This window comes from Ornithorhynchus anatinus, chromosome 7 (genome assembly GCF_004115215.2).
Source record: "Ornithorhynchus anatinus isolate Pmale09 chromosome 7, mOrnAna1.pri.v4, whole genome shotgun sequence".
In the NCBI taxonomy this organism is placed as follows: domain Eukaryota; kingdom Metazoa; phylum Chordata; class Mammalia; order Monotremata; family Ornithorhynchidae; genus Ornithorhynchus; species Ornithorhynchus anatinus.
The window spans coordinates 57,020,995-57,093,083 of NC_041734.1; the positions used below are offsets into that span (position 1 = coordinate 57,020,995).

The following is a 72,089-nucleotide window of genomic DNA, read 5'->3' on the forward strand; positions in this document are numbered from 1 at the left end:
TACCACAATTATTGTTATTATCACTATTATTGTTGTTATTATTATCATTACTCATAGCCTCCAGGCCACTGCCTGGACTAAGGAGGGAATTAAACAAGCAAAAGGTGAATATTCCCTGATGACATCACTAAAGCTGAATCAGCACTGGCACAAAATTTAGGTCAGGGGTCAGGAGGCCGGTGAAGATACAAAATCTCTGGCGACTCTAGATAGTAAACTCCTTGAGGGAAGGGATTGTGTCTACCAGCTCTATTTTTTTTTAATCTCCCAAGCCCTTAGTACAGGGCTATGCTCCTAGTTAGCATTCAATAAATATTACTGATTGATTGACAGGGTGGAGTGCCTTGAAAGTCAGTTGCCTTGAGTGTATCTTTTGGAAGAGTAAAGGGATGTCATGTGGAGAGGGCAAAGGCGCATGAACTGATTAAGAACTTGGTAAAATCAGGGAATCTGTAGACTAACTCACGGAGTGGTACAGAATTGGGAAGAGAGCTGCATTTTGTAACTGGTTAAGATTTTATGCTCTTTTGACCTTATACTGATGGACCCTTGCTATCTCTTATATGCTCATTCACTGACAATTGCTGCTTCTGTATTTGCTTAATATTTGAACTCCTTTCTTAAGCTTTAAGAAAACATGTTTTATCTGTTTTCTAAAGAGGAAAGCTAGTGGGTGTGGTGTTCTGGACATCCTCATCCAGAGCGGGACCATGCAAGCTCAGCACGGATTAGAATACAGAAAGCCTCTCCAAGCCCGGTTTATGGCAAGGGGAGGTTGTGGAGCCCCAACTGATTCCTGAACCTTTTGGGCAGGGGGATCTAGAACTTTTAAGTTATGAAGTGGTGGCTTCCTTGGAGGGATTTTAACAAAAAGAATTCCAGAGTTGTGTTCCAACATGCCAAAAAATCCCAAAATTGTACTTGTTGAGCTCTAGTTGAGTGCAATGTACTGTACTAAACACTCAGGATTACAAGAGATGACTCCTTTCCAGGGGGCACTTGCCCATCTTAGGTGAATGTATTCCTATTTTGAGGGGGACTTAGTTTTCCTAGTTAGTGGAGATTATCCAGGGGTATTTGTAGACACTCAGGGAATGTTCAACTGCTCACTATCCTTTAAGGTGGTCCATCTTACAGTATCCTGAAGTAACAGGACGAGGTATGTAATGGGAAGCAGCATGGCCTAGTGGAAAAAGTGTGGGCCTGGGAGGCGGAGGACTTGGGTTCAAATCCCCACTCTGCCACTTGCTTGGATTGTGACCTTGGACAAGAATTTAACTTCTCTGTGCCTCAGTTCCTCAATTGTCAAGTGGGAATGCAATTCCTGTACTCCCTCCTTCTTAGACTCTTAGCCCCATGTGGGACAGGGACTATGTCCAACCTGATTAATTTACACCTATCTCAATGGTAAATTTTTAACAAATACTGTCATTATTATTAGTAGTATTATTAATACAAAGAGAGAGAGGCAGTTACATACAGTATTTTCAACTCTAAGCACTCTCCTCTCCATGTTCACGTAGAGTCTAAAAGCACCTACCTCTCCATGCTCATGGAGATCCTAATTAGAAATTATGCAAATGTGCATGCGTGTCAGCCAGATAAACTCACAGTTACTATTTCAGTGTTTGCAGACAAAGTACAAATTCCAGTCAAGGCTGCACTTTCCATGCAGGAGAACAGGTGCAAATGGAAAATCTGAACCTCTTCCCCAAGCTCCGGCCTCTCCACCATGGGCCTGCTCTCTCCAGGGACTGTAAGAGCTTGCTCCAATCTTTAAGGGCTAGCACAGAACTTTCCAATCTTTCTTCTGTCTGCATTGATCTTGCTGGACTTGGAAGGAATCTCAACAGTGATTCAGGGGTCATGCCAACCTGCAGTTTGCTCCAGAGCGATCCTGGGCTGCAGGGGTCTATAGTGGGTGTCCTAAGAGAAATGATAGCTGAGGGAAGAAGGAAGTAAAAAGGAGACCTGGATCGAACTACCTCAAACCAAGAGGCCAGTAATATTCTGGGATGCCAAGGAATACCTTCAGAACACTGCTAAAACCTGCCCTTTCCTCGCCATCCAACCTGCTACTACACCAATTTAAGTACTTATCCTATCCCTCCTTGACTACTGTATCAGCCTCCTCACTGACCTCTTTGCCCCCTGTCTCTCCCCACTCCAGTCTATACTTCACTCTGCTGCCTGGATCATTTTTCTGAAAAACATTCAGTCCACATCTTCCTACCCCTCAAGAACCTCCACTGATTGCCCATCCACCTCTGTAGCAAACAGAAACTCGTTAAAGCACTCAGTCTGCCACCCAGATGTTCCAAGTCTTCCATCCATACACCCCAAGTCTGCCATCCAGAAATCCTGAGTCCGCCATCCAGATCTGAAATATGGACCGGAGTGGGGAGAGACAGGAGGCAGAGAGGTCAGTAAGGAGGCTAATGCAGTAGTCAAGGAGGGATACTCTAAGTGTTTAAATCTACATAGTAGCAATTTGGATGGAGAGGAAAGAGTGGATTTTAGCAATGTTCTGATGGTGTTTCTTGGTATCCCAGGAATTTTCTGGGTTGAGATAGTTTTGATCCTGCTCTCCTCTTTTCTTCCTTCTTCCCATAGCTATCACTTATCTTAGGACCCACTATAGACCCCTGCAACCTAGGATCTCTCTGGAACAAACTGCAGGCTGGCATGACCCCTAAATCACTGTTGAGATTCCTTCAAAGCCGAGCAAGGTCAAAGCATACAGGAGGAAGATTGGAAAATTCTGTGCTAGCTCTTCTAACATGGAGCAAACCCTACCAGTCCCCAGTGAGGGCAGGCCTGGGTGGAGAGCCCAGAGCTTGGGGAAGAGGCTCAGGTCTCCCGTGTGCACCTCCTCTCTTGCATGGAAAGTGCAGCCTTTGCTGGAATTTGTATTTTGTCTGCAAACACTGAACTAGTAACTGTGTTAATCTGGCTGACATGCATACACATTTACATAATTTCTAATTAGGATCTTCATGACCATAGGTGCTTTTAGACTCTACGTGAACATGAAGAGAAGAGTGCTTAGGGTTGAAATGTTGTATGTGACTGCCTCAGTCTCTCCTAGCAGTGTGGCTTAACGACAAGAGCATGGGCTAGGGAGCCAGAGCCAGAGGATGTGGGTTCTAATCCTGGCTCTGCCACTTGTCTGCTGTGTGACCTTGAGCAAGCCACTTAACTTCTCTGGGCCTCAGTTACCTCATCTGTCAAATGGAAATTAAGACTATGAGCCCCACGTGGGACAACCTGATTAGTTCTTATCTACTCCAGTGCTTGGAACAGTGCTTGGCACATAATAAGCACTTAATAATTACCACTATTATTATTTTTTCTTCAATAATAATAACAATTATGGTACCTGTAATGTGCCAAGCACTGGGATAGGTACGAGTTAATCAGGTTGGACATAGTCCATGTCCCATATGGGACTCACAGTCTAAGTAGGAGGGAGAACAGGAATTGCATTCCCGTTTGACAGTTGAGGAAACTGAGGCACACAGAAGTTAAGTGACTTGCTTGAGGACACAGAGCAAACAAGTAGCAGAGTGGGGATTAGAATTTAGGTCTTCTGGCTCCCAGGCCTGTGCTCTTTCCAGTAGGCATTGGTACGTTTCATAATTAGACAGGACTTGCTGAGGGTTTAGCAGATGAGATACATGCCACACTTGCAAAACCCTCAAAACGAAGCCTGACACAGTATTTTTTGAGTGCTTATTACATAGAGCACACTATATTTGGTGTTTGGGAGAATACAGTACATTATGGTTGATATACAAGTTTCTTGCCTACAAAGAGTTTACAGTCTAGAGAGTAAGACAGCCATTAAAATAAATTATGGTTATGTGCGTAAGTGCTTTGGGACTGAGGATGAGGTAAATATTAAATGTTTAAAGGGTACAGATCCAAGTGCATATATGATCTTAGTTCACCTCACTGCAATTTATTAAACCCTCCCAAGAAACCTCCCTACACATCAGATTAGCACAAGGGAGATTGGGAATGAGATTTAGAAAATGGAGGGATCTAGCATTCCTTGTATGTTATGCAAGATGGGAGTAGATTTGGACTGCAGTCTTATCTTCAGATGAAGAATGCAGAGAGCAACCCAGCCTATTCCTGGTCAGAGCATCCCAACCCATTCTTTGAAGTCAGTATGGTGGCTGGGTAAAAAGGTCCTGGTGAAAATCTGCCTAGAGAAGCCCCTGATTCCAGAGAGAACATATAAAGAGTCCTAAGTGGTCAGTGGAAAGGGTATGAGACTAGGAGTCAGGAAACCCAGTTTCCAACCCCTGGTCAGCCAGTGGTCTATTGAGTGACCTTGGACAAGCCACTTTACCTTTCTGTCCCTCTGTTTTTACATCCGTCCTTTCTACTTCTTAAACTGTGAACCTTGAGTGGGGCAGAGATTGCCTGATCTGATTATTTTGTGTCTCCTCCAGCACTTAGCACAGGGCTCTGCCCATAATAAAAGCTTAATAAACACAAACTAATAGTAAAATATAATCCTCAGAATGTAGATGACCTCCAGAGGGGCCCCAGATGGGTTTGAACTACAGGAAGACTTCAGAGGTTCCTCACTTTGCAAAGAGATCCATTAAAGAGAGGATTTCTTGGCCTATGGCTCAATGCCTTGGACACCGTCAGGATCTCAGTTCTGGCAGAGCAACATTGTTGGGTGGGCTTGATGCGCTAAAGTGAATAACTCCATCCCCAATCTATAATATTTATTGAGCCCTTTCTTTGCACAGAGCACTGTACTAAGTGCTTGAGAATATACAGAAATAAATGACACTGCCCTGAAGGGATTCACAATCTAACTGACTATAATTTCAGTCTTTCTTGCATAATATGCTTGTTTGAGAGGTGAGTAAAGGAGATAGGGAGAGAGGAAGGGGGAGAGGGAGGGGAAGCAGGGGCAGGAGAAACACACTGCATTTTCCTCGGGGCCCTCTCAATTGTGAGGAGGCAGTGACTGTGATGGTTAAGAGTTCCTCTCTTCGTAGAAAACAGATACTTGGCTTTTTTTTCTTTTCTTTTCTTTTCTTTCCTTTCCTTTCCTTTCCTTTCCTTTCCTTTCCTTTCCTTTCCTTTCCTTTCCTTTCCTTTCCTTTCCTTTCCTTTCCTGTCCTGTCCTGTCCTGTCCTGTCCTGTCCTGTCCTGTCCTGTCCTGTCCTGTCCTGTCCTGTCCTTTCCTGCCCTGCCCTGCCCTGCCCTGCCCTGCCCTGCCCTGCCTTCCTTCTTTCCTTCCTCACCCAAACCTTAAATTTAGATCTGGTCTCCATCTGCACATGGGACTGGGCAACTGGAACCCAACTCCCTATCCCATGGTAATCGTTATGGTGAATTAGGTTTATGAAGTGATTATATTTCCTTTTAGCCATGCCAGGATCTTGGGAGCAATGGTTTGCCTAATCCAGAGGAATTTTGTCCATGTCCTAAAGCTAAAACAGATATCCTTTATGTCGTGGTGACAAGGATTCCCTACTCCAGGTCCAGCTTCCTCTTTTCTCTTCCTAGCCAAGGGATCATTTGGGGGTTTACCAGCAAGAGTAAGGAACATCCAGATTAGCACACAGGCTCAGAGAGTACCATCCAGATTATTTGGTGGGAAGGACTTTGTAATTTATACCCTGATGACTTCTAGTCAAACTTATAGTGCTTTCCCCTTACTGTAGTCTTGGCCAATATGAGAGTTCTCATTCATGATATGTGACCCTAATAATAACTGTGGTATCTGTTAAGCACTTACTATGTGCCAGGCATTGTTCTAAATGCTGGGGTGGATACAAGCAAATCAGGTCGGACAAAATACCTGTCCCACCTGGAGCTCACAATCTTAATCCCATTTTACAGATGAGGAAACTGAGACACAGAGAAGTTAAGTGACTTGCCCAAGCAGACACATGGCAGGGCAGGGGTTAGAACCCAGATCCTTCTGACTCCCAGGCCCATGCTCTATCCACTAGGCCATGTTGCCTCGTTCTTTTCTTTTTTTCCTTCTTCCCCATGGAAATGTGGCCATGGTCGTGATCTGCTCAGAACCCAGTGTCAGTCATCTTCTTGTCTGTGCTGTGTGGTTCTGCTCCCGGAGCAAGGGATAGGAGGACACGGAAGAGGCTGAGTTTGTTCCATTTCCCGCACTGGATTTGAGTGGCCTAGAAGGCTGGGGATATTCTTATACAAGGAGATTATTGGAGTTTCAACTCTTTCTCTCTTCTCACCTGCCTCTGTGATTCCAGTCTCCATCACTGGAAAGAAGGGCAGCGGATTGGAGTGATTGGAGTGCCTTATCCCAATTTCCATTCCTGGGGTTCATCAGCACCCCTATTCCTGAGGCCCCATGCTTACATGTCATGCCACTCAACTCTTCCAGGCCTCTCAGATGCTACCAAGATAGCAGAAATACTTCCTGGAATACTTCAGGAAGAAGCAAATTATCCTATCTATTCCAGTCATTTGAAAGAGTGTTGGCAACATATTTCTGTAAGAAAACTCAGCTGTGTTCCTCTCTTTCTAAGTGCCTTGTTAAAAGCCTGGGGACTGATTCGTTTCCCTCACTGACTCTCTCTATCCAGGATCTAACTCAGACCAGAAATAAGAAAGAGAATGAAAATTGCATCTCCTTTTTTCCTTTCTTAAATGGCTGGTTCCTAGCCACAGCCTTCCCCTTCCTAAAGTGTCTGGGCTCCAGTGTGACACTGGCCTGTATTTTACTTCAGTGGAAATAAAATTGCCATGTCATCCTCATCCTGGTGTCTTTGACTGGTGATCAGGCAGCCTTGCCCCTTTCTTGACCCCCGGCCTCTCCCACTCCACTCTCTATCCCCCTCTTTAAAATTTCTCCCTCCCCATGGTAGCTTTTATATTAGTTTTCCCAAGTCTCCAAAGCTCCCATATGCCCCCTCCATGTCCTGTGCCCCCAATCTGAATAGGCATACCCTATTCCCTGCTGTTCCCCATTCCCTGCTTTTTTAAGTTCCTCTTGACAAAACCCAGGCTATAGGTTTCCAAACAACCAATCATTGGCATTTATTGAGCGTTATTTTGTACGGAGCACTGTACTAAGTGCTTGGGAGAGTACAGTATAAAAGAGGTGGTAGACACTGTTCCCCACTCATGCCCTTTTGGGCCAGCTCAACCTACCATAGAAGAGCTAGAAGAGCAGCAGATATGGAGAAAAGGTGAGGGAGGGGAATTCTATGCATTTTGAACCAATAGCATGCAGATGAGATGCAAAATAATGTGTAAATCAGCACCATTTTTTTTTTATCAATAGGTCAGAGACCTTTTCAATAGAGCTGCAGGACAGTTTCAGTCCTGTTTCTAAAGCCTCTCTGAAAGTGTACCCCATTCTGCATCTGGACATCTATGGGATCTACTATTGGAAGGCATGTTGTCTATGGTATTTATTGAGCGATGAACTAAGCCCTTGGGAGAGTACAATATAACAGAGTTGGGAGATACATTCCGTGCCCACATAGAGCTCACATCTCTTTATTACTAATTTGGACTGGTTTTGTGCCAAGATATAGCTCTGAGCTCCCACAAATGGCAATGCTCTATCTGAAAGCGCTATGGAGGCACTAGCAGGGTTGAAAATGGAGAGGAAATGCTTTGAGGCAAGTGATTATTATTATTAATAGTAATAATAATAATTGTGGTATATTGTAAGCACTTACTGTGTGCCAGGCACTGTACTAAGTACTGGAGGGGAATACAAGCAAATGGGGTTAGACACAGTTCCTGCCTCTTTGACTCACAGTCTTATTCCCAATTTACAGATGGGGTAACTGAAGCACAGGGAGTTGAAGTGACTTGCCTAAGGTCGCAGAGCAGAAAAATGGCAGAGCTGGGATTAGAATAATAATAATAATTATGGTATTTTTTGAGGGCTTACTATGTGCCTGGCACTGTACTAAGTGCTGGGGTGGATACAAACAAATTGGGTTGGACACGGTCCCTGCCCTGCATAAGGCTCATAGTCTTCATCCCATTTTACAGATGAGATAACTGAGGCACAGACAAGTGAAGTGACTTGCCCAAGGCCACACCCATGACCTTTTGACTCTCAGGCCTGTGCTTTATCCACTAGGCTGTTATAGGTGAGGTTGATCCCTGGCCAGTGGAGAAGCCCTACCGAGGCTATATAATAACCAAAGAAATCCACAGAGAAACCTGAACTGCAAAGTGACCCCCCCTTGAAGGTCTCCTATTGGAGTGATCTTTTCAACTATTATTATTTTCAGGTTTCTTTGCCCAAGGACTTCCACTGGGGCCAGCACTCATTCCCCAACTAACCGCTTCCCCTCAGAGCTTGGAAATGGAGGTGAAGGGAGAGCCAATAGTGACCTGATCTGCAGTTTCTCTTTGGCCCAGTGATTCCAGGTCTGCAGACTACCTCCCTTTGGCTGGACTGTGGCGATTCCTGCTGGCAGGAACCCAGTCATGGTTCATTGTATTTGTTGTCAGATAAATGTATTCCAAATAAAACAGAAAATAGACAAATACAGGTAGTGACAGACCTACAAAAACCCTTCCTGCTCATTCACTGGAAGAGAAGTCAGTGCAATGGAATAGCGCTGGTGGGCTTCTGTGTTGTTTAGAAGCAAGTCTGGAATGAGTCTGGACCTACTTGACTGCCAGCAATTATTCAGTCAATTAATGGAATTTATTGAGTGCTTACTTGTGTGGGGAGCACTGAGCTAAGTGCTCGGGAGAGTTCAGTGCAGCAGAGTTGGCAGACACGTTCCCTCCCCACAAAGAGCTTACAGTCTAGAGCAGCAGGCTCTATGTCTCCTCCAGGCAGCAGAGAGAGGAAGGGTATCAGGGCTGAGTCAGGGGGCAGAAAGGGAGATGCAGAGAAGACAGAGACAGTAGGATTCAGAAATAGACCTATGATAATAATAATAATGGTACTTCTAAGTATTTACTATGTGCCAAAGACTGTTCTAAGCACTGGGGTAGATACAAGTTAATCAGGTTGGACACAGTCCCTGTCCCACATGGAGCTCACACTCTTAATCCCCATTTTACAGATGAGGTAACTGAGGCCTAGAGAACTGAGGAAAGTTGCCCAAGATACATAGCAGACATGTGGGGAAGCCGGGATTAGAACTCAGGTCCTTCTGACTCCCAGGTCTGTACTCTATCCACCATGCCACGCTGCTTCAGATTGGAAGATTTCTAATCTTTCCAGTCTATCTCTCCTTCGCAGGCATCTCTGTTTAGTCCTCCATTCATTCATTCATTCATTCATTCATTCATTCATTCATTCATTCATTCGCATTTATTAAGTGCTTATTGTGTGCAGAGCACTGTTCTAAGCACTTGGGAAAGTACAATACAACAATGAACAGTGACAATTCCTGCCCACAGTGAGCTCACAGTCTAGAGTGGGGGAGATGGGCATCAGTACAAATAAGCAGACATAATACAAATAAATAAAATTACAGATATATACATAAATGCTGTGGGGCTAAGGGGCAGGGGGAAGAGCAAAGGGAGCAAGTCAGGGTGATGCAGAAGGGAGTGGGAGTTGAAGTCCTCCTGCATTTAATAGAACCCGCCCAAGCCAGTGGATGGCCTGTATCCACAGACTCCTCAGAAAAGGAGGAAATAAGAGTAGGGTTAAAGTTTTCCAGGGCTAGTCAGGCACTGCTGGGCAGTACCCTGACATCTGTGCCAAAGCCTTGGTCCCTCCGGTCCAAGCCTTGACACCTCTGTTGGACATCTCTAATGCCAGGGCTGGAAGGATGAATTCCCAGAGAGCTTGTCAGCCAGCTCCTTTCAGTTTTCAACCCCTCCCTCCTCTCTCGTCCACATGGGGTCTGGAATCCCTGCAGTTCCCTCAGCATCTAGACCCTCCAATCCAGAGGAGGGCAGTCAACTCTCTCCTCCGGGCGGCAGCGGCAGCGGCAGGGGCAGGAGACCTGGGGGAAGGTGGCTGCTGGCATCATGCTTGAATAACCCTGCTGGGACCCCCACCACTCTGGCTTAGACAACAGGGGGCTTTGGAAGGAGGGAAAACACAAATCAAGAAGTAACATTTGTGAAGGAGAAATTATAAATTGCAATTTAATCACATAATCACTTTGACACTCTCAAGCAAGCTAATTTCTTCCCTTGCCTCATTTCACCCACTCGGCTAGATGAATCTTAATGAATAATGTCCTATGAATATTTAATTTTTGATCAATTTGAATTTTCTCTTGCGTACCTGCCGGAGAAATAAATCAACCACCCTTCTCTCTAGCAGGAGGTCTTGGGCCAAAGCTTTCCCCAGCCAAACCAAGTGAGAAGTGAGGAAGAATGGGGGAGTGAGGGGGTGTCAAGTTCGAGGAGCTTGCCCACCCGACTTAAAGCCAAAGTCCTGCCTAGGGCATTTGAGGATGAGGCTCAAATGAAGATGATCATGAGGCAGTTGGGGTCAGCTCTTCATGCTTAGGAAGCTACCACAGGGATCAATTAATTGTATTTATTAAGGACTTACTGTGTGCAGGGCACTGTCCTATTTGCTTGGGAGAGTACAATATAACAGAGTCGGTAGACACATTCCCTGTCCATATGAGCTTACAGTCTAGAGAATGGAGACGGCCATTAATGCAAAGAAACATTTTATGGATATGCACGTAAATGCTGTCAGGGTGAGGGAGGGGTGAATAAAGGGTGGAAATCCAAATGCAAGGACCAGGCAGAAGGGAGTGAGGTGAAGGAAATGAAGGATTAATAGGGGAAGGCCTCTGGGAGATGTGCTTTTGGTAAGGTTTTGAAGCTGGGAAGAGTGATTGTCTGTTGGTTATGAAAGGGAAGATGTGGGTGAGGAGTCGGAGGTGGGATAGACAAAGATCGAGTTACAGTGAATAGGTTGAGTTAGAGGAGCGAAGTGTGTAGACTGGGTTGTAGTAGGAAACCTGGGAGGTAGAGCAGGGGGGCAAGGTGATTGTGTTCTTTAAACTCTATAATGATAATAATAATAACAGAGTTTGTTAAGGGCTTACTACACATCAAGCACTGTTCTAAGGGCTGGGAGGAATACAAGGTAATCAGGTTGTCCCATGTGGCGCTCACAGTCTTAATCCCCATTTTATAGATGAGGTAACTGAGGCACAGAGAAGTTGTGACTTGCCCAAAGTCACACAGCTGACAAGTGGGAGAGCTGGGATTAGAATCCATGACCTCTGATCCCCAAGCCTGTGCTCTTTCCACTGAGCCACGCTGCTTTTCTATGGTAAGGAGTTTCTGTTTGATGCGGAGGTGGATGGGCAATCAGTGGAGGTTCTTGAGGGGTGGGAAAACACGGCCTGAATATCTTTGTAGAAAAATGATCCCGGCAGCAGAGTGAAGTCTGGACTGGAGAAAGGAGAGACAGGAGGCAGGGAGGTCAATAAAGAGGCTAATCAACGCAGGATTGGGTAACTGCTTAGATGAATGTGGAGGTTGTTTGGATGGAGAGGAAAGGGTGGATTTTAGTGATGTTTTAGGAAACAGGGAAGGGATGGATGGGATCCTGCCAGGAAGCAATGATAATGATGATGGAGTCTCCCATCTAGTATGACAGATGCTTTCAACTGAGAATCTGGGCATAGATTAAAGGGCCAGGTTTTTTTTTTTTCCTTTTGGTGCCACATGGACACTTTCGCTTCCCTGCCAGTTGCCATCCTGCTAGGGCATGGAATAAAGTGAGCGAGTCAGCAGACAGGTGGGCAGCGCTCTGAGAAGTATCCACGAAGGGTCTTTCGACGGTTGTGATGGCAGTAACTTCAAGCCAACTTTGTGCCAAAGCCCCTTAGCCAGCCAGGCAGCTCAATCAATCAGTTGATTTCATATTACTGTCCGTCTCTCCCTCTAGACTGGAAGCTTGTTAATGGGCAGAGAACATATCTGCTAATTCTGTTGTATCGTAGTCTTCCAAGCGCTTAGTAGGGGAAGCAGCATGGCTCAGTGGAAAGAGCCTGGGCTTTGGAGTCAGAGGTCATGGGTTCGACTCCCGGATCTGCCACTTGTCAGCTGTGTGACTGTGGGCAAGTCACTTAACTTCTCTGTGCCTCAGTTACCTCATCTGTAAAATGGGGATGAAGACTGTGAACCTCACGTGGGACAACCTGATTACCCTTTATCTACCCCAGCGCTTAGAACAGTGCTCTGCACATAGTAAGTGCTTAACAAATACCAACATTATTATTATAGTGCTCTGAGTGCAGAAAATGCTCAATAAACACATTTGATTGATCAATCATATTTATTGAGCACTATCATATTTACTGAGAGCTTACTGTGTGCAGAGCACTGTGCTATGAGCTTGGGAGAGTACAATATAACAATACCACAGACACATTCTCTGCCCACTCTTTGGGGTTGCTGTGGTCTTGGCTGTTTTTCAGGATTCCTGCTGGTCTGTCCACCTGCCTGAACGACTAGGTGGTCCTTCAGTGAGAAGCCTTTACCAACGATGGTGGAGCCCCTACTCGTGGAACTGGGACTAGAAGCCAGGTCTACTGATTCCCAGAGCCGTGCTCTTCCCTCTAAATCCAGTGGCCATCTGGGGCAGGTGGGGGAAGACCCTGGGACCTTGGGGCCCCTTCCAGTATGAGAGTCTAGATTTTGCTGGCTGAGGACATAGGCTTCTCTGAAGACAAGTTAGAGTTTGTTTTCTTTACGCAATCAGCTGTGAGATTGGCAATAATAGGGGCTGTACTAAAAAGTTTAATGTTCTAGAAACTAAGGGAATTTTCCTGCTTCTCTCTCTTTTCTCCCACCATGGTTCAGAAAGTCCTGTGATTTCACAGAGAGGTGGGGAGCAGAGACGGATACCACAGCTTTTGCCTAGCAGACCACAAGCCCCCAGTAGACCCCAAGGGTGGCTAGGGGCATGTGAGCCTCTGCTTTGAACAGCCGAGGCTTCCATTATGCTTCAAATTTTTGTTGTATTTGCTAAGCGCTTACTACGTGTTGTACTAAATGCTAGAGTAGATAAAAGCTAATCAAGTTGGACACAGTCCATGTCCTAGGAGGGGCTCACAGCCTTAATCTCTATTAACTGAGGCCCAGAGAAGTGAAGTGACTTGCCCAAGGTCACACAGCAGAGAAGTGGTTGAGCTGGTATTGGGACCCAGGTCCTTCTGACTCCCAGGCTCATGATTTATCCACTAGGCCATGCTGCTTTCCTTTTCCACTTCTATTTCACAAGTCCACTGCTACTTTATTCCATTCCACTTCTTTTTTCCCCTGGAGAAATACCCAGGCCTCAACCAACCCTCCAACCAGTCAATCAGTAGTATTTACTGAGGTCTTTCTCTGGAATGAGCATGGTACTAAGCATTTGGCAGACTACCGGAGAGGTATTAGACAAGTTGCCATGCCTTCCAGGAGCTTACGGTCTAGCTCTCTCCATCTGAAGGGGACTGAGAGTAGTAGCAATATAATAGTAATAATAGTATTTTTAATGGTATTTGTTAAGTGCTTACTAAGCACCAGGCAGTATACTAAGTGCTGGGGTAGATGCAAGCTGATTAGGCTGGACAAGGTCCATGTCCAGGTCCCAAGTGGGGCTCACAGTATTACAGATGGGTAAACTGAGGCCCAGAGAAGTTAAGTGATTTGCCCAAGGTCACACAGCAGGAAAGTGGTAGATCTGGGATTAGAACCCAGGTCCTTCTGACTCCCAGGCCTGAGCTCTATCCACTAGGCCGTGCTGCTTCTCATTTATTAAACCCTCACTATATGCAGAGCACCATACTGAGAGCTGGGAAAGAATACAGAGGTGGAAATTTAGAAAGAGTCCCTTATCTTCGGGGAGCTCACAATCTAAGAATATACTGTGAGGAAGAAGGGGCTGAAGAGAGACACATCAGGAGTGATGAAACAGTAAAACACCAAAACAAATCACAAAACACAAGGACAAATGGCCCAAATGAAAACAAGAATCAGTAGGGTGCTGTGGCTAGAGAAGAATAATGACAAGCTCCTCCTGGCTCAGAGTCCAAGTCCCATTCCTAGTCACAGGGAGTGCTATGGCAGGCCCAGGCTTCCTAAGATTTTGTGGAGGCCTCAGACCGAGGGTACTTGTCTCTTTCTTTCTGGAATGGTAGAAGGCAGGAGGGGTGAGCTGCTGTCAGTGCCCAGGGAGCAGGGTGGTGGTAGTTACCGGCCTTGCCTTACTCAGCTGCAAAGTGGAGGGAGTTGAGGGTTCAGCAGACCCCCAACCAGGGCTCCCATCCTTGGTCCCGCTTCCCTCTCCAGTAAAAAGTAATAATGATGGCATTTGTTAGGTGCTTACTGTGTTCCAGCCACTGTACTAAGTGCTGGAGGTGAAGACCTTTCAGGGAGCGTTAGACATACCAAATGGAAGCAGCATGGCTCAGTGGAAAGAGCCTAGGCTTCGGAGTTAGAGGTCATGGGTTCGACTCTCAGCTCTGCCACTTGTCAGCTGTGTGACTGTGCGCAAGTCACTTAGCTTCTCTGTGCCTCAGTTACCTCATCTGTAAAATGGGGATTAACTGTGAGCCTCACGTGGGACAACCTGATTACCCTGTCTCTACCCCAGCTGTGTGACTTTGGGCAAGTCACTTAACTTCTCGGTGCCTCAGTTCCCTCATCTGTAAAATGGGGATTAAGACTGTGAGCCCCACGTGGGACAACCTGATTCCCCTGTGTCTACCCCAGCGCTTAGAACAGTGCTCGGCACATAGTAAGCGCTTAACAAATACCAACATTTTTTTTTTTTTTTTACCCCAGCACTTAGAACAGTGCTCTGCACTTAGTAAGCGCTTAACAAATACCAACATTATTATTATAACATCGTCAACAATGACAATCACCCTGTAATCATTCTGTTTAAACTACAGTGGCAGAGAGATCCTCAGGGGAATCTTGGATTGTAGAGAGACTCAGAGAGGGAATCTAGACTTTAGGGAGACCTCGCAGAATGGTCCCTGAATCTCAGAGGTCCCCACAGAGAGAGACCGTTGGAGTGTGGTTGAGTAGGCTGAAGGTGGTTGTGGCTCTCTCCATTAACCAAATCAGGATTAGAAACCAGGAGTCCTGATCTCTCTCGGCCCGCTCCCCTCCCTGGGATCCAGAGGAGCTTGGAGTGCTTTCTCCTGAATTAGAATAGGTTCTTTTTTTATCTTCCAGGTTTATAGACCCACTATGGTTTATGCATCTACTTGCGTTCGCTCTCACTGTTGATTAAAACTGCCAGAGGGCTGGGTACCAGGCTAAACCCTTGATGGATGCCGGCAGTAGGTGAAGAGGTGAAAAGAGCTGGCCTGACAGAGACAGCTCAGCCCCCTGCCAGCCTTCTCCCATGCCCACCCCACTCCTGAAGCCTGAGTCAAGAGCAGGATGGGAGAGTGGTACACAAGGTGGATGTCATCTGCCAACGGCTACATCCCTGCTTTGTGAGTTGGAGGGGAACCAAGCATATTGTCTCTCTTTACTGCTGTGTTGTACTTTCCCAAATGCTTAGTACAGTGCTCTGCACAAAGTAAGCACTCAATAAATATGACTGAATGAAAGCAGTGCTGTAGGGGAGAAGTAGGTGGCACTCCAAGGGGTAGCAGGGGTGAAGCTACTGGAGAGCCTAGTGATGAATGATGGAGAAATGACTCCCATAGTGAGGACTGGAATGGTTTAGGGTCCCTGTATTAAGTAAGTGCTTATGACAATGCTCTGGACATAAATGATAAATACTATTGAAGAGGCATCCCAGCATGAATTAAGGAGGGTTTCTGATGCCGATTCCACTGGGAGTCGAGGCTGGGGTTAAACAGGCCATTGGTTGGATATCTTCCTGCAATTCTCTCAACTCTTTTAACAGCTCACCTAGAGTGCCTGTGCTGGGAGATGGAGGGAAAACACTTTGGGGTGAAAACCACATTATAAGGAGAGGACTAGTTGCCCCAAATCTTGGACTGCTATGTCTTTGCTTCCTGAAAGTGCCCAGCCTGCAGATTCCTGACAGAGGAGGCCAGGTTGCTGTTGGTGTAGGGGATGTTCTTGTGCTCCCCTTATCTTCATTTTTGTGGGATCTGGGGAGCACTTAGGCTTGGTGGGAACACTGGGAACTGCACAAGCATGGCGGGAATACCGGGAACAGCACAAGCATGGTGGGATCCTGGATCAGGGGAAGAGTGGAGAGTTTAGGAGTTAGGGTGACTGGGTTTCAGCCTTGTAGCTGAGTCGTGGTGTCCAGGAAGCCCACGGGAACTGTCTCAGACTTCAGAGACAGTCGTTACCAAATGATTAATTAGTACAGGAGCTGTTCAGGCGGAAAGTCTGTGCCGAGCTCCCTGCTCACTGCTAGGCAGTTCTGTTCTTTGCTGCAGGCAGAAGAGGGCTGAGGCCGGGGTAGAGGCAACAGACTATAGGGGGCTGAGTGACATTTTGCTTCATTTTGCTTCATGCCCAGTTCTGGCTGAGTCCCGGGCGTGGGAAAGGGACCAGAGAGAATGAGGTGCAGGGGAGATTCTGAGGGGAGGGAAGGAACAAGTCTGCTCCTTTCTGCAGTTGCTCTGGATCACCCAGCTTGTCCCCAGAGACACTTAAATCTGAGGGTCCTGGAACATTTTGGTTAATTTTGCCACTCCCTCAACCCAAACACCCAGTCCCCTCCACGCTGTTCAGGCGGAAAGTCTGTGCCGAGCTCCCTGCTCACTGCTAGGCAGTTCTGTTCTTTGCTGCAGGCAGAAGAGGGCTGAGGCCGGGGTAGAGGCAACAGACTATAGGGGGCTGAGTGACATTTTGCTTCATTTTGCTTCATGCCCAGTTCTGGCTGAGTCCCGGGCGTGGGAAAGGGACCAGAGAGAATGAGGTGCAGGGGAGATTCTGAGGGGAGGGAAGGAACAAGTCTGCTCCTTTCTGCAGTTGCTCTGGATCACCCAGCTTGTCCCCAGAGACACTTAAATCTGAGGGTCCTGGAACATTTTGGTTAATTTTGCCACTCCCTCAACCCAAACACCCAGTCCCCTCCACGCTGTTCAGGCGGAAAGTCTGTGCCGAGCTCCCTGCTCACTGCTAGGCAGTTCTGTTCTTTGCTGCAGGCAGAAGAGGGCTGAGGCCGGGGTAGAGGCAACAGACTATAGGGGGCTGAGTGACATTTTGCTTCATTTTGCTTCATGCCCAGTTCTGGCTGAGTCCCGGGCGTGGGAAAGGGACCAGAGAGAATGAGGTGCAGGGGAGATTCTGAGGGGAGGGAAGGAACAAGTCTGCTCCTTTCTGCAGTTGCTCTGGATCACCCAGCTTGTCCCCAGAGACACTTAAATCTGAGGGTCCTGGAACATTTTGGTTAATTTTGCCACTCCCTCAACCCAAACACCCAGTCCCCTCCACACTCCATCCCCACAAAGCCAAGGGGGAAAGATCCTAGCAGAAGTCTGGTTGGAGAGGAGCCGTGTTCCTAGAGGAAGCATGAGACCAGCCTCTCCCACCTGCTGCAGCACAGACCTTACTTAAAATACCTTGACCACTGAAATGAAAGAGGCAGAAGGAGATAAAAAAATTACAACGCCAGTACTGCTGGATCTGGATTTGGGATCGGGGTATGGAAAGCAGTCAGACTGAGGACAGGAGAAGGGGAGTAAGAAGAGGAAGGGAGGAAGAAGGGAGGGAGAAGAGGAAGTAACTTTGCAAAAAGTTACTTTTACTCTTGTGTTTTCCAGTCAGGGTTGTGAAGGCTGTGAATTAATCACTCTCTCTCTGTGTCTCTACCTTTGTGTCTTCTGTCTGTCTCTTCCTGTCTCCATCTGCCTGCCTGACTGTTCACACTCTACCTCTCCCTCTCTTCATCTGTCTCCATCTGTCTGCCTACCTATCTGTTGGTCTTTTCCTGTCTCCTTTCTTTGGTCTGTTTTTTAATAGTATGAAATATTTGTTAAGTACTTACTATGTGCCAGGCATTGTACTAAGCACTGGGTAGGCACAAGTAAATGGGGTTGGACACAGTCCCTGTCCCACGTGGGGCTCACAATCTCAATCCTCTTTTTACAGATGAGGTAACTGAGGCACGGATAAGTGAAGCGACTTGCCCAAGGTCACACAGCAGACGTGTGGCTGAGCCGAGATTAGAACCCAGGTCCTCCTGAATCCCAGGCCTGGGCTGTAGCGCTAGGCTGCACTGACACTGTACTAAGCACTGGGGTAGATACAAGGTATTCCGGTTGGACATGGTATCTGTCCCACATGGGGCTCACAGTCTAAGTAGGGGGAGAATAGGTATCTTCTCCCCATTTAACAGATGAGAAAATGGAGGCACAGAGAAGTTGCGACTTGCCCAAGTTCACACATCAGCAAGTGTCAGAGCAGGGATTAAAACGCAGGTCCTCTGACTCCCAGACCCATGCTCTTTCCACCAGGCCATGTTGCTTTCCTTCTGTTCCTTCTCTCCCCTCCTCTTTCTCTGTCTTTCTGGAGTAAGAGCCTTGTGGGGGATGTGGATATCCAGTGGGGAGCTGCAGTGAAGGGTGACTGGCAGTCCAGGTCCATTTGGGGAGATGTTGGCTTCCCTGGCAGGAGCAGTAAGTCGGGTTCCCAGGGGAGGGAAATTTCTGAGCTGGGCCTCAACCCTGAGAAGAGGAAAAGAATGAAGTGACTACAGTTTCTCATGCCCAGCATGGAACGCTTACTGGGAATATTGACAGTATCACAATATCAACTGGAGCTGGGCTGAGGAGACTTCTCCTTACCATTGCTCTCCCAGACAAGCAACCTTCAAAGTGCCATGTTAACCAGTGCCAAATCTAGGAACAGGATGTAGCATTTACTCCTTCAATCAGTAGGGTTGGATTATCCACTCGGGTCCGTGGATCGCAATCCAGTGCTCACCGCAGTTGAGATGAAAGTATCAGCCTTTTCCCTTCTCCTCTCCCCATCCCTCATATCCCACCATAATCAATCAATCAGTGGTATTTATTGAGCCCTTACTGTGTGCAGAACACTGTATCAAGTGCTCTGGAAAGTACGACACAACAAAATTGGAAGACACGTTCCCTGCCCACCAATTTACAGTCTAGAGGGAACTTACTTTTATCTCTATCACTGCTACTTTTCTGGAATTAAACATAGCCATGGCATGTTGTGGAGGAAAGAAGGGATACACCTCTGGGTAGAGAAGCCAGAGATGAGCTCCAGCTTTGGGGGACCCATTACAGACTGCTGGAACCCTAACCCACCACTGAGGCCTTCATCTGACCCTTTCAACCAACACTGTAACAAAAATGCCTGCACTGTGGACTCACTAGCCATCAGTGTTCATTGGCATAGCACTAACAGGTTATTGCTTTCATCTCAAAAATGTGCCTAGATCCATCCCCTCTACCCATCTCCCGCTCCGGCTCCCCAAGACCCTTATTGCATCTGGTTGGGCTCTGCCTCAGTGCACCCGACGTGGCTGGATCAGTCCCTGCTGTCTCAAAGAGGTGCCCTCATTCAGGACAGCAGAGGCACTGCCTCTCGCTACCTGCATTCCCCATCCTCTTCTCAAATCCCGAAATTTAACTGAACAGCTTAATACAGTGCTCTTTACATAGTAAGAGCTCAGTAAATATGAATGAATGATCAGCTGTTAATGAAACTAACGAAATGGTTAAGGATCCTGGGTTGGCCAGGCCACCCTGCTCTCCCTCCTTGGTCCCCTCCCTGTCACTCCCCACTCCCAGATAGCACACTATCTGCTCGGAACAATTAGACAAAATGCGTGTCAGAATGTAAACTTCTAATTGTATTTGAATTTCAGGAGCAAAATAAGTAAATGATGCTGCAAACGCCTGCAGAGGAAGTTAATGAGATTAAAACCCTTCATTAAGATGCCCCAGCGGGGCTGGGGTTGGGTCGGGGAGCAGTTGGGAGGGGATCTGTTGTCAGGCCCTGTGTCGGTGAACATCGCCACTCTGTCTCCGCTGAAGTTTTGATTTGATGGCAAAGTTGCATCTCATCTGAGGTGTGAGGCTGGTGGACTCCAGACCCTCAATGGATATGTGAAGTTGGATTGGGGGCTACAGGTAGGCAGGGTGGAGGGGGACGGTGGACAGGTGAGAGACTCTGGCTGGGCTGGATCATCAACCCTAACTACATGCTCAACTTCCAGAGCCTGTGTTCCCAGATCTTCATGGCTTGAGCCCAGGCAAGGGGCAACTGGGGCTCAGGAATGGTGCCTCCAGCTTCCACAGGGCCCAGCCTCTGAGCTGCCCACTGTTCATGCCTGCTGTTCCCTCTAGGCTGGACACCTCAGCAACTTAGTGGTAGATCACAGGCCTAGGAGTCAAGGGAATCTGGGTTCTAATCCTGGCCCTAACACTTGTCTATTGTTTGACCTTGTACATATCATTTAACTTCTCTGTGCTTAATAATAATAATAATGTTATTTGTTAAGCGCTTACTATGTGCCGAGCACTGTTCTAAGTGCTGGGGTAGACATAGGGGAATCAGGTTGTCCCACGTGGGGCTCACAGTCTTCATCCCCATTTTACAGATGAGGGAACTGAGGCACAGAGAAGTGAAGCGACTTGCCCACAGTCACACAGCCGACAAGTGGCAGAACTGGGATTCGAACTCATGAGCCCTGACTCCAAAGCCCGTGCTCTTTCCACTGAGCCACGCTGCTTCAGTTTTCTCACTTGTCAAATGGGGATGAAATACTTATTCTCCTCCTCTCCCTCTTAGACTGGGAGCCCCATTCCAGGGACTGTGGGACAGAGACTGTATCGGAACTGATTATCTTGTGTCTACCCCAGTGTTCGGTACATAATAAGTATTTAACAAATATTATTATTATTGTTGTTGTTTTCATCATTGTTAGAGCCTAAAGGAAAGAACAAGAAGAGCTAAATGCGGTCACACTCCTTTCCCACCCACACACTTCAGTTTGGGATGCAAGTAGGTTTTCCAAGAGACTGACGTGTTGTAAGTGACTTGCATTAAAGTGACCACATTCTTGGGGGCCCAAGGTGGGAACTGTCAAAACAGTGGAGAGAAAACTACAGAAAGAGACAGAGACAAAGAGGAACAGAGAGATAATAGGAGGAGATGAGACAGAGAGGGGTCAGAGATGGGGAGAGAAGGATAGAGATAGAGCAGCAGAAGGGGAAAGAGGGAGAAGAGGGGAAGTGAGAGAAAAGAGAGAGAGGGAAAGTGAGGGGGAGGATTAGGAGAATCTCACAGTGCAGTTGTCCACTGTTAGTCCCCCTAGTCTCGGTCCACCAGCATGGCCACTGCACCTGGCCTCCGATGACCTGGCCTTTTCCAGGCTGGAAGTCCCAGGGAAGGACGCCCCTGGAAGGACTGGGGCTGCTAACCGGGCTGGGCAGGGCTGGGTGGTAGCTTCTGCTGGCCTCTGGCTTCCAGTCCTGCCACGAGCTGAACCGTGGCGCTGGCAGCCTCCAGCCAGGGGAGGAGCACCTCTGGCCACCCAGTCCCAGACTGGCCGGTTCAGCAGAACTGGTTCCTTGGGACTGCTAATTAGAGCTTTCACCCGTGGACGGAATGATATGCACCTGATTGCCCTGGAATCAATCAAGGGCATTTATTGAGTGCTTATTGTGTGCAGAGCACCTGTATTAAGAATTTGGGAGAATATAATACAACAGAGACAGTAGACATGTTCCTTGCACCCAAGGAGCTTTAATAATGTTGGTATTTGTTAAGCGCTTACTACATGCAGAGCACTGTTCTAAGCGCTGGGGTAGATAAAGGGGAATGAGGTTGTCCCACGTTAAGCTCACAGTCTTCATCTCCATTTTACAGATGAGGGAACTGAGGCGCAGAAAAGTGAAGTGACTTGCCCACAGTCACACAGCTGACAAGGTCTAGATGGGAAGAAACTCCCAGGAACCAGCCCAAGAGCATTGGGTGTGACCACAGCCGGGGCTGCTAATGCCACCAGAAAAGTGGATGAGGGGCTGGCTAACTTCTCCTTATCCTTCTTCTCCCCACCTCAACCACCTCTGTGCCATAGTCTGTGGGCACCCTAGGCCAGAATGGGTCTGTACTGGGCTTTTAGGGTAGCTGGATGGAACCCCTAGAGGCATGATCATCCCCCTGAAGTGAGACAGCCTCAAAGTGATGTCTCTTTTTCTCTCACTTTATGTGAACACTCTGGTCAGGGAACAACTTTAGGAAATCAAACTCTGACTCCCTGCTGAGTAAAAGAAAACTTTATCCACCTTGCCTGTAGGCTGACATGTACCCAACCCTACCCAGGCAGTGGATAATTTCTTCTTTTTTTAATATTTGTTAAGCACTTACTATGTGCCAGTTGCTGTATTAAGCACTGGTGTAGATACAAGGTAATCAGACACAGTCCATTTCCTGTGTCATCAGTCTTAATCCCCATTTTACAGATGAGGAGTCTGAGGCACAGAGAAGTTAAGTGACTTGCCCAAAGTCACACAGCAGATAGGTGGTGGAGCCAGGATTAGAACAAAGGTCCTCTGACTCCCAGGCCCATGCTCTTTCCACTAAGCCACGCTGCTTCTTAGCTGCTGTGCCGTGGCTTTCATTCATTCATTCAATCATTCAGTTGTATGTATTGAGCACTTACTGTGTGCAGTGCACTGTACTAAGTGCTTGGGAAAGTACAATTCAATAATAAACAGTGACAGTCCCTGTCCACGATGAGCTCACAGTCTAGAGCGCTGTCATATTAATTAGCCTCACATTTTCAACCCTCACAACAACTCCTGAGGTAGGGAGACAAGGCAGGTATTATTAACCTCATTTTACAGATGGGGAAACTGAAGTACAGAGAAGTTAAGTGACTCGCCCACAGTCACACGACAAGCTAACAGCGCAACTTGGTCTCGAACTCGGGTCCTCCAGCTTCTAGACCGGCTCCCCGCCGCTTTGCCACCTGTCCCCATGCTCTTTCCATATCTCCTTCAAGGACTCGTCTCTCTGGGAGAGGGGGAGAAGGGTGTGGATGGACCGTGCAGTGTGGGAGCCTCACTTTACCACTTTCTGTCAAGAGCCCATGTGTGCAGCGAGAGAGAGCTGAACTGGGCCCTTCCTTGGCTCTACCTGTTCCCGCTCAGGTAGCCTGCCAAGTCCTTTTGGGTTTTGCGCTGGATGGTCAAGCAAGTGGAGGCTCCGTGGCCCTGTCAAAGGCTGGAGCCTTCCAGCCATCCAACCTCTCTGAGGGATCAGACAGTGATGCCATAGTGAATATATTTGTCTTTTTCAGATTGTCATCCCATTAGCGCCTGTGTCTAACATAATCAGCTCTCAGGGAACATCAGTCATTACCTCCCGGGCCTAGGGAGGAAAATGCATTAGAGAACAATTGCATCCTGATTACGCCTGAGGCTTCCCCCTCTGTGACTCAGCTCCCCCTCCCACTCCTGGGTGGCTCATATCCCACGTCCTCATACTCCCCCTGAGTCTCCTGCTTGGTGCGAGGAAAGTGCTTAGGAGGCCCCACTGCCTCCCTTTATGATCCCCCATTGGGACTAATGTCTTTCTTGCCAGCACTGACTCTCAGCATTCTCCCTCTGGCAGAAAAGCAGGAGCAGAATGATTATAAAAACCAACTGATCAATCAATCATCATAATAATAATGGTATTTGTTAAGCACTATATGCCAAGCACTGTACTAAGCACTGGGGTAGATACTTCCAGAGGTTCCAAAGGCCCACGTGGGACTCACGGTCTCTGTCCCCATTTTACAGGAGAGGTAACTGAGGCACGGAGAAGTGAAGTGACTTGCCCAAGGTCACACGGCAGACAAGTGGCAGAGCTGGGATTAGAACCCATGACCTTCTGACTCCCAGGCCCATGCTCTACCCACTACACCAAGCTGCTTCTCATTATTTTTGAGGATTTTCTTTGTGCAGAATACTATACTAAATACTTGGGCCAGTACAGTGCAGATGATAGACAAAATCTGGGGAGACAGAAATTAAAACAAAAACAAACTGAGTACAGGGATATATAAACAAATGCAGTGGGGTTGAGGATTGAGGGGATAATGACGGGATTAGAAAATGGGATTAAGTGCTTGGTTGAAGCAGAAGGGAGGGAAAATAAGGTGGGGAGATGAGATTTTAGAAAAGCCTTCCTGGAGGAGATATGATTTCGGCAGGCCTTTGAAGATGGAGAGACCGTTCGTCTGTCAGATTTGTAGGGGGAGGAAATTCCAGGCAGGGAGGATGTGAGCAAGGAGTCGACCGTGAGAGAGATGAGATGGAGGCACAGTATGTAGGTTGATGTTAGAGGAGTAAAGTGTGTGTGTTGGGTTGTAGTGGAAAAGGAGGGAGGTTAAAAAAGGGGCAGAGAGCTGAGTGAGTGCCTTGATTGCGTTGGTGAGGAATTTCAGCTTGATGTGGCAAAGGACAGAGAACCTTCGGAAGTACAATCGTCAATATGAATTCAGAGAAACTTTATATGGAGGCTTCTTGCCCAGGGCATTTTGGTGCCACCCACTGGCTGAACTGAGCAATCAAGAGGTTGCCCCAGGGATTCCCTGGTTTGTATCCCACCCTCTGGGGCCACAGATCACTTTGGGATGTCCTGGCAAGACCCCACTCTGGTTCACCTGCCCCAAAGGGTCACCCCAATGAGGAAAGCAGCAGCATGGCCTTGTGGATAGACCACTGGCCTGGGAGTCATAAGGATCTGAGGTCTAATCCTGGCACTGCCAATTGTCCACTGCGTCACCTTGGACAAGTCACTTCACTTCTCTGTGCCTTAGTTACCCCATCTGTAAAATGGAGATTAAGACTGTGAGCCTCATGTGGGACATTCGCCCTGTCTAAACTGATTAGCTTGCATCTACTCCAGCACTTAGTACAGTGTCTGGCACATAGTTAAGTGTTAACATATACGACCTGAAAAAAGAGGATTAAAGAGTAGGTGAATAAAGTGGGCCATCCTGAGGCTACTTGGCAGTGCTAGAGAGGACTCCGTGAAGATAAGAGACCGGTCAGGTCAGCAGGAAAGGCTGCTGTGTGAGCTGGCTGACGTTATCAGAAAGATTGATCCAGCAACTTTAATAATCTATGTCTGCTGTGTGACCTTGGGCAAGTTGCCCAACTTCTCTGTGCCTCAGTTCCCTCATCTATAAAATGGGGATGAAGAGTGTGAGGCCCATGTGGGACAGAGACTGTGCCTAACTTGACTAAAACTTGTATCTATGCCACTGCTTAGAACAGTGCTTGGCCCATAGTAAGCACTTAACAGGTACCATAATTCTTATTATTTTATCAGGATGGGTGTCAGCTAAGGCAGGGATGCCACTGTAGACCTAGAAAAAGTGCCCCCCTCCTGGATAGTGGCTGTAACTTGTAGAGCCAAGGTTCAGACCTGCAGGTGAGAGCCCCAGCACCATCCTTATCTATGTATTAAGGGTTCTGCCCAGGGAGGGGGTGATGTCTAAACTGCTCCCCGGAACCATCGCCGTGCTGCCATTCCACAGGTCAGAAGCCAGCATGTCTAGAGTGGTGAGCAGCTACAGGGGTTGTTGACAAAGGAACCACAAACAAACAACAACAAAGGTGGGTGCTTTATAAATCAATCAGTCGATCATATTTCTTGATCACTTACTGTGTACAGAGCACGGTACTAAATGCTTGGGAGAGAAAAATATAATATAGTTGGTAGATACGTTCCCTGCCCACCTTGAGCTTTCAGGATCTTACTGATCCTGCTAGGATCTAATAAATCACCCATTTATCTCTGACTTGACACCCAGCAGAGTTAATATCCCAGTTTTCTGAATCAGAGCTCAAGGCACCTTCTGAAAGAAACCTTAGGTTGAAGGGCAAGGATTATTTAATGAAATAAATAGATATTAGATTGTAAGCTCCCCTTCTAGACTGTAAGCTTGTTAGGGGCAGGGAACACGTCTATTAATTCTGTTATACTGTACACTCCCAAATTCTTAGATGGCCTAATGGCTAGAGCATGGGTCTGGCAGTCAGAAGGTCATGGGCTCCCTCACTTGTCTGCTGTGTGACCTGAGGCAAGTTTCTTCACTTCACTTGAGCCTCAGTTACCTCATCTGTAAAACGGGGATTGAGACTGACAGCCCCATGTGGGACGGGGACTGTGTCCAACGCGATTTGCTCGTAGTCACCCCGGTGCTTAGTACAGTGCCCGGCACATAGTAAGTGCTTAACAAATATAATTATTATTTAGATGGTTGTCAGGACCAATGGAATTGAAGCTTAACTGCTGGCTCTTCTTTCCCCTTGTCGGATTGTTTTAATTGCCTTCCAGCACTTAGTCCAGTGTTTCATCATTTAAGTGCTTCCTAAGTGATTGGGGCGATGATGATGTTGGAAAACTTGGGTCTATAATGGGTTTTGCTTAAAAGAAGAGCTGGTCGTTGAGAGGCTTTACCCAGGTGAGGTTTCCATCTGTGCTGTCATTCAAAGGACTTCCCACCAGCTAACTCATTTTGTCCTCACACCAGTCTTGGACAGCAGGGAGGGGCAGGGATGATTTACCCCATTGGACAGATGTGGAATCAGAGACCCGGGAGACTGGCTGATTTGCCCTGGGGTACGATGGCAGAACCCAAGCTAGATCCAGGAAGTCCCAACTCCCAGTCAAGGCCTGGTGGGGTGTCTTGGCCCCGTGCTATTCTGGGAAGAGCTTGGGAATGGAGTGCTGATGTGATGAAAGCCCCATCTGACCCTGCAAAGTGCAGAAGGAAGGCTACCACACATTCTGCTTTCTCCCAGCTTCCTCTTAGCTCACATTCTGCTTCCTCCCAGCTTCCTCCCTTCTGGCATCCTGTCACATCCCTGAGGACAGGTGGGAATCTCTCACCTGGTTCCCAGGCCTTTAACTCGGGGACCAGTGGAAATAACATAGTCTTGGGAATCAGTTGCCAGCTGGGTGATCTTGCATAAGTCACTTAACTTCTCTGGACCTCAGTTCCTCACCTAAAAAATGAGGATTCAATATGTGTTCACCCTTCCCCCTTAGACTGTAAACTCCATGTGGATCAGGGACTATGCACCGCCTGATTAGCTTGAATCTACCCCAGCACTTAGTAAGCTGCTTGACACATAATAAGCGCTTAAGTACCAAAATTATTATTAGGACTTTCACATGCTGTCTCTCTATTCCTGCTACTCCTCAACTCCAGTCACTGGTCCTCACTGCTGATCCAGCCCCCAGCTACTCCAACAGACCCCAAACCTTGTTCCCAGAAGTTCCTAAAAACATCCCTGAAGGCACACCTCTCCTTCACTTTATCTCCTAAGCTGGGAAGGGAGAGACAGGGATGGGAACTTCTGGAGAGGAAAAGGAAATGATGGAAGAGTTAGGCCTGAATTTCAGAACATCCAGCAGGCCCTGGGAAACCTAGAGGGATAGGCTGTCCAAGGACAGAATTGTTTGTCCTATTTGGGGGGGGGGGGATTGGTCAGTTTAAGACTAAGGCTCTGCTGGGCTCTGTGCAGAAGAAACCAGTAGTTCTGCCCTCCGCAAGCTGAAATTCAGTCTCTCGTTCATCAGTGCTAGCTTCTGGGTACCCACCCCTTCCTCAGCATTGCTGTGTTACCAGTGGCTGAGGAAAGAGGTCGGGAGAGTGAACAGGATGCTTGTGGGTTGGGAGACTCATGGCTGTGGGGTCTCCCAGATGACCCTTCTTTCTTGTGGTTAGAGTGACTCTGGTGGGCAGTCAGAGGAGCTTTGACCTTTAGCCTTGCTGGTTGTTGTGGTCATGGGAGAGAGCTCTGCATGGGTTAGAAATCCAAGCCAGGTCACTCTGGCCCACCACAAGCCCTCCAGTGCCTTGTCTCTGCTGGCCTGGCTAGCCCAGTACTAGCCTTGGCACAGCGACTGGGACTGTGCCCCAATGGAAGTGAACTGGCTCAATCTAGGAGCTGCCTCAAACCTGCTTCCAGGATGTGGGGTGATGGCCCATAATCATTCTCCCCAAGCTCCTGGGAAGCAGCGTGGCCTCATGGAAAAAGCACAGGCCTGGGAGTCAGAAGACCTGTGCTCTAATCCTGACTCTGCCACCTACCTTCTGTGTGACCCTGGGTAAGTTACTTAACTCCCCTATGCCTCAGCTTCCTCAACTGTAAAATGGGGATTCAATATCTGTTTCCCCTCCTACTTAGATTGTGAGCCCCATGTGGGGCAGAGCATGTGTCTGACCTTATTATCTTGTATCTACCCCAGCACTTACAACAGTGCTTGACTCATAGTAAGCACTTTAACAAATATCATTTTAAAAATGAGTTCTGAACCACTTCATCTTTGAACCAGCTCACTTCTCATCCAGTAGCATCTCTACTGCAGCATGAAATCGGGGTCTGTGGGTGGGGGCTGTCTGAACCCAGCTGGACCACTGATGGATTGGTTCTGTGTCTCCCTAATCTAGCTCTGGCTTTCCTGCTGGGCAGAGCTACCTTGGAAGCAAAATGCTAATGTCTCCTTGACTCGGTTGGCCGAGAGAATCTCTCTAGAAAGGAAGGAGGAGGGATTTCAAATGTCCCATAATCTCTAGGGATATGGGGCCAGAAGACAGGCAAGTAATACTTGGAAAGCTATTAGAGAGGCAATTGGAAAGTGATTAATACTCTGCTACAGAATGAGGAAATGGGAAAAAGATCAAAATCAGCAATGGCAAGCAGTCACCTTAAGTGGGTTCCAGACACTACACACACATCATTCACAGACTCATATAATAACACAGTCAGTGGTATTTATTGACTTCTTAGGATGTGCAGACACTGTACTAAATTAAGCTCCTGGGGTAGTGCAGTACAACACAGTTGGTAGAGACATCCCCTGCCCAGAACAGTGCTTGGCACATAGTAAGCATTTAACAAATACCATCATCATCACAAGGAGCCTACAGTCTAGAGAGGGAGACAGGCATTAATATAAATAAATTATGGATATGTACATAAGTGCTATGGGGCTGAAACATATGGGACAGCAATTTTGTCTCCTCTAAGCACAGTGCTTGGCACATAGTGTTTAGTAATACCATACCAAACTGACTAGAAACACAATCACATTCACATAAACAGTCACAGAGATGCCCTCTTAGAAGTACACTCCCCCTTTCCTCCTGGACCAGTGCCCCACCTTTCTCTCTGCCTTTGCCTCCCCTTTGCCTATGCCCTGTTCAGTGAGCAGGCTGAGCCCATTTGCCAGTTTGCCTGTAGGCCACAGTGGTACCTCTGTCCTAGTACAGTCCGGGTGTTGTCGCTTTACATCTGGAGTCAAAGTACCATCTCTCTGGAAGAGGGTAATAGTAGCAGGAGTGGTAGTGATAGTATTTATTGAACTACCTACTGTGTGTAAAGTGCTATACAAATTAGGTACAGTCCCCAGTCCTCCCCGGGCTCACAGAACAATGGTGACAGACGTGAGAAAAGAAGAAAACAATCCAAACAACAAAACAACATAAAGGGCAAAGCTCAGAGCCCAACAGGTGTCAGGGTGGTGAAGGGAATCTGTGTGGCCCTTGAGGTGCTGCCATCAAGGTCACCCAGAGTCCAGTCACGGCCAAACCTCCCAAGTGACTTCAGCCTTAAGTGGTCTTTTGCTGCCACAGCTTGAGTCCCTCATGTCCTTCAGGTGCAAGGCATACTGGGAGTACTGTCCCCGGGCAGCACAAGCAGTGGTTTCGCTTATCCGTCCAGTGGGGTGGGAGGCCGGGGAAGCGGGGAGCCATAGTTTGAGTTTCTTGTGGCCCACAGGTGCCCGGCCTGCTGGGAGCAGAGGCTCAGTCTGGGTGACGTGCAGGGAGGATGGTAGGGTTCCTGATGCTTTTACTTGGTGATCCAGTCAGCGGTGACCATGGGGGTATGGTAGGCTTGGTGCCAGGGCAGTGGTAGCAGAAGGACCCCACAGGAGGACAGAAAGCAGAAGATTCTGGATTCAGTGCCACCCAGTTCTCCCCTCACTCACCTATGGCATCTGCCTTGGGTGGGTCTAAGCACGGCCAGGGACCAGAATCAGTAGCTGGGGCAGGGACTGGGAGGTTAAGGTCAAGTGATTTGGCCACAGTAATGACCTTGGGAGTAGCCCTTTCCTCTAACCTCTCCTCAGTGGTACTGGAGACATTCCAGGCATAGGGTGGGGAGCAAGGTTAGGCAGGGTAACCTGCTGAGCTGCAGGAGGGTTAGGAGCCCTAAAGACCCCACCCACAGGAGGTCCCATGATAAAGCTGTCAACCATAGGATTTAATCCCAATTACCTGGGAGAATTGGATAAACCAGTGTTGGCATGACTTCTCCTCAGGAAGTTCATCTCCATGGTGGCTTGTATACTCCTTCCTCTCCTGGCTAGGGAGGACATTGGTGGGGAAAAAAGGAGGAGGAGTTATGCTGTTGGTTGAATGCAGCTTGGAGCAGAGCTGCTCAGGCCTTCTCCTCCTCCTCTTGCTCCTCCTCAACCCTGCCCTGAGCTGACCACCCAGAACAAAGAGCAAGTTGTCTGAATTCTCATCCTCTTCCAGCATAGGAGTGTCAGCTGAGCACTCCTCAGCCAGGCTGGTGGGCTCTCTCCTTCCAGAAGAGACCTCTGGAACAATGCAGGTGCAAGTCCTGGCCTGATCTTCACCTGTTCATTATTTCCCTATCTGGTCTACTCTGCTCACTCCATCCTGTCCTGTCTTACCTTCTCCTGTGCTGACACCCTGTTCTTTCCTGTCCCTCCCTGTCCATCCTTCCCCTCCACCCCCACACTGCGTGCCCTTCCTGAAGCAGACCTTCTTCACCCTATCTGTTCTGCCCACTGGGCCCATCCTGCTCCAGTCTGAACTGCTCTACCTGCCTATCCTGCCTTGTCGTACTCAGGTTTGACCAGCCCACTCTGCCCATTCCTCCTTATTCTTTTCCATTATGTTTTCTCCAGCCCTCCTCTCCCCCATCCCAGCCCTCCTCCTCTCCTGACCCATCTGCTCTCAATTTTTCCTTCCTCACTCCACTTCCTACAACCCCTTATATACTCTCTCCCACCCCACACTCTGGCATTTTGCCTTAATCTCAGGCACCCTGTACTTCCCCTGCCAGTCTTCTCCATCCCAATCAATTCTGCCCTATCCAACTCGGCTTCATTTGGCCATGACCTCCCCTCCCGGCCTACCCCATGCTGACTTGCTCATCCTGCTCTGCCGTATCCACCCTATGTCATCCCAGGCTAGTCGAACACACTCTCCAGACAGTTCTGCCTCCATCCTGCCTCACTCCCCCAGTCCTGGCCCTTACCTGGCACTATACCAACCTGTCTTGCTCCAATCCTTACAGGGCCAGAGGCAATCTGGACCTTGATTTCCCACCAAAGAAATCAGAGGCAAAGAAACCTCTCGGTGGACTGTGGCACCAAACTGGGCCTTGCCCATAGATTGGCATCATCTGCTCTCTGTCTTGGAATTCGCGGCAGATCATGCTGGAGCCACATGGAGCTGTTCTCTTTTTCTCTTTCTCTCTCTGTCTCTCCTCTCAAGTTGACCTGATAGGCCTGAACTGAAGACCTACTTGGAGTCCTTTCTAGGGATTTATGTCTGTTGCTGGAGGAGAAAGGAGGGAAGCTGTCAGCTGTGACCACAGGTGTATGTACTTGCAGCTCTGCCCACTGAAGGAGCCCATTAGGAGATGTAAGTCTGTGAAAACTCTTCTGGAAGAGCACCAACACTCATTAAGCTTAGGATAGGCACTGCTTAACCGCGAACCCTGCATTAACTCTGGCTCTATGCTCCTATTTCCTCTTTCCGGAAGGAGATTTGGGGTTTGGGCTGTCTGAAGAATCACCCTGCTCAGAGGCAAAGGGAGGGGTGAGAAGCCCCCAGAGAGCTCTGCCAAGTTGGGAATCAAAAGATTTGGGCAGTGCAGGCAGCAGCCTTCATTTTGTTCCAGTCTAAAAAGGCATAGGAAGGGCTGCAGATGGCCATCTGGCCCTAAGGGATTACTCTCTAAAGTGTTGGTCTTTTTCCACTTTTAACTTGTCCATCGATTAATAAATTCCTGTATGGGACCCCTGAGATCCCTTGTCTCACCCCCAGCTAGGCAGAAACGAGAAATGTGATCTCTGAGGTTCCCTGGTTCCTGAATCCTGAGAGACCTTCAGAGAGAGGGAGCTGATGGCAGGCTGGAGGAGGAGGGGGCTGAAGGGACAGGAAGGGAATGGGCACTAGCACTGTTGGCCTAATGGCCACCTGGCTCCTCCTTCCAAGGGACAGCCTGCAGACACAGTCCATCTGTCTACTCCAGATCCTTGCCCCTGGCATTGTAGTTTGATTGTTTTTAACAGCCAGGTTGCCTGTGAAGGGCTTCATAAAGTGACAGGAGGCTTAATGACAGCTGTTTGCCATTCCCCGCAGCTTTGAAAAATAAAGCAGCCAGCAAAGAGGCAGAACATGATGCAGAAAACACAGACATTTCAAGTCACTTGACTTATCTGTGCCTCCACTACCTGATCTGTAAAATGGAAGATTTAAAGCTTGTTCTTTTTATTGTATTTGTTAGGCATTTACTTTGTGTCAAACACTGTTCTAAGCAAGGGGGTAGATAAAAAATAAATTGTCAGCCACAGTGAGTGTTCCATATGGAGGTACAGTCTAAGTAGGAGGGAGAACATGTATTGAATCCCCATTTTACAGTTGAGGAAACTGAGGCACAGAGAAATTAAGTGATTTGCCCAAGGTCAAATAGCCAGCAATTGGTAAAACCACGTTTAGAACTCAGGTCCTTTTGACTCCCAGGCTTCTGCTTTCTCCACTAAGCCATGCTGTTCTTCTTACACAGAACGTGAGCCTGTGTGGGACAGGGGACTATGACTGATCTGATTGTAGTGTATCTACCCCAGGGCTTAGTTTGGTGCTAATAAGAATGCACAATAGATTACATAGCCATCAATTAATCAATTACATTTATTGCTTACTATGTGCAGAGCACTATACTAAGCAGTTGGGAGAATACGATGCAACTGAATTAGCAGAAGCGTTCCTTGCCCATAACGCGCTTACAGTCTACAGGGAGACTGACATTAATATGAATGAATAAGCAATTAATAACAAATAATTTAAAGATATGTGCATAAATGCTGTGGGGTTGGGAGTGGGGTGAATATCAAGTGGCCAAAGTTCACAGATTGAAGTGTACAGATGACACAAAAGGGAGGATGAGGCTGGGAAAAGAGGGACTTAATCGGGGAAGGGCTCTTGGAAGAGATGTGACCTTAGTAATGCTTTGAATGTTGAGAGAGTGGTGGTCTAATGTACATAGAGGGGGAGGGAGTTCCGGTCTAGGGCATTGATGTGGGAAAAGAGTCAGCGGCGAGTTAGATAATAATGTTGGTATTTGTTAAGCTCTTACTATGCACAGAGCACTAAGTGCTGCAGTAGACACAGGGGAATCAGGTTGACCCACGTAGGGCTCACAGTCTTAATCCCCATTTTACAGATGAGGTAACTGAGGCACAGAGAAGTTGTGACTTGCCCACAGTCACACAGCTGACAAGTGGCAGAGTCAGGATTCGAACCCACAACCTCTGACTCCAAAGCCCATGCTCTTTCCACTGAGCCACGCTGCTTCTCTATGTGATCAAGGCATAGTGAGTAAACTGGTGCTAGAGTAGCAGTGTAAGGGCTGGGCTGTAGTAGGAGATTAGTGAAGTGGGGTTGATAAAGCCAGCTGATTAAGTGCTTTAAAGCCAATGATAATGGAGTTTCTGTTTGATGTGCAGGGGGATGGGCAGCCAATGGAAATTTTGGAAGAGTGGAGTGACACGGACTGAACATTATTGTTGATAGATGATCTGTGCAACAGAGTGAAGTATGGATTGGAGTGGGGAGAGACAGGAGGTCGGGAGGTCAGTGAGGAGGCAGAGGCAGTAATCCAGGCAGGATAGGATCAACATGACAGCAGTTTGGATGGAGATATCTGTCAATCAGTGGCTTTTACTGAGCATTTACTGTGTACGAAAACTATACTAAGTTCTTGGAAAAATTCAGTACAATAATTTTAATTCCTGCCCACAAAGAGTTTACAGCCTACAGGAGCCAGACATTAAAATAACTGCAGAGAGGGAAAATCAAAGTGTACAAGGATATGCACATAAATGCTGTGGAGCTGAGGGTGGGGTGAATAAGAATTAATTAATACTTGTGATACTTGTTAAGCATTTACTATGTGTCAAGTGCCATACTAAATGCTGGGGAAGATTAATGATAATCAGATCAGACACAGTCCCTGTCAGATCAGTCACAATCTAAGGAGGAAGGAGAACAGGTTTTGAATCCTCATTTTACAGGTGAGGTGGCTGAGGTATAGAGAAATTAAGTGACTTGCCCAAGGTCACAAAGCAGGCAGGTGGAGTTGGAATTAGAACTCGGGTCCAGTGACTCCCAGACCTGTGCTCTTTCCAATAGGTCATGCTGCTCTTCCAGATCCCTGGTTGATATAATGCTCATGTAATCTATCAAATATCATTTATCTATGCTTTCTTAGTACACTCTGCCCAATACCTATGAGTCTCTGATTCTTCCCTTGCCCTGGAGTTTCAGCTTCTGCTCTTCTTAGACCTTAGTTTACCCTCTCTTGTGCTTCTATGTACACTGTAAAAAGATTTTGTATGCATATAGACTCTAGACTTCAAATTCTAAGTTCCTCGTGGGTAGGGAACTTGTCTACCAATTTTGGTATAATGTACTCTCCTAAATGCTTAATAGAGTGCTCTGCACACAATAAATATGATTGATATAGTAGATATTCATTCATTCATTCATTCAATAGTATTTATTGAGTGCTTACTATGTGCAGAGCACTGTACTAAGCCCTTGGAATGTACAAATCGGCAACAGATAGAGACAGTCCCTGCCCACTGACAGGCTTGCAGTCTAATACTGAATGTAATATTTATTAAGTTCTATTTTTTAAAAAAATTATTTTGGGTATGTGCAGGGCACTGTACTGAGCATCTGGGAGAGTACAGTAGGGTTAGTAGACAGATACTAAAATAAATTGTGGATAGGAGGAAGTAATAGAGTATAAAGATATGGACATAAGTGCTATTGTGGTGGTAGGGGGTGAGTGTTCAAGTGCTTGGGTGATGAGGAAATGTCAGTAGGGAGGGATATACAAATAGTATCTAAAGAATGGTAACAAATACCATTTTAAAAAATTATGCTGGGGATAGGAGATTAATCAGGGTGGACCTCCTGGAGGAGATAATCTCACACCAAATTCTGCTGAGCTATGCTGCTGATCCCACCCTCGAGCTGTCTCTTTGCTCATTAGGGCCTGTGGTCCACAGGAAGGCCTGGTAGGCTAAGTTGGTTGGGTTGCCTTTTGGATCCCAGCCAAGAACCTGTCATGATTCCAAAATATTAAGCAATCAACAGGGATGAATGGGGTCTATTCTGGCCTTTGTGTTGATTCACAATGAATAAAAATGATGTTAGTACTAAAGGTCATTGACTGCAACTTTTGTCTTTGAGTTTTAACAAGGCAGCTGCTATGGAGTCAAACTCGAACTTTTAATTAAAGGTTCGACCCTGCCCAGAAAGGAACTTTTGGGAAATGCCAGGTGCTACAGAAGTGTTTCTCTCTTTCTGCTACCTTTGCCTGGAGAAATTAGAGATCAACTCCTGCTGAAACAAGTCCCTTGGAGGGAGAGGAGGAGGCAAGTGGGGAGAAATCGCTCTCTTTCATGAAGACCTCCAAGGTAGAAGTCTCCAAATCACCCTCGGTCCACCTTTTCATTCCTTTTTTCATTCGTATTTATTGAGTGCTTACTGGATGCAGAGCACTGTATTAAGCACTTGGGAAAGTACAGTACAAAAGCATTGGTAGACATGATCCTAGCAGCGTGACTTAGAGAAAGGAGTGTGTGCCTGGGAGTTAGAAGACCTGGGCTCTAATCCTAGCTCCTCCACTTGTCCGCTATGTGACCTTGGGCAAGTCATTTAACTTCTCTGTGCCTCAGTTTCTTCTTCTAGACTGTAAGCCCCATGTGGGACAGGGACAGTGCCACAGTCCAAACTGATAATCTTGTATTTACCCCAGTGCTTAAAACAGTGCTTGGCATCAAGTAAGTGCTTAACAAATACCACGGTTATTAAGGAGCTTTTCAGAAACTGAGTCAGCTCCTAGCCTTTCAGTCTGGAAATTCTTCCTAAAATTCAAGTCCATTCCATCTCGTGCCTTCTGCAGTGGGGCTGGGTTTTGTGGCTCCTTTTCTAACTTTCTGAAGATGCTGACCATGCTGAATAATAATGATGGCATTTGGTAAGCGCTTACTATGTGCCAAGCACTGTTCTAAATACTGAGCACTGTTCTAATACTCACTGTGATTATGTAATCAACAAGGGCAAAAGTGGTAAGTGTTTGGACAGACTCTAGAAAAACAACTGCAACCAAAGTGGTGGGCCTCCCCTGGCTCAAGGGGGCTGGTGACAGGGGTTAGTGGTGAAAGTGCGGGATGGGACAAGAAGGCATCATCATCTGAAAGTTCTCAAAGCATGGAGAACTGTTGAGAAACTCAGTTCATCACAGGGATGAGGCTGATGCTTGGAATTTAGAGGACCTGTCCGAGCTCTGCCATTTACTGGCTGTATGACCTTGTGCAAATCACTTCACGTCTCTGTGCCTCAGTTGTTTCTTCTTTATGGTATTTGATAAGCACTTACTATGACCAGGCACTATTCTAAGTTCTGGAGTAGATACAAGTTAATTAATCAGGTTGGACATAGTCCCTGTCATTCATTCATTAAATTGTATTTATTGAGCCCTTTCTCTCCCATATAGAGTTCACAGTCTTAATCCCCATCTTATCGATGAGGTAACTGAGGCACAGAGGAGTTAAGTGATTTGCCCAAGGTCACAAAGCAGACGAGTGGCAGAGCCGGGATTAGAACGCAGATCCTTCTGACTCCCAGACGTGTGCTCTATCTACTAGGCCACTTTGCTTCTCATGCCTGCAAAATGGAGATTCAATACCCGTTCTCCCTCTTCCTTTGACCATGAGCCCTGTGTGGGACCTGATTATCTTATATCTACCTCAGTGCTTAGTCCAGGGCTGGGCACATAGTAAGCCTTTAACAAATATGACAATTATTATTACTGGGACTTTGTAGACCTCAAGTTAGTTGAGGATGAACAAAGCCAGACGATCTTTGCAGGACTGGGCCTCGGCTTCTCCCTGGCACCCACTGACTTTAAAGCCAAAATGGCTTCACCTCAGCTGCCTGAAGGAGAGTGGCTTATCTGAGACCCTGGTCTTTGCTGAGGACATCGAAAAAGCCTGAAAGCCCATCGTCACTCTGGGACCGGGGAGCGGCCCACTGCTCAGGAGTGGATGAAATTCCATTAGAGGTAAATGTTGTCAGATGGTGGACTGGAAAATATATTTTAAACTGAGAAATTACTTAATAAATTCAGAGCAACACTCGGTGACATTTCCCACAAGACTCTAATGCTGTTTACAAATTCTGGAGAACACCCCAAGTCATTTCTGGCATGGTCTTATGATTTATTTCAAAGAAAAATGGGACAGAATGTGTGGGTCTGTGTTTAATGTGAAAAGGGATTTGGAGATGAAAAGTCAACTGGCATGAAAGATTGCAAGGCAAATGCAAAGTAGCAAAGTGTATAGGTGGTCATGGAGCATGGATTAGGATATTGGGAAGGCAAGGAGCCTTCTCCCCATCCTGGCTCTAATCGAACGGATTCCATTGGCCCAAATCAAAAATGGATGAAAGAAGATGGTTTAGGAGAGAATAATAATCCCATGAAAATCCAGGCACTTTTACACCTGGCTTACATTGCAATGTCTCTTGTTTAGCTAGCATACAGTTTGGCATCTACACTTTCTGAGAACAGAAAAAGAGATAATGGACTTAAGCTGCAGCAGGAAGCATCACTCACTCAATCGATGGTATTTATTGAATGCTTACTATATGCAGAGCACTGTACTTAGTGCTTGGGGGAGTACAATGTACAGAATTAGCAAAATAAGTTTACAGTAGAGAGGGATTTATATAAAACGTAAGAAAAGGTGGGAGATCTGGATCAAATGGTCAGAGGAAGCTCTTCCTCTTAGGGCCTTACCATTCAGGACAGATTCTCTTCTGTCAGAGTGGGTGAGACGTGGTCTTGCCTGGAGGCAGGGAAATAAATGTAATGACCTAAGGCGATCTCCTCCAGGCTTAGGGTTTTGTCTGGGGTTAACTCAGTAGAGAAATCAAGGGTTGAGCAGCCCTCAGAGGCTGAGCCTCCCTGAAAGAATTAGAGCCTGGAACTAAACTTACCTTCACTGACTCTGTCCTCAGCTGGTTCTCCTTTGATCTCTCTGGCCACTCCTCAGTCTCTTTTACAGGCTCCTCCTCTGCCTCCCATTCCCTAACTGTGGGTGTCTCTCAAGGCTCAGTTCTGGGTCTCGTTCTATTTTCCATCTTCACCCACTCCCTCGAAGAACTCATTTGCTCCCTTGACTTCAACCACCATCTCTACACGGATGATTCTCAAATCTATCTCTCCAGCCGCAACCTCTCTCCTCTTCGGTCTTGCATTTCCTCCTACACTTTGAGACATCTTTACTTGGATGTCCAGCCAACACCTCAAACTGAACGTCTAAAACACAACTGCTCATCTTCCCACCCAAACCCTGTCCTCCCCTAGTTGTTTCCATCATCACAGACAACACCAGCATTCTCTGTGTCTTACCAGCCCATACTCGCTCATCTCTCTCATCCAAACAACATAGTCTGTCACCAAATCATGACTTCTTTCACAACAGCTCTAGAATTTGTCCCTTCCTCCTCATCCAAACTTCTACCACACCCACCCAAGCACTTATCCTATCTCGCCTTGACTACTACATTAGCCTCCTCACTGTACCTTGCCTCCTGTCTCCCCTCTCTCCAGTCCACACTTCACTCTGCTACCAGCATCATTTTTCTTAAAAGAAAAAAAAAGCTTGGTCCATATCTCCCCATTCATCTAATACTTCCTATGAGTGCACATCCATCTCTGCATCAAATAGAAACTCATTACCATTGGCTTTAAGACATTCAATCAACTTTTCCCGCACTACAAACCAGCCAGTTCACTTCATTCATCTTACACCAGCCTACTCACTGTACCTCAATCTAGTCTTTTTCAACACTGGCTCTTTGCCCACACCCATCCTCTGGTGTGGAAGACTTCTCCCAACGTTCAGACCACCCCTTTCCTTGTTTTCAAGGCCCTCCTAAAACCATATCTCCTCTAAGAGGCCTTCCTTGACTAAGCCCTTATTTCCACACCTTAGTCACCCTCCTTTCTGCACCGCCTATGTACTTGGATCTGTCCCCTCAAGCATTTTTGTACTCACCCCATTTCTCAGCCCCTCGGTACTTATCAATCCATCCATCAATCAGTGGTATTTATTGAGCACTTGCTATGTGCAGAACACTGCACTAAGTGCTTGGGAGAGTACAATACAACAAAATTAATAATAATAATAATAATGTTGGTATTTGTTAAGCGCTTACTATGTGCCGAGCACTGTTCTAAGCGCTGGGGTAGACATAGGGGAATCAGGTTGTCCCACATGGGGCTCACAGTCTTAATCCCCATTTTACAGATGAGGGAACTGAGGCACAGAGAAGTTAAGTGACTTGCCCACAGTCACACAGCCGACAAGTGGCAGAGCTGGGATTCGAACTCATGAGCCATGACTCCAAAGCCCGAATGAGCTTACAGTCTATGTACTTGTTTTATACTCTGCTGCTTCTCCTATCCGGATTTTATTTTGGTATTTGTCCTCCCCTCTAAACTATAAGCAACTTGTGGGCAGGGAACACCTCTATCACCCCTATTGTATTGCCCTCTCCCAAGTGCTTAGTACAGTGCTCTTCATATGGTAAGTGCTTTCCATACTGCTCCGCCACATATCTACTCTGTGATTTAGGGCAAGTCACTTTACTTCTCTGGGCCTCAGTTACCTCATCTGTAAAATGGGGATTGAGACTGTGAACCCCATATGGGACAGGGACTGTGTCCACCCTGATTAGCTTGTATCCACTCCAGCACTTAGTACGGTGCTTGGCACATATTAAGTGCTCAACAAATACCATAGTTATTATTATTATTGTAAGTGCACAGTAAATATCATTGATTTCTTGATTGGTACAAGGAGGCTCTGGGAATAAATTTTCCAAGCCTGGTGCCATTTCCTTATGGGTCTCTTTCCAAATGCTTCAGGAAACCTTCCCAGATTAATCCACTTGATTCAAGTCACTCCAACCACTCCTTAACCAGCTCACCCTTCTATGCCCTTGGAACAAAATGTGTCTCTGAGTCCATCCCATCTCTTCTATTTTGCTGCACTCTCTCAAGGACAGAGGATATGTCTTTTCCCACTTCCAAAATTTAGGCACAGCTCTCCTCACCCCAGCTCAGTGGGTGATGGCCTAATGAGTAGAGTATGGCCCCGGAGTCAGAAAGACCTGGGTTCTAATCCTGACTCCTCAACTTGTCTGCTGTGTGACCTCGGGCAAATTGCTTAATTTCCCTGTGCCTCAGATGGAGATTAAGACTGTAAGCCCCACTTGGGGCTGGGACTGTGCCCATCCTGATTAGTTTGTATCTACCCCAGGGCTTAGAACAGTGCTTGACACGTAATAAGCACTTAACAAATATCATCATCATCAAGCACAGGTATTGGTAGTCAGCTAGATGTCTTCTTAGGCTTCTCTGGCTAATAAAGGATACCCAGTTGAGCTCCTTGGAATGCAGAGAAAGGGCTGGGGGCAGGGCGGGTGTGTCGCTCAACCAGCTTCCCGTGGAGCAGCTGAAGGGATGGGAGTCTGAACTGTAATTAACCAGGGTGACTCACCTATAAAGATGTGCAGAAGAAGGTACTTGAGTGGGGCACAGTGGGCTACACACCAGGCTGGGGACCACAGTTCCAAGTTTCTTGGAGCACTGCCTAGGGTCATGCCTCCCACCTACTCCCTATGTGGCAGGCGGGGAGGTAGTGAGATGCAGTTTAATGGGAAGCAAACGAGCTGGCTCTCTCTCTGACTCAGGGAAACAGTGTTCCGTCTAGTTTCTAAAAATGCTCATTATTTCCCTTATGAAATATTCATTCTCTGCCATCCATCTTCCTGCTGTGGTCACTTGACCATTCTGAACTGTAAGGCAGGCCCCAGCTGATGGACCGATAGAGTCAACTCTGCTCTCTCCAATCCTCTGGAATTGAATCAAAACCCCTCGTGGGGGGTCTACTTTCTGAAGGTCTGGGCTGTTCCTCGGAGAGGGGAGGGGCAAGCATGGATCCCAAGCTTGAATCGCTAATCTAGCCTAACATAATCAGTTCTCCTTATTTTTCTCCTCCCTCTTCTGCAGTCATATTCTGGACTGTAAACTCCTGCCTCTGGCCTGGAATGCCCCCCTCTTTTCATATCTGACAGATAATTACTCTCCCTACTTCCAAAGTCTTATTGAAGGTATGTCTCTTCCAAGAGGTCCTCCCTGACTAAACCCTCATTTCTTCTTTACCCGCTCCTTTTTGCATCACCCTCACTCGATCCTTTTATTCACCTCCACCCTCAACCCAGTCCCACACCACTTATGTACGAACCCATAGTTTATTTATATTAATGTCTTTCTCCCCCTCTAGAATGTAAGCTCACTGTGGGCAGGGAATGTATCTGTTATACTGTGTTACTCAGTACAGTGCTCAGTACACAGTAAAAAATCGATCAATTAGGCTCCTTGTGGGCAGGGAATGTATCTACCAACTCTGTTGCATTATGCTCTCTCAAGCACTTAGTTTATTGCTCTGCACATAGTAAGCACTCAATAAATACTGTTGATTAATTGTTCTTCACAAAAGAGGCAGGGAAGGAGCAGAGAAAATTCCAATCCCTCTTTGTGTTGAGCAGATAAAAGTATCTTAACAGGTCGTTCAAGGAGAGAATAGAGGTTTAGGGTCCTGATTGTTGGCAGCCCCCTGCTCTCATCCTCACTTGCCCTGACTGACCTGAGGGTGCCAGAACTGAAGCTAGCAGCTGTTGCCTCTTGTAGCAATATTTCAGAATGTAATGTTTTAGATTTCGGTTTATAGTTCACTTTCCCCAGCTTTATTGCATCTGGTCTTGACCCTGACCTAATCACTTCTGAAGTCTGAAGCTGTCTGTCTCAGCCCCACCCTTCCCCAGGGCCTGAATTTAGTGATCTATTGCTTTTCTAAGTGTCAGTTCACTGTTGAGCCCCTGCCTCAACCTCTCTGTTCAACCTGAGGGCATAAACTAATTGACAGGGCTTTTCCGAGCTCATTCATTCAATAGTATTTATTGAGCGCTTACTACGTGCAGAGCACTGTACTAAGCGCTTGGAATGTACAAATCAGCAACAGATAGAGACAGTTCCTGCCCTTTGATGGGTTTACAGTCTAATCAGGGGAGCTCATGTTACCCCTTCCCACCTCCAGGCCTGCCCTGATCCAACTGTGACAAGAATCTTTCCAGGAAAGAAGCTCCAGATCAATTGATTGATTGAATATGTTAGAGCCTCTAATGAGCTAGATGGCCTGGAAGCCCTTCCAACATCTGATTTAGATCCCTCCTGCTGCAAATCGTCACCCCGCCCATCATTAGCCATCCAAGACCCAATCGATCAGTCACTCAATGGCTTTTATTAAGTGTTTTCTGTATCTGCCCAATGCTTTTCATGTCTTCCAGCTCTGGGCCCTGTAAGTCTGGGGCATCAGCCCCCAGGAGAAAAATCAAGCTCCTTTGGAATTACATTCCTTTATTTTATCAGAGTCTCTCTCGCTCTCTCTCGCTCTCTCTCTCTCCCTCCCTCTCCCTCCGTTCCTCCCTCCCTCGCTCTTTCCCTCTCCCTCCCTGACTGCAGAGATATTTTCTTTGAGGATTTCCCCACTGGAGCTCTTTTTCTTTCCCCCCCTGAGAGAAAATTACCTTCATCTGCTTCTGGGAGGATCTCCCACCGGGCTTTTGGCAGTCTCCCTAGGCTGGATCAGAGACAAACACTAAGTTGCTCCTCCTCACAGTTTCTGTGGTATCCGGACCTGAAGGTCTACCAAATCCACTGAACTTTCCCAAGCCCTAAGAACACAATAAGTACTTGGGAAATATAGCTGATTGGCTGATCAGGCCATCGGTGCTCCTCCAGGGATATGGTCCTATTAGTGGCACTAGGAGGCAGAATTTCTGGGCAATCCTGCCCTGGTCCTTGTTATTCCTTGTGTCTCAGTTTTTTTCCTTGGTGAAATGGAAAGACAACCCCCTCAGGAGTTCTTTGGGCAAGCACCACAGTGCCCCATATCAAGTGCGGTAGAATGTTGGGTGGATGCAGACCCGGCAGTTCTGGCTCTAGAAGTTGAGTCAATTCTAAGTTTTTTAGATTCTAAGGGATCCAGTTGTAAGTGGACATAGTGTGTTGTCCAGTTTCTCCTGAGGGCTCTAGAATACTGAGGCAGGAAGATGGGGTCATTTGAGATATTTTGAGGTATTCTGGAAAAGACCAGAGCTGGAGAAGATGATTCTCACAGATCCTGGCCTCTGGCTAGGAAAACAAGGACTCCTCTCCTTTTAGCCTAGACTCAGTGGCTGCAGATCTGTTAAAAAGGTGCCAAAGCGGTTTAATCAATCAATGGTAATAATTGAGCACTTACTATGTACAGAGCTCTGAACTAAGTGCTTGGGAGCGTACAATACAACAGAATTAGCAGACACATTCCCTGCCCACAACAAGCTCCAGTCCAGAGGGAGAGATTGACATTAATATGTGATTCATAATATATAATTTAAAGATATGTACATAAGTGTTCTGGTGTTGAGTGTGGGGTGAATACCAAATGTTCAAAGGTCACAGATGACTCAAAAACAATTTATGTTAATTTGTAAGGTGTTCTGCAACCAATTTGCAAAATCCAAATTCAATGAAATCTTCCTAGTCCTTCACTCCTCGCGGGTCCTCAGCCCCTACTCTAGTAGTCTGGCCTGGTCCAGACTGGAAAAAAAGGCTCATTGGATTCCAAATGGGTATTTCTACCTCCACAGCAGCCTGGCTGTCACCCACTCTCTCGTTATCATCTTTCAAGAAAAGCGGGACACTAAGCTAGGTGGACACTGCAGAAAGATGATTTAACTAAATGAATATGTGAACTTAATTTAAAAAATTGCAATACTGAAATGATCATGGTATTGTTAAAAAAAAAAAAGAAGCACTTTCAAAATGACCTCCCCATACTCACCTCCAAGCATCCTTTGGAACCAATGTCAGAGACAGAATAGTGGACTGAATTGCTCATTGATCTGAGCCTCAGAATGGCATATCTTAATGTTCTGAGATGTATGACAAAAGATATTCTTTATACAAAACTAAAAATAAAAGTCACGAAGTACAAAAAAGTTACAAGGTGAAACTTTGAACCCTACAATTGTAAAATGCGCACACAAGACAACTCTGCAATGCTACCGATGTAGGGGTCAATCTCAGCATAACCTTCCCTCCTCTCCCCACAGTGCTCCCCACCCCCACCCCACCCGGGCCAACCAGTTAAAGGACTTTCTGCTTCCTCCTCCAACTCTCCCTACCTCAAAGAAAGTGTGTCTGCTTGCATAGTTAAGGCATTTCTTTGCATTTGCACCAACTGGTTGGGTTACTTGAAAAGCTTAATTCAAAGCCTTTTTAAAAGCACAGTTCCTCCAAGAAGCCTCCCATGACTATGCCCTCATTTCCTTTTTCCACTCCTTTCTGTGTCATCCTTACACTTGGATTTTCACCCTTCATTCACCTCTCCCTCAGCCCCACAGCACTTATGAACAAATCCATAATTAATTTGTTATTTATGTCTACCTCCCCCTCTAGACTGTAAACTCAATGTGGACAGGGAATGTGTCTACCAACTCTGTCTTGTACACTCCCAAGTGCTTAATACAGTGCTCTGAATAGTAAGTGCTCAATAGATATGATTGATTGACCTAATAAAGTTAGGATGGTGCTTACATAACTGGAACATGGACCAAGCCCACTTTTGCTTTCCACCCTCATCACAGATCCAGTGGAAGTCAGCACCCGCCAGTCCTGTCCAGCCCCTCATAATTGTAAAATGACACACCCCAACTGGACCTTGGCTTCTCTCTCATGTAGAAGACTCAGCATTGCTGCGGGCCGTCCTACTGCAGCCAACAAACTTGAAGGCGTCACCCCTGCAGGTCACCCCACTTTCCCTTTGGCCTCCTCTTGTAGGAAACTCTTTAATGATGAGATGGATACTGGCTGCGATATTGCTAACCAGACTTTATGGATTTATGAGGAAAGGGCAGAGGCATACCTTCGATAACAAACGTTTTCTGTCTGGAAGCTGCTCTAACACCATTGCTGGCTTTCCTGCCATGCTTTTCATAAATGATTCAGGCCCCTCCTTTGGCAGAACAGTAAAACTCTCTTTGCTCAGGAGCTTAAACAGCAGCCCAGTCCTGGAATTTAAAACCCAGTAAAGTTTTCAGGTACCAAAAATAATAAGACAGCATGGTAAAAACAAATCTATCTAAAGTGAACCAGTGCCTGCCAGGCAGGGAAGGAGTGATGCTTAGAAGCGAAAGTACCAAAGTGAGTACATCTGAGGGCTTCTTCTTGGGGAAAGAGAATGGGTTTCTCCGCTCGGGGCAGCTTGCCTCCCTCTGGAAAATTCTGCCTCCATCCACTGGCCTTACAGAACATCTGGTGCAGATCATTTCCCTGGGCAGGCCTGCCTCTCTGGCCCTCTGGCCCCTCCCATGGCTGGTCACCCTGGGTAAGTTCTGGAAGCAATATCTCCTCTTTGGAAGATACTACCTCAGAGGAGACCTCTCTTCACATTACTTCACACCTCTTTCTGTCGCTCATTCGGCATGGCTTTTCCCAAACTCTGGGACCCTTTCTTCATAAATCCAAAAAGTCTGGTTAGCAATATCACGACGAGGGTCCATCTCATCATTAAGGGGAGGCTGAAGGGAAAGTGGGGTGACCTGCAGGGGTGATGGCTTCAGGTTCGTTTACCCAGTTCTGGCACCTGATGGGACCTGGAAGCTTTGAGTCTGCTCTTCCAGCTGGCATCTGGAGGCAGATATACACCCTCCCCCTAGTCCGCACCTCCTATCTTGGATTTACTGTACCTTGGGGGTGACAAGGGGGCCCGGGTTTAGGAATGCAGGAAACACAGCTCAGCTGAGCCTTGCAGGGCCACCTGGGTTTAATTTGGCGAAACATATATGGCTTAGTGGAAAGAGCCTGGGCCTGGGAGTCAGAGGATCTGGGTTCTAATGTGAACTCTGCCACTTGCCTGCTTTGTGACCTTGGGCAAATCACTTAACTTTTCTGTGCCTCAATTTCCTCATCTGTAGAATGGGGATTCAATATCTGTTCTCCCTCCTACTTAGATTGTGAACCCTATGTGGGATAAGGACTATTGTCCAGCCTTGTTAACTTGTACTATTCCATTGTTTAGAACAGTGCCTGACATATAGTAAGCACTTAACAAATACCATAATAACCAATAACATACTACTACTACTAATAATTCAAAACTCAAGCTTCAGCCAAGCAGGGTGGCCCAGGGCTAGTCTTTCCTATTTCCTGGCCAGGGGCCAGCTGAGAACCTGAAGGCACAGAGGAGACACCCTGTGCCCCTCACAAACTCTCTCCAGCAGGTTTACTGCCTCCTGAAGAAAGGGAAGGGAAGCAGACCTCCCAGGGGATATCAGCTTGCCTGGAACTTTTCTGACCTCTTTCTGAGGTTTTGACTGTTCTTCTAGGCCTCTAAGACTGGAAACTCGTTGTGGGCAGGGAACGTGCCTGATAACTCTGTTGTATTGTACTCTCCTAAGCTCTTACTACAGTGTTCTGTACATAGCAAACACTCAATATATATCATTGATTGACTGATTTAAACTGTCCAGGTTTTCCCTTCCAACATGAAATCCTTTCTCACTTGTTTTCAGTTTCAATCTGGGCCAGTCTACCACCTCTTCTCCCTCTATACCACCTCAGCCGGGCTGTGACCGCCATCCCCCACCAAGCTCTTCCTCCCCAAATACAACTCCCTTCTTCCTACCCTTTCATACACCTTCCTATTCCTGACACCTTTGCTGCCAAGGCAGAAGGATAGGGATCCTTCCTTTACTCCTGTGAAGGTGGGCAGGGGAGTTGGGAACTGGCCCGATTCAGCATCTGAGCAGCTGAGGATGGCATCCTAGGCAACAGCGGTGCAAGGGCAACAGGTTGCCAACTCCTAAACATGCTCAGTCTCATGTTTGGACAGAGTCCTGATGGTTCCATCCTGAATTTACACCCTGAGAGTGTTAGGGGCCCCGCTGATGGCAGGCTTTGAGAACGCAGGAAATGCTACTCAGCTGAGCCTTTCAGGGCCACCTTGGGTCTAATTTGGCTAAGCACACCACTGGGGGAGAAGGGAAAGAAGGGATGTCCTCTGAGATGGGAGTCCTGGGGGACGGACTGAGCTGGATGCACACATTCAGACAGTGTGGCCTAATAACTAGAGCTTGAGCCTGGGAGTCAGAAGGACTTGGGTTCTAATTCCGCCTCCATCACTTGTCTGCTGTGTGACCTTGAGCAAGTCATTTCATTTTTTTGTACCACAATTCCCTCATCTGTAAAATGGGGACTAAGACTGTGAGCCTCGTGTAGGTTAGGGTCTTTGATTACCTTGTATGTACCCCAGCACTTAGAACAGTACTTGAAGCATAGTAAGCGATTTTCAAGGATCTCATTAACTTTTGAGGTGTCTTGCAGATCTTGCAGAAGGAGTTTCAATTGTCTTTTCTGGGGCTGGACTTGAGTGAAAAAGGCAGGGAAGGGAAGGGAAGGGAAGAGAAGCGTCTATGATGGGTGGAGAACAGGGGCTGGGGAAAATCTTAGAGAAGCAGTGTGGGTCAGTGGAAAGAGCACGGGCTGGGGAGTCAGAGGTCATGGGTTCAATTCTTGTAAGCTTGTAAGCTCTGTGACTTTGGGCAAGTCACTTAACTTCTCTGTGCCTCAGTTACCTCATCTGTAAAATGGTCATTAAGATTGTGAGCCCCACATGGAACAACCTGATCACCTTGTATCCTTCCTAGCATTTAGAACAGTGCTTTGCATATAGTAAGCACTTAACAAATGCCATTATTATTATTATTATTGTCTCTGCCTCTCCTTCCATTAAGGGCTAGTTCCGGTTTCAGGCTTTCTCAGTCCAACCTCTAGGTGACCTCAGCTTAGAAACAATCAATCAACCATATGTACTGAAGGCTTACTGTGTGCAGAGCATTGTACTAAGCACTTGGCAGTACAATACAACAGAGTTGGTAAATGCAATCGTGACCCCCAAATCAGGAAGTGCTCCCTCATAGTTCAGTGTGTGAGATGCTGGGTCCAAAGGGAGACTTAGCCATCTCTGTGCCTGGAGCTCTCTAAGCACAGGAGAATCCAGGCTCCCGACTCCCATCCAATCCACACTGCTCCCCACCTTGAGCTGGCTCCCTATAGGGTTGGGCCCTAGTTTTCTTGCTCTCTCTCCTCCTGTGTATTTCCCTATTTCCCCCTACCAGGCAGAGCCAGATTGAGTCAATGAGGTAAGAAATTACTTCTGCTTCCCACTGAGGAAAGATCTGTGAGGATGAGATATGCACTTCTCCCTCTTCCTCAAAGCTGAATTATTTAATCCCCTGTCTTTTCCCCTGAATCAGTGAAACTAATGAGCATCTTTTGACGTTTCCTCCATTTTTCTTCCCTCCATGGTCCCCCTCCCTCTCCTTTCTTGCCAGCATGGTCTCTTTCCCTCAATTCTATTGAAGTTTTTTATTCACTGCTGCCTGTGGTTTCCTCTAAGGGAAGCAAGAGGACACTGAACCCAGGGAGAGCCCCTCCACCCCAACCCCTGGACCCCAATCCCTGTTCCTTCAAAAACATGCTGCTTGTGCTGTGTGATCCCACTGCCCTGGGAGTGCGGGTATGAGCTGCCATCAGAAGAGAGAAAGGACTGTGACTTCTCCCTGAGAAGGAGATTTGCAAGTAGCTAGATGAAGCATCTCCAGAGTCATGTGTCATGACTACCTGGAAACTGATTGCTGAGTCCCCGAATGGGGAGTGAAACACCCAATAGGGAGCTGGGAATGTAAGCAGGAAACCTGGAAAATGCTTAAAAAATGACACCAAAGCTGAACAAGTTGGCAAAGTGGTCTATTGCCGACTCCACCCAGCTTCAGGGCAAGGGAGAATGGGTGAGGTGGTGGAGTCTCATTCCAGCTCCGGCTTCGGGCTTTCTCAGTCCAACCTCTAGGTGACCTCAGCTTAGAATCAATCAATCAATCATAAGTATTGAGGGCTTACTGTATGGAAAGCACTGTATTAAGCGCTTGGAAGAGTACAATAAAGCAATTAACGGACACATTCCCTGCCCACAGTGACCTTACAGTCTAGAGATGTGCTTACAGTCTAGAGTAAGTACAGACTCTCAATCCAAATGCTTCCTTCTCCCTGGGAATGTTAACCAAGAAAAATAGCATGGCCTAGTGGAAAGAGCATGGGACTGGGAGTCAGAGAATCTGGGTTCTATTCCCAGCTCCACCACCTACCCCCCCTTGACTCTATTTATTGCCATTGTTCTTGTCTGTCCATCTCCCCCGATTAGACTGTAAGCCCGTCAAACGGCAGGGACTGTCTCTATCTGTTGCCGACTTGTTCATCCCAAGCGCTTAGTACAGTGCTCTGCACATAGTAAGCGCTCAATAAATACTATTGAATGAATGAATCTTGGGCAAGTCACTTAACTTCTCTGTTCCTCAGTTTCCTCATCCGTAAAATGGGGATAAAATTCCTTTTCTCCCTCCCGCTGAGACTGAGTCCCATCTAGGATAGGGACTATGTCAAACCTGATTAGCTTGTATCCACTCCAGTGCTTAGCACAGAAGAAGCGATTTACAATTATAATCATTATTACTACTGCTATTATTCATTCATTCATTCAATAGTATTTATTGAGCGCTTACTATGTGCAGAGCACTGTACTAAGCGCTTGGGATGAACAAGTCGGCAACAGATAGAGACAGTCCCTGCCGTTTGACGGGCTTACAGTCTAATCGGGGGAGACGGACAGACGAGAACAATGGCACTAAACAGCGTCAAGGGGAAGAACATCTTGTAAAAACAATGGCAACTAAATAGAATCAAGGCGATGTACAATTCATTAACAAAATAAATAGGGTAACGAAAATATATACAGTTGAGCGGACGGGTACAGTGCTGTGGGGATGGGAAGGGAGAGGTGGAGGAGCAGAGGGAAAAGGGGAAAATGAGGCTTTAGCTGCGGAGAGGTAAAGGGGGGATGGCAGAGGGAGTAGAGGGGGAAGAGGAGCTCAGTCTGGGAAGGCCTCTTGGAGGAGGTGATTTTTAAGTAAGGTTTTGAAGAGGGAAAGAGAATCAGTTTGGCGGAGGTGAGGAGGGAGGGCGTTCCAGGACCGCGGGAGGACGTGACCCAGGGGTCGACGGCGGGATAGGCGAGACCGAGGGACGGCGAGGAGGTGGGCGGCAGAGGAGCGGAGCGTGCGGGGTGGGCGGTAGAAAGAGAGAAGGGAGGAGAGGTAGGAAGGGGCAAGGTGATGGAGAGCCTTGAAGCCTAGAGTGAGGAGTTTTTGTTTGGAGCGGAGGTCGATAGGCAACCACTGGAGTTGTTTAAGAAGGGGAGTGACATGCCCAGATCGTTTCTGCAGGAAGATGAGCCGGGCAGCGGAGTGAAGAATAGACCAGAGCGGGGCGAGAGAGGAGGAAGGGAGGTACCAATGCTTCATACTTTCTGATCATTGTAGACAACTCCACCAGCCTCCCTATCTCACAAGCCCTCGACTCAGCTTTCTCCCATTCAACACACATTCATTCTATTTCCAAATCCTGTCAGTTCTACTATCACAACATCTTGAGAATCCACACGTTCCTCTCCATCCAAACTGCTATCCAGCTGATCCAAGCACTTACTGTACCCCACCTTCACTACTGCATCAGCATCCTTGCTGACCTCCCTGTCTTGTTTCTCCCCTCTCCAGTCCATACTCTTCTGCACTGATAATTTTTCTAAAGAAACATTCCACAAGTGTCTCCCTGTTCCTCAAGAATCTCCAGTTGTTGCCCATCTGACTCTGCATCAAATAGAAACATTGGCTTTAAAGGACTTATTTGACTCTACCCCTACTCTCCCTCCTAGCTTACCTTGCTGATCTCCTACTACAGTCCAACTCCCAAAGTTTGCTTGTCTAAAACTACTCTTCTCACTGGACCTCATTCTCACCTTTCTCACCTCTGACCCCTTGCACATGTCCTCTCTCTGGCTTGGAACATTCTCCCCCTTCATAGCCACAGACTGCCATTTTTCCCACTTTCAAAGCTCTACTAAAATCACAACTCCTCTTTCCCAGTAAGCCCTTACTTCCCCTATTCAACCTCCCTTCTGTGTCACCTATGCATTTGGGTCTATAGCCCTTAAGCACTTGATTCACCCCATCTCACAGCCCTTGTGTACATGTCCTGTCACTCTGCCATTTCCCCTATCAGAATTTATTGTAATGCCTGTCTCCTCCTTTATTCATTCAGTTGTATTTATTGAGTGCTTACTGTGTGCAGCGCACTGTACTAACCGCTTGGAATGTACTAACCAGCAATGGATAGAGACAATCCCTGCCCAACAGTGGGCTCACAGTCTAATAGGGGGACACAGTGAAACAAAAAACAAAACCTTTATACTACAAGGTCCTTATGGGCAGAGATCATGTCTACCAAGTGTATGGTATTATCTTCTCCCAAGAGCTTGGGAGCTTGAGAAGCAGTGTGGCCCAGAGGAAAGAGCAACGGCCTGGAGTCAGAGGATCTGGGTTCTAGGTAACCCAGAGGACCTCAGACAAGTCATTTAATTTCACTGTGCCTCAGTCACTACGTCTGTAAAATAAAGATTAAGACCGTGAGCCCCATGTGGCACAGAAACTGTATCCCACCTGATTAGCTTGTATCTACCTCAGCACTAAGAGCAGTGCCGGGATCTTACTATGGTAAGTGCTTAATGAAGACCAAAAAACCCCATCTTATTACATTGCTCTGCATGCAGTAAGTGCTCAATAAATACTATTGATTGATTAACTGATCACCTTCATCCCTAAAGTTGGTACTATATGGAGATTTTGATGCTGTGTGACCTTGGGCTAGTCACTTCATTTCTCTGGGTCTCGTATGTTAAAATGGGGATTAAGACTGTGAGCCCTATGTGGGAAGTGGACTGGGTCCAACCCAATTAGTTTGTATCTTCCCCAGAGCTTAGTACAGTGCCTAGCACATAGTCAGCACTAACAAATACCATGAAAAAAATTGGGAGATTGGAATTTCATCATAGGCACTTTTTTGGTAAAACTGTCAGCCGTGGACCAGAGGTTTTTCAAGAAGCAGCATGGCTCAATGGAAAGAGCATGGTCTTAGGAGTAAAAGGTCATGGGTTCTAATCCCGCCTCCACCACCTGTCAGCTGTATGACTTTGGGCAAGTCACTTGACTTCTTGGTGCCTCAGTGACCTCATCTGTAAAATGGGGATGAAGACTGTGAGCCTCACGTGGGACAACCTGATTACCTTATATCTCCCCCAGCGCTTAGAACAGTGCTCCGCACATAGTAATCGCTTAACAAATACCAACATTACTAAAAGAGCACCGTGCACCAGTCAAACAAAGCCCCTGATATGGCAGCCTGATCACAGGGTCTACTGCTCTCTAAGATTTCTGTTTCCACTCAAGAAAGCCAGTGCACCTGCCCCCTGAATTCCTACTACCTTCTCAGATCTCTGTCTCTGTCTCCCTCTCCCTGTGTTTTTCACTGTCTGTCTCTGTTATGGGTAGGGAACATGTCTATCAATTCTGTTATACTGCACTCTCCCAAGCACTTAGTACAGTGGTAGTGTGCGCTTAGTACACAGTAAGCACTCATTAAATACGATGGGTTGAGTGATTGTTTCTCCTCCTCTTTGTCTCCATATCTCCCCCCTGCCCCAGCACCCAGCTCTCTCTTGCTCTCTCTCTCTGTCTCTCCCTTTTTTACCCTCTGTCTCTCTCTCTCTTTCACTCACCATATGCCTCCTGGCTGTGTTTACAGAGTCCTGGTTACTAGCCGAGATGCACTCAGCAGAACAATAGTCAATATTTCTTTTGGCTACTCTTGCTTCCCACCTGCCTCTGCTCGTGTGGGCGGATTTCTGTCCCCTTCCCTCCCCCTGGACTTCGCCCATTCAGAGACCTGCACATTTTTTCCATACTGATTGTCTTGTTCTTGCTTTGGCCCCTGTCTTAGTGCTTGGATTTCCTGGGGCTTGTGCATTTTTTCTCTTTTAAATCTGTTTCAACTTCATTAGGATGCAGAGAAGAAGCAGCAGTACAGGACACAGGCTCCAAAATGCAGTGTGTGCCTCAGTCCGAGAATCCCTCGCCCTTTGACTAGCCCCATTCGCTTCTCTGGGAACACTGGTCATCACTCTGTGACCAGCTTCAAGGAAGCCGGATATGCTGGCCTGGCCCTGGGCAGGCTTTTCCCTCCCTTCTGAGATGGCTGTGAAGCAGTTGTCAGCTCTGCTCCTCTCAACCAAGGAAATCAATCAATCGTATTTATTGAACTTCTACTGTGTGCAGAGCATTGTATTAAGCACTTGGGGGAGTACAGAATAACAGAGTTGGTAGGCATGTTCCCTGCCCTCAGTGAGCTTACAGTCTAGAGGGAAAGGAAGGAGCTGAGCGCCAACTCTCCAGGGAATGCCGGGGGTCAGAGTTCACTCGTCCTGGGTCTTGCTTTCCTGGGAGATAATGTTGTCCTGATAGAATGATATAATGATAATTAGGATATTTGTTAAGCTCTTACTCTTTACCAAGCATTGTGATAGATACAAGATATGAGAACAGATATTCAATCCCCATTTTACAGATGAGGAAACGGAGGCACAGAGAAATTAAGTGACTTACCCAAGGTCATTCAGGAGGCAAGTGGCAAAACCAGGAATAGAATCCAGGTCCTGTGGCTCCCAAGCCTTTGTTCTTTCCACTAGGCCACATTGCAGGAATTGCTTGTGCTGGCGCTAAGCTGGGAGACAGGGATCTGGTGGGGAGTGGAGACACATGCTAATGACCAGGACTTCCAGTCTCCACTGTGGGTGAACAGAGTGCCCAGAGCAGCGAGAGGCTAAGAGGTACTGGGCTCTGTTTTCAGCTTTGGAATCTGTTCCTGATTTTGGTGTCTTTGGAGGTTGAGTGAGCACTTTCAAACTTATTTACAACTTCCTTGGGACAGAAGCCATGGGTTCGAATCCCGGCTCTGCCATTTGTCAGCTGTGTGACTGTGGGCAAGTCACTTAACTTCTCTGTGGCTCAGTTACCTCATCTGTAAAATGGGGATTAAGACTGTGAGCCTCACATGGGACAACCTGATTACCCTGTATCTACCCCAGCACTTAGAACAGTGCTCTGCACACAGTAAGTGCTTAAAAAATACCAACATTATTATTATTATTTCACCTCAATTTACGTATTTTCACCACTCTAGTAGCATATTTTTAATACACGTCTCTCCTGTTAGAGCGTAGGTTCCTTGGAGGCAGGGTACATACCATTTTGTTATTTGGTACTTCCCAAATGCCTAATACAGCACAGTGCCCCAACTGGGCATTTTACTACTTTTTGAGCACTGGGGAATGCAGTCTCTGTATTAGGTGCTGGGAGAGCACGGTATAGCAGAGTTGGTAGACGGGTTCCCTGCGTGTAGTGAGCTTACAGTCTAGAGGGGGAGACAGACTTTAATATAAATAAATTAATTATGGATATGTACTTAAGTTGAGGGATGGGGTGAATAAAGGGAGCAAATCCAAGTGCAAGGTTGGGGCAGAAAAGGAAATGAGGGCTTAGTCAGGGAAGACTTCTTGGAGGAGAGATGGCTTCAGTAAAGGTTTGAATGTGGGGAGAGTGATTTTCTGTTGGGTATGAAAAGGGAGAGCATCCCAGGTCAGAGGCAGATTACAATTGAGAAGGACAGGCCAATTTAGAGGATGTAGCCTGGCAAACTCTGGTCCTCCTGGTCATCTCCCTTGGGAGAGATAGGTCATTGGCAACATCCACCATGAGGTGACAAATGACCTCAGCCGAACCCAAGGGATCAAGGTGGGGTTCCCTGTTCTTTCTTCAAATCACCAGACATTATGGGGTCTCCATACTCAAAGACTTCCCACACCCCTCTTATCATCATTTTCATATATGATCATCCAGGTTGTTGTATCAATGAATACAATCAGTCCCCTTGGAAAGCAAGTTTCCATTCATGACAAACCATATGTCAAGGAAAATTGTCATTATCAAACTTGCTTCCTGACCAATGACATGCTCAACCATGCTCTCTTCAGACATCACATCACACTGCATCCAGCCAATGATCATTTTTGGAGGAACATTAATTCCCTAACACGTTCTATCAAAAACACATGGTGAAAACTCAATACCTGCACACCTACCCACCAATGCAAAGATAATCAATATGAGTGTTTGTGGTATGAAGGGGTGGCGGGGCAGGAAGTTGAGGTTTGTGTGTTTTATATTGTGTTTGGAGTTAGAGGAAATGGGTCATCAGAGAAACTGTTTAGAGGAGAAGGCCTTGAGCTGTGAAGGAAGGAAGGAAAGGGCAGGGTATGGTGGAAGGACAGAAATAGGGAAGCTGTTTCCAGACTTAAGGGCCAGAGTGTGCTTGGAAGCTGGAGATGGAAGCTGGGATGGAGAAGTCTCACTCATCCTGCAATCAAGCAGCTTGGCTTAGTGGAAGGACCCTCTGTTCCCTTACCTTCAAAAAGGGGCGTTAGTACCTATTGTCCCTTCTACTTAGACTGTGAGCCCCATGTGGAACCTGACTGTCTTGTTTCTATCCCAGGGCTTAGGTCAGTGCTGAACAGATAGCAAGCACTTAACAAATACCACAATTATTATTACAATTATTATTATCCTGGAATCAGTGGTATTTATTTTTTACTGTATACAGAGCACTGTACTAAGTGCTTAGGGAAAGTACAATATAATAGATTTGGTAGACATGTTCTCTACCCACAAGCATCTTACAGTCTAGAGGGAAGTCAATGAGAGTCAACATTTAGTCTCTAGCTCTCAGAGATTTCCCACAATCTATGCCCAAAGTTTGACCTCTGGTTAGTTCAGTGTTGCTCTTCTCATCTTCTAATGTGGATTATCTTAGTGGGGGTCTCTCTAAAAAGGACTTTTCCTGAGTAGGCTACATGTTGGCAAGGGTCTGTCAGGAAACCACCAGCCTTCTGCATCTACATTAAACTAAATATGGGAAGGACATCTAAACAGAACTGGCTTGAAGCTCAAAACACGGTATGGTCATCTCTCAGACCCAAGGCATCTTTACTTGGTGGCTTGGAAAAACATGTTGATGTCAAGTGCTGTTGTTCAATATACACTCACACTGGGCATTCCTTTCATCTCAAAAGATAAGCTAAGACTGCTCAGTTACTCTCAATTTACTCTTTAGGGTCATCCTGGGCATCCTGCTGCTGCCATGGCCACCCTGCCCCTGTCTCAACCCAGATATGCCATCCTGGACATCAAAGCTCTCCAGGAAAGAATGCCAGTCCTCTTTGGTAAATCCAGCCTCTTCCACCCCTCACAGTCAGGAACGTCTACTTTTTGGCTCACCTAGGGCTAAGGATATCGATGCCTGTTTACTTGTTTTGATGCCTGTCTCCCCCCTTCTAGTCTGTGAGCCCGTTGCAGGCAGGGATTGTTTCTCTTTGTTGCTGACTTGTACTTTCCAAGCATTTAGTACAGTGATCTGTACATAGTAAGTGCTCAATAAATACAATTGAATGAATGAATAAATGAATTGAATGTCTCAAGACTCAGGGAGAGAAGAAAACTGTGTACACAGGGTTTGGTTTTTTATGGTATTTGTTAAGGGCTCATTATGTGCCAAACACTGCACTAAACTCTGGGGTATATATAAGGTAATCAGGTTGGATGCAGTCCCTGTCCCACATGAGTTCACTATCTAAATTGGAGGGAGGCATTTTACAGATGAGGTAAATGAGGCACAGAGAAGTGAAGTGATTTACCCAAGGTCTTCTAACAGGCAAGTGGCAGAGCTGGGATTAGAATTTAGGTCCTCCGACTCCCAGGCCCATGGTCTTTTGACTACATCACATTGCTTTCTTCTTTGCCTCTGGACAAGAACCACATCCTGGTCATCTGAACAGAGCCTACTCTGCATAAATCTCCTGCTTCCTTGGAGAGATGGTAAACACTGAACACTGAACTTACTCTTTTCCAGGTAGTAGAGGAAGGATTCCAGTGTCTCATTTTAATTTCCAGCCCCTTATCCCACTCAGTCTCTCTCTAATTTAATCATCTCCACGCTGAGTGACTTTCCTGAATACTCTCCGAGTCTTCCCAGCCGTTATGGGGCTGGGATCATATCTCTTTGTGTGCTAGTCGGCTTCTGTGTGTCATTCGTGTTCCAACATTTTTGCTAATATGGCTCAACCTGGAACCTTTCTGGCAAATACAACGTCAGTATTTACATAAACGATTAAATGGGGGCTTTTAAATTAGGCCAGAGAAGATGCCAGCTAGCCTCAACCTCTCCATCTCTGCCAGAGTGGAGAGATAGAGCCCAGAAGTGACCTGCAGTGCCCTCACAGCAAATTGATGATAGCCTGTGAGGGCTGTTTTGTGGAGGATGGCTCTAGAGTTCCTCCATCTTCATTGGAACAGGATGAGGGTAACTGAGCTGGTGAGATTTAGGATAGACCCAAGGAAGGACTTCCTTTCAGCAAAGATAATGAAGGGCCAGATGGGTGCCACAGTGAGACAGTGGTGTAGCTCCCTTCTGGGAGATATGAAATAGCTCAGGAATAGCTCAGTCTGGAAACAGGGGATTGGACAAAATGGGCCCTGAAGGATCCCACCAACCCATGGAATCTTTTTGTCAGCTCCCTGGAATCCTCTTTTCCCTGCTGCACGTGTGGCTAGGCTTCAAGGCTCTACATCACCTTGCCCCGTCCTACCTCTCCTCCCTTCTCTCTTTCTACCACCCACCCCGCACACTCCGCTCCTCTGCCGCCCACCTCCTCACCGTCCCTCGGTCTCGCCTATCCCGCCGTCGACCCCTGGGCCACGTCCTCCCGTGGACCTGGAACGCCCTCCCTCCTCACCTCCGCCAAACTGATTCTCTTCCCCTCTTCAAAACCCTACTTAAAACTCACCTCCTCCAAGAGGCCTTCCCAGACTGAGCTCCTCTTCTCCCTCTACTCCCTCTACCACCCCCCCTTCACCTCTCCGCAGCTAAACCCTCTTTTCCCCCTTTCCCTCTGCTCCTCCCCCTCTCCCTTCCCATCCCCTCAGCACTGTACTCGTCCGCTCAACTGTATATATTTCCATTACCCTATTTATTTTGTTAATGAATTGTACATTGCCTTGATTCTATTTAGTTGCCATTGTTTTTATGAGATGTTCTTCCCCTTGACTATTTATTGCCATCCTTCTTGTCTGTCCGTCTCCCCCGATTAGACTGTAAACCCATCAAACGGCAGGGACTGTCTCTATCTGTTGCCGACTTGTTCATTCCAAGCGCTTAGTACAGTGCTCTGCACATAGTAAGCGCTCAATAAATACTATTGAATGAATGAATGAATGAATGAATGGATGGAATCCAGATTAGACACAGTTCAGTGGGCAGGAGAAATACCTTGCTACCACTTAGGCTGAGAGTCCTACATGCAGTAGGCAGTGGGTCAGCCTGATTGTCTTGTATCTACCCCAAAACTTAGTAAAGTGCTTGGCACATAGTAAGCACTTAACAAAGACCACAAAATAAATAAATAAATAGGCCAAGCAGAAGGAAATTCCCCTCTTACATCAAATCCCACAATCCAAGAGACAGAGCAAACTCGATTAGTTCGTCTTCAACAGCCAGCAATCTCCCGGCCTCTGCACCATTAATCCTTTAACCATGAGCAGAGTCATTGTCATCGCTTCATAACAGATGTGAAATGAACCTTATAGGAAGACAGAAGAGTTGCTATTCAAACTCACTTGAAAATGCCACGTACGTCGAAATGAATCAGAGAATCAGAGCGTCTCCGGACTAAAAGGGACCAGGAGAGGTCAAATCATCTATTCTCTAGCCTCCTTGCAGGATGGCACTGAATTCAACCAGAGAGAGATGGAGGGCCTCTCTTGAACTCCATGCCAATCCCCCAGTTGAAAGGGAAAGGGTATGAAAAAAGCACCCCCTTCTGCTCCCCACAGTAGCAAACTCTTAGGTTCCCATCACCTTCCCTCTACCCCATTCTGTTAGCCACCTCCGCAATCACACTGACTCATAGTCTTCCACACTCACATATTCAACCACATGCACACTCAAAACACTCCCACACAAGAAATTCACACAATTTCTTACACACACAATCCCATAACTCACAATGTTTTATTCACACACTCACCAAAATAAAAAAATTCAGTTTCAGGAAACAACCAGATGCATCTAATTAAAGTTTTTAATCTATTTAAATTTATGCAACAATTAATTTAGCCCGATGATAATTAGATGATTTGAATATGGCCTCCCACTGTTCCCATTTCACTGGCTGGTTTGAGCCATGACGTGGCTGGAGTCTGAGATGCATTATCAGGGTCACAGTTCCTTGTCTCTCAGTGCCCATGGTGCTCCCCCCTCTGCCTAGTAAATTTTACACAATCTTGATAAACCTCACTCTTGAAAGCTCATCAAAGTTGATTGCATTTAATTAAAAATCTCATGATCAAGTGGCCCATAAGACTGATCAGTCTTTGTAGCGCATCCCCTGAAAGTCTCCCCATCAAGATCCCACCCAGGGGATCTGAGACTCCTTTGACCTAAAATTCCAGCTTCCCCTTTGCCTCCTTTCCCACCTTTCCTCTTCTGGAAGGCTCAGACAGCTTGGAGTCGACAGTTTGGAAAGTTCCCCAACTCTCAAGTAAATGAGCACTTTTGCTGCCTCTATTTTATATGTTTTTCATTTATGTCAAAGTGCAGCACTCCCTAGCTCAACACAGCTCTTGCTCCTTTTCCCCCATTGTCTCTGCCTATCACTCTTCTTCAGCTGTTTCTCCTCTGTGGGTGATGCCTGCTGCCCCAGTCCTTCTCACAACAGTGACTCCAGCCCCTGTCTCTCTCCTTTCTCCCCTCAGTGTGCCTGGCATCTGCTGGGTCAGATCGGGGTGGCCAAGCAACTGGTGGGATTCAGCCTCCAAGGTCTCAGTCCTGCTGAAGGGTTGGTCAAGCAGCTTTTCCCCCAGGCAGGGCATAGGGGAGTTCCCTGGGAATAGGTGCTTCCCAGGCCCTGTGTGACTCCTTCAGGGAAGAAATTCATCTTCTCAGCAAGTTGGAGGGAAGCCCAAGTGCCCACCCTATATGGTTGCAGACTGAAGGGCAGAGCCATATCCACCCCCGTTGCCCCCTTCCTGATTTCTGGACTTCCTGGAACCTCAGTGCATCACCCTCTTCTCTCTTGCGTCAGTAGGGATCCATTAACAGCAGGTATATATCACGGATGGAGATGAGGCCTGAGACAAAACACTTTCTGTCATTACACCAGTCTTGGCCCAGGCTATGCCCTGGCATGGAGGAGGAAAAGGGGGCGTGGGTCCAGGAGCTGGGAACTAACTTCAGTGGTTGCCCATCCACCTCTGCATCAAACAAAAGCTCCTCACCATTGGCTTTAAAGCTCTCCACTGCTTTGTCCCCTCTTACCTCACCTCGCTTCTCTCCTTCTACAACCCAGCCAGCACACTCCTTTAGTGTTAACCTCACTGTGCCTCGATCTTGCTTGTCTTGCTGCTGACCCCTAACCCACAACCTGCCTCTGGCCTGGAATGCCTGGACCCGACAGACAATTACTCTCCCCTCCTTCAAAGTCTTATTGAAGGCACATCTCCTCAAAGAGGCCTTCCCAGACTAAGCCCCCCCTTTCCGCATCCTCCACTCCCTTTTGTGTCACCCTGACTTACTCCCTTTACTCTTACCCGCCACAGCCCCACAGCACTTATGTAAATATCTGCAATTTTATTTATTTGTTTTGATGTCCGTCTCCCCTCCTTTAGAATGTAAACTCATTGTGGGCGTGGAGCATGTCTGTTGTTGTGCTGTGCTCTCCCAGGCTCTTAGTGGAGTGCTCTGCACACAGTAAGCACTCAATAAATATGATTGAATGAATGAATAATTGAGAAAGGGACCAATTGACCAAGTTTTGATTACTGTTTTTTGATCTGATCCAATGGCTGTGCAATGGGTAGTGTCAACTTTCTGACCCTCCTTCTTGCAATCTAGCATGCCATGGAGCTGACTGGGCATGTCCATGATCACTCACCTGACCCATCTCTCACCTCATTTCTCCCTAAGGGCCACACCAAGAATAGGTTTCTACTCCCAGGGAATCAGAAATTTATCTCCTCTCCCCAGTCAAATTGCTCTCATCTACTCAGGGAAATTTGCAGTGGTGGACAGCTTTAACCCGCTATTTATTTTCTTCTGATGCCTGATCTCCCCTTGGGTGTTTCCAAGTTGCTTTTCCTTTTCTTCTAGGAGGGCTTAGCTTATAATGGAGAAAGGGCTTGGACTTGGTCATTCTTTCATCTAATTCGCTAGTTCTTTATTTATTTCTCCCTCTCTAGATGGTAAGCTACGTTATAATCAATGGCATATATCGAGCACTTGCTCTATGTAGCGCACTGTACTAAGAATTTGGAAGAGTACAACAGAGTTGATAGACACATTTCCTGCCCACAGGGAGCTTACAGTCTAGAGGGAGGTGGGGAACCTATATTTATAGCACGGAAGCATCACACTGCTTTGAAATATTCCTCCTTCCAGTTGTTCCTGATTGGTTTCTGCAGCCAGCTTGGATGGGCTATCACTGACACAGGGAGGCAGTCATCTTGCCAGTTTAGATCCTCATCCTCTCATGCATATTCTGCTCATTGCATGATCTGGCCATTTCTCCCAGGGATTCTGGGGGCGGTCCTCTATGGTGACCGCGACTCACTGTATAACTGTGATTTCTGTGTGGACTCTGACAGTGATACCGGACAATCTGGGCTGGGGATGCTGGCTCCCAGCAGGTTTATGTTCAGTACAATTTATTCTATGAGCAAGTGACACCAAGGTGAAGCTTCTCACATTAGACAATTCAAGTCTGTTAATTGCTACCCTGAGGGTCTGTTTTCTCATTGGTGTACTGTAGAGATGCCCATCATAAGCAAATGTGAAGGGAATAGGAGAAGACACTGGCTAGCCTCACTCAGCTCGACTCTGGCTGGCTAGAGCATGAAGCAACAGGATTTAGAGAGTGTGAACCCTGAGCGAAAATATTTTCTCTGCAGCTAGACCTTCACCTCTCCCCAGCTGTCCTGGTACAATGATTGCCTCAGAGGTGTGTGTGTGTGTGTGTGTGTGTGTGTATGTGTGTGTGTGTGTGTGTGTATTTAGGGATGGGAGTGGAAGGGTAGGGTGAGTGGAAGAGACTCTCTATAATAATCCAAATCCCGTATCATATTGGTTCCATCCCGACTCCTGGCATCTCAAGGCTGAGAAACTTTACCCAAAAATCAAGAAATCCAGACTGATCATTACTATAACAAGGCTGGGAGGCCTCCTCCTAGTAATTACAACAATAACAATAATTGTGGAATAATTGTGGTATATATTAAATGCTTACTATGTGCCAAGCACATTATTAAGGAGTGGAATAGATACACAATTAGCAGATAAGACTAATCAGGAACGATAGTAAGCTGATACACTTGGCTTGTTTATTGGCAGTGTTTAGATTTTGGTTCCAGCCACATCACTGGGTTCTTAGGGGATCACCATGGGGGCCTGGCTCCACAAGAGCGGCTTCCATGACTACTTCGATCCATAGAATGCAGCCTCTCTTACAAGCTCCAAAGATAGCCGAGCTGAGCGAGCATAAAGGGGGCTAGCCTGGGAAGAGTCCAGTGGGAGGGCCAGGTATGGGGAGGGAGGAGGGAGGTGGGGGTTGGCTACCGCTCTCAAGATGTTCCGAGGGGAAAGAGAAACACACTCTTTCCTGAGACCAATTTGGATTTACCCAAGTGAGTAATTGCCTCCTCCAAGCCACAGCAGAGATAAGTGCCCTCCGAGCCCTGCATCTCTGAGTTCACGTTAATATCTGACAGGCATCAAATTGGAACCAGAATATCAGCTGCAGGCCTGTGAGCAACTAACTCCCCCTTCTCTCATCTTTTTCCCCAAGCAAAGCAGGAAAATTCCCTGGAAAAATGTTTTGGACCCAGATCCTCCTTCTCCACCTCACCTCTTCCTTCTCCTTCTCCTCTTCCTTCTCTCTTTATTCCTCCTTTATTCTTATGAGAAGCAGCGTGGCTCAGTGGAAAGAGCACGGGCTTTGGAGTCAGGGCTCATGAGTTCGAATCCCGGCTCTGCCACTTGTCGGCTGTGTGACTGTGGGCAAGTCACTTAACTTCTCTGTGCCTCAGTTCCCTCAACTGTAAAATGGGGATTAAGACTGTGAGCCCCACGTGGGACAACCTGATTCCCCTATGTCTACCCCAGCGCTTAGAACAGTGCTCGGCACATAGTAAGCGCTTAACAAATAACAACATTATTATCCTCTACCTCTCTCCCCCCATCTCCTCCTCTCCCTCCCACCCCCATGACCTCCTCCTCCATTCATCCACTGCCCTTTCTCTCCCAAGACTCCATTTTACCTTACTCCCCTGCTATTTGCACTGATTTCAGTGGTCATGACCAATTTGTAATGGGATTTTTCCTGGTCGTTTCCTGTAACAAGTGGCCCAGACAACCCCCTGACAACTCTCCCAATGAGTTGTGGCTGCCTTCCTCAGGTTTCCTGGGCCCAGTTGGTTTAATCAAATACTTGGCATATATCATGTTCTCCCTTCTGGCCAAGGGACAGCATGGCACAGCAAGGGACAAGGTCTGCATTTTGGAAACAGCGAAGAGCAGGAGGGCCTGCCAAGGTGCCTAAGGAATCTCCCAAGGAGGGAGGTGTCTCTGCCTGCCGAGTTCGCTTTTCTGAATTTTCCAGGGGTCAGAGCCAGATCAGAGCTCAGGATGTCCATCTCATGATTTCAATTGCTATCATTTTGCATCTTCTTCAAAGATGGCTTTTGGGATAAGGGTCAGAGATGGGAGGGGAGATCAAAAGGGAGATAGAGGGTTTTTTATTTTAATGTGCTGAATTTCCCTTTTGTTTTGAAGATCTTCTAGACTCTTAGAATATTAGAGGTGGAAAGGGCCTCAGAGAGTCGTCTGGTCCAGCCCCCTGCTCCTGGCAGGTGAATGCCTCTAACTTCCAAGGCAGGTGAATAATTGTTTTTTGTTTAGATTCTTCAGTGGAGGAGGTTCCACAGGCATCCCTTGGTGATCTGTTCTGGTGTCTGTTTCTTTTGTCAGTCAAGGGTCAAGCTGAACTCCCATTGTCTGAGGAGGAGGGGGAGGAGGGAAAGGAGGAGGAGAAGGAAGAAGGAGAATGAGAAAGAAGGAGGAGGAGAAGGAGGAGAAGGAGAAGAAGGAGGAGAGGGAAGAAAAACTTTGCAGGAGGTCCATGTTTCTCTACATACAGGCAAGCTTCCTGACATCTCAGAAACAGTCAGGGAGACCAAGCCATCCCTGGCTGAGATGAAACCATTGACAGTGGCCCCTCTGAATTTCTGCATTTCTGGGGGTCAGTATTGGGGGACTGAGGTAGTGGTAGGAGGGGCAGGAACTGAGGCAGGAACAATGTTCCTTCTGAAAAACTCACCCTCCAGGGATGACCAAGGCAGAGTTCCTCCCTACTCTTTCCTCTCAACAGAGCTCCAGTGGTTTCTATTCCTGGGGAAGGGGTTGAGAGCCTTGGGACTCCAGGTCTAGCAGTGAAAGTATGTTTCCTCCAGCCTACCCAGTTCTTTCTTTAACTGTATAGATCTGGATCAAGCATATCAGAAAAATGAGGAGACTTTTGGAGAAAAAGTATTAAAAGGTGGAAATCCCCCTCTAAAGCTAAGGTTTTTTTTTCTTAAATGGCATTTATTGAGTGCTTACTGTGTGCCAAGCACTGTACTAAGCACTGGGTTAGATACAATATAATCAGGTTGGACACAGTCCCTGAGAGGGAGGAGGATTGAATCCCCATTTTATGGATGAGGTAACTGAGGCATAGAGAAGTTAAGTGACTTGCTCAAGGTCACACAAAGGAAGATGGCAGAGTCAGGATTAGAACCCAGGTCCTCTGACACCCAGGCCTCTACTCTATCCAATAGGCCATGCTACTTTCTGGTTCTGCTGTGACAGTGTTGGCCCTATTGGTTAATATCAAATGAGGAAGGGAAATGGGAGCCCTTGGACAACACCAGGGAACAGGAACCCAGGAGTTTGAGGTATCGACATGAGAGAGGGCGACAGTCGCCTCAGTAAACTTCCTAAAATCCTGACCAAGCCCCTTCCCTCTCTCCTGGGCTGGGATTGGGTGGCTCTCCACTTCACCTGGATCAGGTTTTATTCAGAGTAGAAAATAGAACCCTTATCCAGCTCTAGGAATACCAGAGAACAAAACCAGTTTTTAAGACTCTGGCCTTCCTGAAGCAGTGGGTGATGAGATGACTAAGGTTGTCATGGCTCAAGAGGGAAAAACAATGGTGATTCTGATTCTGATCTTTGGAAATAATCTGGTGAATTCAAGCTGCTGATTATCCATGTCTCTCTTTGGCTCCATCACTTCATTAAGAAGTTTGGTCGGCAGAGTTAGAGATCTGGGGGAATCTCCTTTCTCTACCTCTCTCTACAGTGGATTGATTTTTCAGAGGAGGTGAAACTTTAACCACAATCCCCAAACTGGCAGCGGGCATATTAAAAATACAGCAGATTCTTGTGCTCTGTTTGTCTTTGGATTTATTTCATTTCATACGTCACTGTTGCCTCCTCTCTGTTCAGAACACACAGTACCCCGCTTCATTGAGGGGAGAGAGGATGGAGATTCAAGCATCACTTGTTTTCTCAGCAAATTCAATAACGTTGAAATCAGAGACAAGAGTTTGAATAAACGGAAGTCTGGAAGTTTGGATCCCAGGGGTCACTTGAGAAGCAGCAAGACCTAGTGAATAGAGCATGGCTCTGGGAGTCAGAAGAACCTGGGTTCTAATCCTAGCTCCACCACTTGTCTGCTGTGTGACCTTGAGCAAGTCACCTAACTTCTCCGTGTCTCAATTACCTCATCTGTAAAATGGGGATTGGACTGTGAGCCCCATGTGGGGCAGGGACTGTGTCCAACCTGATTTGCTCATATCCACCCAGAGCTTAGTACGGTGCCTGGCACATAGTAAGCACTTAACAAATACTACAGTAATTATTATTATTATTACTCGGACTCTCAGCCCTGCATTCTTTTCATTTAGACCATGTTGTTTCTTTAAGTTGCTGTTAGTGGATCTAAGATTCACAAAAACTGGGACATCTACAAACCAAGTTAGTTGGACATTTTCTAATTTCAACTGGATGATCTCATACCCTTTGGAAAGGACACTTCAGTGACAACCCAGTGTGCTGTAAGCAGGTATTAGGAACCAAAGTATAGATAGTTCTAAATATTCAGTCCTTTCCCATATTTCCCAAATCAATATACATATGGAAAACCCGGCCCAACTGCTGCCCCTTGGGAACACCAGTGACTGGCCTCCTGAAGAGATTGGAAGTTAGAAAAAAATGAAAAAAATTTAAGCAGTTCCCCTTGATATTTAATGATAGTCAATCCAACAAAATGGAGACGGATAACTGGTCAGTTCTGTTGCAAGTCAATATTCAAGGTTGGACTTCTTATGGTATTTGTTAAGCGCTTACTATGTGCTCTGTTCTAAACGCTGGGGTAGACACAAGCTAAATATGTTGGGCATAGACCATGTCCCATGTGGGACTCACGGTTCTAATCCCCATTTTGCAGATGAAGTAACTGAGGCACAGAGCAGTTAAGTGATGTACGTAAAGACACACGTGACAAAGCTGGGATTAGAACCCAAGTCCTTCTGATTTTCAGGTCCATGCTTTATCCACTAGGCCATGCTGCTTCTCAGGGGAGAATTTTAACCTGCCTTAAAGGAGGCAAGAGAATGCAGCAGATACTGTATGAGGGACTCCCTGGAAGAAAGATGCTGCAGAAAGTCATTTTGTTTTGAGGGGACAGTTCTCCTTGTTCAAATGGGGCTACACATTTCTGTGGCCGCTGGACAGGCTGGAGGGAGAAGCCATGCAGCTTTCTGGCAGATTCTCAAGCTCTTCCTTCTCTCTCTCATTTGTTTTGGCTAACATACTGGGAAAGGTTACCAATCTGATGTTCTGTAATAAAGTAGCGATGCCTGGAAGCCATTCCAGAGGGATTTGGGCTTGATTGCAGAGCTAAGACCACATGCTCCAAGTTCCTGATGATTTATGGACAGTCAGCTCGGACACATTCTCTCCTGCTCTTCCCCCCTACCCCTAGATGCTTGGGGAGGATATGGGCACTCTATTTTGTTTCTAAATCACAGAGTTCTCCTTAACCCTAGGCACCCTTTCCCAGGCTGAGCAGAAGCTTCTGTGGTTCGGCCTGGCTGTGAAGCCAATGACCGAAATCTCCCAGTAGGTCTCACTAGGACATGTTCCTCTCTGCCCTTGCGCACTCCCTGTGGGTGGTAGAAACATCCTTCAGGCAGCTCCTTCTCATTGCTTCACTCTCCATCTTGCTCGCTTGGTGGCTGGAATTAACTCTGGGGCTCCTGTTTGAATAAAAGAGAACAGGGATTGACTTTAGACTGCTTTCTGCCTGGGCAAAGGCAAAAAGATCTCGAACCAAGCAGGGATGGGTGGGGAAGGAAGTCTGGAATTGTTGGCTGAGTGTGGTGCAAGGGAGCCCAGCCTAGCGGATTGCCCCTGGCTCCCTCCCTCTTTCCCTCATACTATTGGTCTCAGAAATGGTGGTCATTTTTTTGTTTAGAATGATGGCCTGTTACTGCCTGTGCTGTAATCTGGAACAGGTCCTAGAAGACTAATAATAATGATGATGGCATGTGTTAAGTGCTTACTATGAGCCAGGCACCAAGTAAGACTGTCCCTGTCCCACATGGGACTCACAGTCCTAACCCCCTTTTTTCATATGAGGGAACTGAGGCACTGAGAAGTTAAATAACTTGCTCAAGTTCACACAGCAGGCAAGTGGCAGAGTGGGGATTAGAACCCAGGTCCTTCTGATTCCCAGGCCCATGATCTGACCTCTGGGCTAAGCTGCTTCCCTAAGCTTTCATTAGGAAATATCCCTGTCTCAGGAAGTTTATCGGAGGGAATGTTCCCAGACTGTGGTTCTGGAAGCTGGGGGAAGAAAGAGGAGGGAAGTTGGGGCTTGTGTTTGGACATATGATGGAAGAGACAGGAGATTTAGTTATTGCTAAGGGCACTCAGCTTCCACATGCTTCTCTCTCCTTTGGATAAGAAGAAGATGCTAGGAGTGCTTGTGGGAGAATGTTTTAGGGGAAGGAGGAGGAGAGAGGAGAGATGTGTGATTGTGCATGTTAAGAGTCAGAAAGGAATCCACACCTGGTAGCCAGTCTGGGGAAAGGAAGATTATTAGTGATGTTGAAATTTATCAGCCACTCCTCACTTCTCTCGACGAAAAAAGACAATTATGTCAAATCTCTGTCATCTCTTCCCTGAGAGAGATGAGAGGTTCTGAGAGGCTCTTAATAGTCTCACATGTGACATTGCTAAACAGGAAAGCCAGAGGGAGGTTGCCTTTCCCTATCAGGAGCGAGGTTCAGATACAAAACCCTCCAACTTCTAGGTCAGTGAGAAACTCGGGAGGGAATCTGGCTTGGAACCTGCTGGTTCTAAAAGACTCTTCTGGGCCTGAATTTTAATTGACTTTCAGGGAAGACTTCATCAATCAATTACTGAGCACTTATTGTGTGCAGAGCACTGTACTAAGCGCTTGAGTCTCCTCGCTGACCTTCCTGCCTCCAGTCTCTCCCTCTCCAATCCAAACTTAATTCTGTTGCCTACGGTCATCTTTCTAAAACACTGTTTTGCTCACCCCACCCCACTCCTCAAAAACCTCCAGTGATTGCCTGCATCACACAGAAATTCCTGACCATCAGCATTAAGACTCTCAGTCAGCTCTCTCCCTTCTACTTACTCCATTCTCTTCTCCCACTACATCCCCCAGCTTAACCATTTCATTCCTCTTGAGCCAATCAACTCTTGATATCTCCTTATCATCTTCCCTGCTGACCTCTTGTTTCCTGTCTGAAACTGCCTCTCCCTTCATACCTGGAAGACCACTGCTCTTCCCATCTTCAAACTTTCTGAAATCATATCTCCATCAAGAGGACTTCCTTGAATAATTTCTTATATATCCAACCTACTTCAACTATCGTTTCAGCACTTCTGTGTTGCCTAAGCACTAGAGTACTCACACCCTCCATGGCCCCCTTTCTCAAAGCTCTTACGTACCTCTCTTTCTAGTCCAATTCCTGTAATTATTTCAATGGCTATCTTCTCTTCTTGACTGTAAATTCTTTGAAGGCAGGGATCATGTCTACTAAATCTACTGTATTCTCCCAAGGACTTAGCGGAGTGCTCTACCCATAATAGGGCAGGGATCATAGTGATTAAGTCTACTATATTCTCCCAAGTGCTTTATATAGTGCCCAGAGTAAATGCTCAATAATTACAATTGATTGATTCAGATTGACTGATATCAAGTAGTGGCAGACGGGGGCATCCTGTGGAGCCGTACTTGATATACCCACGTGTGTGAAGTCAGAATCCATGGGGGAAGGGGAATGGACAAATTACCCCCAGACCAAACCTACCACACCTGACCTAAGGCTAGTCCATCTCACAGTTGCCTGACCTAATCAGTCACTCCAGCCTCTCCTATTCCTGCAGCAACTAGCCCCAGACAAGTTTTTTTTATATTTTTTGTTAAGCGCTTACAATGTTCCAGGCATTGTTCTAAGTGCTGGGGTAGATACAAGATAATCAGTTTGGACGCGGTCTGTATCCCACATTAGGCTCACAGTCTTAATCCCCATTCTACAGATGAGGAACTGAGGCACAGAGAAGTTAAGTGACTTACCCAAGATCACGCAGTAAACAAGTGGTGAAGCTGTGATTAGAATCCAAGTCCTTCTAACTTCCAGACCTGTGCTCTGTCCACTAGGCCACATTGCTTCTCGGCTTCCCAGTGGCTCTCAAGCCTTCCCTGTCCAACATCTACTCCCTGAGTTGGGAGAAGCCCTGCTGATTGGATTAGTTTTCTACCCATCTCTGCTGCTGGACCCTTCTTCTCAAAGTGCTCCTTACAGCCCCTCACAGCGTGATTCTCCTGTTCATTCTCTCTCTCTCTCTCTCCTGTATTCCCCCAACCTCTACTCCTGTTCACACTGAGCGGAGGGAGGAGTTTGAGAGGCAAGAATGCTATGATAATGGTCTACAGTCCCTTCCCTCTTCGCTTCCCTGGAGAGTGGTCTGGAAGAGAGCAGGGCAGCCAGCTGAGTCCAGAGGAAATTGCTAGGCCGTTTTCTGTTCCAGGAGCTGATTATTAAGAACCTAATACAGAGCAGTGAATAGCAGCTGCCTGGGTGGAGGAGAGCACTCCATTCTAATGAGAAATATTTCAATGATAAAAGGGGCTTTTTATGTGCTAATACAAAGGCCTTTCATTAGGCCCAGACTGGCAGAGCCATGCAGACAATGTGTGCCCCATCTTTAATATGCCGACCAACAGCCCAAGCAGCTGGGAGGCAGGGAAGCCAGAGCTTGAGAAGAATAATCTAGCTCCTTTGGCCCGAGGACCAGAACTGTCCCCTCTGACGTCGTGACTCCAGGATTCCAGGCTGGCCAAATCTCTACTCTTTAGGAAGTAGGGAGAAGTAGGGAGTCTACATCAAGGGGACACTGAAATTTCACTCTTGTTTCTTAAAAAGTGTGAGCTGAGAGGCTGGGCTTTAAATCTCATGAAAGTCAGACAAAAATGATGGAAAACAAATGAACCGGAGGGAAGCCCCATGGACAGGTGGTCCACAGATTCGTAAGTCCTGGATATCCTAAATGGGAGTCAACAGCAAGGACTGAGACCAAAGGGTCCTGCCTCTGGCCATATATACCACTCAGGGAGGCCCAGGGTGGGGGGAAATCCTGCAGAGATCATCCCATCCATTCCCCTGCCTCCAGGCAGGGATGCTTTTGCCATATTTCAGTTGGATGGGTTCGGCGCGGGGGAAGGGTCCTAACCCATCATTTAAAGATCACAAGTAAGAAAGTAGTTCCACTCCTCTCATGGTCACCCTCACCACAATCCAGCCCACCACATTTCCTTCCCGGAGAAGCCCTCTTCCCTCTGCCTTGTGGGATAAGTTGCAATCCTGTTTGACTTTTGTACAGAAGCCTGGGGAAGTAAGAAATCAGCCTCAGCTCAGAGAGCTTTGCTATTGGACCCTTCAGCTGCCATCCTGTTCGGCACGAGGGAGCTCTTACTGGTCAAACCCAAGTCACCCAGGCCACCAGAGATGAGTTTCTGTATAAACACCTACTGATTGGCTAGGCTTCAGAAGAAGAATTCATTTCAAATTTGTGCCCGATTCTGGAGCAAACAAGGACTCATACTGCTTTGTATCTGTTCCAATATATGATGGATTCCCAGTCTCCCAGCTCAGAGGTAACTACTGAGGGAACAGAGTAAAAGCCTTTATTTATGGCGTGTGACACTTTGAGTACCAGATGTGGATTTAGTAGCATGCTGGGTTATGGTTTTTGTGCAACTCCCAGAAACCAAATACCACATTTAAATAATACATGGGAGTAAGAACATTTATTAGTCCTCTCAGTCTGGTCATAGCTCCAACCTTCGTCTGGGGCTGTGGACTCTGGTCAGCTCTGGGGGCCCAGGGACGGGGAGACTGCAGCTCCAGACAAATCCGTAGTAGCCCTGAGTCATTCCAGCCCTGAGCTGCAGGGACAGGAGCCTGGGAAGAATTGTGCAGAGTGTGGGCTGTGGGAACAGGGGCT

The 72,089-nt window shown here is 47.0% G+C and overlaps 1 long non-coding RNA gene across 1 annotated transcript; it reads right to left on the minus strand.

Moving 5' to 3' along the window:
* Positions 1-29,237: 29,237 nt before the first annotated feature.
* On the minus strand, positions 29,238-31,557 carry LOC114813165. The gene is made up of 3 exons (XR_003760799.2): positions 31,204-31,557; positions 30,176-30,263; positions 29,238-29,791 (listed from the first exon to the last, which is right to left on the minus strand). It is a non-coding gene; the product is annotated as an uncharacterized LOC114813165 (long non-coding RNA).
* Positions 31,558-72,089: the final 40,532 nt, after the last annotated feature.